Raw genomic sequence first — 52,462 nt, 5'->3', positions numbered from 1 at the left:
AGCCCTGTGGGGCCTCCTTGTTGCTCTGGTGTTGGGGCTTGGGCTGATGGGACCTCTGCTGCTCGCTCGGGTAATGGTCTCCTCTTTGCCTGCTGGGGTTTCTCCTCTCTCTCTACACTGCTGTCAGTGTCTGTCTTGTTCCCGGAGCTGCGCTCAGGGTCCCCATGGGATAGTGGGGCCCCTGGGGGCTCGGCAGAGCGTTTGGGAAGCCGACAGTCTTGCCTAGTGCAGTCTTTGAGGACTACGAGCGTGCCTGGCAGGATGCATTTGCAAGGCACGTCGTGTCTTTGCAGCAGCCCGTGCACCACGTGCTGTTGCGGTCCTCCTTTGTGGGTTCTGGTGTGGTGAAAGAGCTCCATCCCAGTGGCTCTAGGGATAGAAGGGCATCTGGTGAACTGAAGCTCCGGCTTGCTTCCCCTTGGGGCCTTGGGTGGACCTTCCAGCCCTGTTCTGAGTGCACAAAGCCCCTTCAGCATCACTGCGCGATCCTTGCTGGCTTCCGAGTGTGCCTCCGTGGTCAGCCGAGTAGGGGCTAAGTTGAGACAAGCAGGTGGGAGTGTCAGTGCAGCAGCCTTAGGTGCCCCGTGGGGCTGTCCTGCCCGTGCTGGGGACAGAAGATGGTGAGGCTGCGAGGTGGCGGGTCCCCGCATCCCTGTGTGACATGGCGTGGCGTCACAGTGGGACACCCACGTCACAGCAACAGCTCCCCCTCCCCACCGCGTATCCTGGCCACACTCCCTGGCAAAGCCTGGGCAACGCCGGGACTGCTCTCACCAGTGCTCTGCTGCGCAGGGGCTCTCCTGCTGCCAGGAGGAGGCGAGGGGAGAACTGCGGGAGAGCCGTGCAGACGCTGCGTGGGGCAGTGGCGAGGAGGAGGAGGAGGAGGAGAAGGAGGAAGAGGAGGAGGAGGAGGAGGAAAGGGGTTTTGGAGCAGCAGGACAAGCACCTGTAACCCGGCTGCTGTGGTGCAGGGTAGCAAAGATGTCCAAGTACCTGCTCTTTAACCCCGTGGGGCCTGAGAAGCTCCCAACCCTGAAGGAGCTCACCACCAACGGTAAGGCCCTGGGGGGCCCTGGCAGGAGCGAGGCAAAGCGGAGATGAGCTGTGGAAACCCTGAGGATGGGGCGGGGGCTGTGGAGAGGGTCTTCTGGAGAGGACTGGCAGCTGCAAGGAGAGCCCTGCCTGACGGATGGTGCCTTGGGGCTCCAGGGTAGCTTTGGCAGCCCAGACCTCTAGCCACTGCCCATGCCAAAGGGTGGGATCCCCTTCCCCAGGGGGGAACTACAGGCTCGTCCTGGGCACAAAACTGGCTTCTTGGAGGCTGGAGTGGTCAAGAGTACAACTGGGCAGCCCTGGCGGTGCGAGAGTTTTCTCAGGGCAAGGAGGCACTTGAGTGCGCTCCACCGTGTGCCTCCGTGGGCAGGGGGTGCTGGGTGCTTGGCAGCTGCTGACTCAGAGCACGGCGTGCCTTTCCTTTGCCTTCCAGAAATCTGCAAAGTCTGGGCTGGCACGTCTAGCTACATCCGGAGACAGCTCTTGAAGAAGAGGGTGAGCCTTGTCTCCGGCCCGTGCCCCTTCCTGCCCCGCCAGGAGGAGCAGGACACAAAATGCCATCCGCTGGGCAACGCGAGTCGTCCGGCAGCCTTCCTGCCTCTGCGCAGCCCTGCCAACGCTCCCTCTGCTTGCTTGCGTTTTCAGGCGGTGGAGATCGGAATTGGGACATTTGCACTTCTCCCAGCGCGGGCCACGGTGGGAGAGGACAAGGTTTTGCTTGTCGAGAGGCCTGTGTTCAAGCCGTGCAAATTTCTGAAGAAATTTTACAAGCTAAAGTGTGCAAAGACCAAAATTCCTGGTAAGAAGGCGAGCGCTTCCCCGGCACAGCCCTCGCATTTGGCATGCTGCCGGCACGTCTGCAACACAGCTGAGCAAAGGCTCTTCCAACCCGGAGAGCGCTGAGCGTGGGCACGCATATGGTGGCCCAGCACCCTGCTCCTCCCCGGGGAGCCAGCCTCATCTCCCCAGATCGCCCTTCGCTCCGGCTGGTTACTCGCAGCAGGAGGCAAAGCTTCTCTTTGCCTTCTGCTGTCCATCAGATCCCTTCTGGAGACGTGGCCACAGCTGAACGGGGAGCGCTCTCTGGCAGAGCGCTGCCCGAGAGCCGGGCGCCGATGGCACCTGGCCTCAGAGCTGGCTGAACTGCAGTGGGAGCGACTCGGTTGCTTTGTGCTTGTTTCTTTAGAGGAGACACCATGCGTTCAGCTCGACTTTGAGCAGATTGCCACAGACATCCGGTTCCGGCCAGAAATCGTGGAGCAGTGCGTACACGAGACCCTGCTGTTCTTCGCCGGGGCCCTCCAAGAGAAGAAGGAGGTGGAGTTCACCTTCAATGGCGTTGGCATCCTAGCTGTGCGGAGAGCAGTGGTCAGCATGACCTTCTTTGATGAGTGCCTGCTGGAGCTAGATGCAACAGGCAACATGCTGGAAGCTCTGCTCGGGGTGAGCTTGTCCTTTCTCCAGGGCTCCTCCTCATGACTCTGTGGCAATGCTGTCACACCTCTCTCCAGCAGCTTTCTCTGGCCTGCCGTCACCTGCCTCGCCACCTGGCCTAGACACGCTCTCCATGAGCTTGGCCAAGGCTCGGTGCCGCCTCGGCCCCTTCGAGGGAGAGGCTAATGTCATCAAGGGAGGAGGAGGTGGTGCAAGGCTTTCCGAGAGGCAGCCTTTGTGTCCCTCGGCAGCGAGACTGTTTGCCCCCTTGGTGAGCAACCAGCACGCGTGCTGGGTGGCTGCTGACCTGTCTCTGTCCCCTTGCAGGACTCCAAGATGATGGCTCTTGTGGCCTTTGAGGGCAAAAACGAATTTAGTCGGCTCAGTCGAGACGAGGTCATCACGCTGCCAAGGTGAGCAGGATGGCTTCTGCAGCCCCTGGCTGGTCAAGGGAGCAGCTGCTCAGCCCCTGCTGTGGGGACACCCTCCTGCCGAGGCTCCTCTCCTGCCAAACTGAGGCAAGACCAGCTCTTTCCCAGGAGAGCTTCCTGGTCCACCCACCGCTCGCTCGTGGCCGGCTTGGAGAGTGTGGACGAGGTGGCCAGTCCACTCTCAGTGTGGCCCAAGAGAGTGAGAGAGGCGGGAGGGTCTGCGGGGGCAGCCAGGAGGGCGCGTGCGGGGGTCGTCAGCTTTCTGGCAGGAAGGCGAGGGAAGCACCTGCAGAGGCTGATGGAGACCTTGGGGCCCCTCAGGTCCCGCAGAGTGCTGTGTCCTCCAAGGACGTGGCTGTGGCTCCCAAAGATGCCTGCCAGACGCTTATGAGCGTCAGCCCCCAAGGGAGTGTGGTGCCCTTTTGCCCAGCTGGTGCCTTCTTCTTCCCAGGTTTGCAGCCGAGACCCCCCAGCAAGCGTCAGCCCTTGCGATCTCTCTGAAGCCCAGGAGAGAGTTGGCGCCGTGGGGAGGGGGTGCCCGCAGAGGTAATGTCCCAGCTGAGTGCTGGCAGGGGGTGTGGGGACTCTTCTTGTCCTCGCGAGGGCGGGAGACCTGAGGTCACTGTGTGCGGCGCGGCAGAGGAGAAGACAGCTCTGCGAGCTGGTGCAACCGTCCTAGGACACGTGGGGCCGCCTGCTCGGCAAGAGGCTCTGGGCTGGACAGCCCTGCGCTGGGAAAGGGAGCCCAGGGCTCCGCGTCCCGTTTCGCCTGGGAGCTGCCTTCCCAAGGCACTACCTGAAGCTGTCAGCGAGGCCGGGCCGGTCCGTGCCTGCGTTGCTTTCGCAAGCCGTGTGTTTGGATGAGGAGGAAAACTCTTGTGCACTGGGGCACTTGCCCCTGCCCAGTGGGCCCCTGGGGCCCCTGGGCACCTCCCAGTTCCTCCCACTGGTGGGTCCCTGCTGCCAGCAGAGATGCAAGAGAGAGCAGGAGAAAAGCCGTGCCCCGGCGAGGCAGGTGGCTCAGTAGGAGCTCAGCACTGGAGCAGATCCAGTGTGGGCAAGGGACAAGGACCTCCTGGAACTGTGGCTCCCAGGGGCAGCAAGGACTGTCGCCAGCCTTGCGCAGCACGACCGGGCACCTCTGCCACTCAGGCCAGCCCCCGCGGTCCCAAAGACGCTGTTGTGCTATTCTCGTGCCTCCCTCTTGCAGTGAGTGTGCTGGATCCGGTGTTCCTGGCTCAGCGGAGGGTTTCTCTAGCCAGGCAGCTGGCAACGCTTTGCGAGCAGCCTAAAGCCAAGCACGGGGGCCGAGTCAGGTGAGTCTTCTGGAGGAGCGGCGTGGCTGCGGGCGCAGGGGCACAGCGTGCCCTTGTTGTCATCCGAGTGAGATGTTTTCCCTTGGCCGGGGTGACCGTGCTGATGCCGAAAGGCCCTGGAGACGACGTCCTGCTGGACACGTGGTCCTCCTGCCAAACCGCCCAGTGGTGCCGGAGCCGGGGGACAGGCTGCGAGCCCGTCCCCGGCTCAGACTGGGTTCCCACAAGCTCAGCCTGCCGTACTTGTTTAGATTCCTGCCAGAAATCCAGCAGGATGAGCTGAAGCAGCCCAGACCTCCAGCTTGGCCACACCTGGAGCTCCCTGCCTGTGGTCCGCAGCCCTCAGGAACGGTATGCCCTAGGGATCTGCCAGCCCCGTGTCCCATTTCGGACCCTGGGCCGGGGCAGAAGAGGCAGCAAGAGCTGCCCACCGTCCCTGCCCTCCTGCCCTGCCCAAGCCCGAGGAGACTAACGCTGCGCGTGGGGTGTGTGCATGGCCTCCAGGGAACGCGCTCGCACCGCGCTGAGAGGGCAGAAAAACAACTCCAGCTGCTGATGGCATCCAGGCGCCAAGAGGTGGAAGCGGCGGTGTGGCGCAAATACCACGCCGATAGAACGGGGCAGGACATGGAGCGAGGCCAGGTCTGTCGTGCGCTTTCCAGCCCGCAGGAGAAGGAAACCTTCCCTCCCTGCTCCCTTGGAGGGGAGCCAGCAGGGTCTCCTGGCATGGGCCAGGCGGCAGTGCTGTGGCAAACTGGCCAGGCAGAGGTCTTCTCTCTGCCCACTGCCCTGCCCGTGTTCCTGCTGAAGGAGCTGGCCCTATGGCTCCGGGCCAAAGCATCCCAGCCGGCGGTGGCAGTGCTTTAGGAGAGTCGCTTGTGCCTTTGCAGAGCCTCTGCCCGTGTCTGGTTGAGGAGCCCTATCGCCCTCCCCACCTCCGGAGAAAGGCCTATGCCGAGAAGCTGCAGGAGAGGCTGCGGGAGGAGGAGAGGTGCCAAAGCCCTGCACGGCAGAGAGCGTCGGAGGGGCGGGCAGAGCTGCACCTCCCAAGGACAGCCTGGGAAGAGTAAGTGTGTGCCGCCTCTGGCAAAGGGCCGGGAGAGCCAAGGCTGGCTCAGCTGCTGGGCACTGCCTTCCCAAAGGGGCAGCCTCTGCTTGCCCTCCCCACTCAGTGACTCCCGGGTACCCGGCGCTCCGCTGCCGAGCCCGCTCGATCCCAGCTCTCGGCCCTGCCGGCTTCGCCCCCGGCTGAGCTGCGCCCTTCTCGCGGCGGTGTGGTTGGGGCACGAGGTCTCCCGAGATGCCGCTCACAGCAGCGGCCTCGGCAGCACCTCCAGGAGCCGCTGGCCTGAGCCAGGTGTCGGGGCGTTGCTGACGCCCTTTCTTCCGCGTCCTTCAGCAGGGGGGAGAGGACGGCACTGCTGGAGCGCCGCGCCAAGGCACAGGGGCTGTCGGGCGCGCCAAGAACCTGCGAGCAGCCCCGGAGAGTCCAGAGGCAGCGGCCGTAGCCCTCACGGCGGCCACCCTCTTCAGCGGGAGAGCTGTCAGCAAGCGGTGCCCCGGGCGAGGAGAATTAACCCTTTGCACAGGGGAACGTGCGGAATAAAGGCTGCTGGTGCCTGTGCCCAGCTGAGCGACCGTGCTGCTCCCTGCAGTGCTTTTCTCTGCGGCGGCCGAGGGGACGGGGGTGCCTGCAGCCCCCTGGTTGGAAGCTTAGTGAAGTGGCAAGGAGGAAGTGGAGGAGGAAAAGGGTTTTTGAGCAGCAGCACAAGCACCTGTAACCCAGATGCTTCATTGCAGTGTGGGAAAGATGACCAAGTACCCGCTCTTTAACCTTTTGTGGCCCAAGAAGCTCCCAGCCCTGAAGGAGCTCACGAGCAACGTTAAGGTCCGCGGGGGCCCTTGCCAGTGTGAGCCAAAGTGGAGACGAGCTGTGGAAACCTTGAGGATGGGGCCGGGGCTGTAGAGAGGGTCTTCCGAAGGGGGCTGGAGGCTGGAAGGAGAGACCTGCCTGACGGATGACGTTTTGTGGCTCTGTGGAATAATAACCAAAAATGGGGGGAATGGTAGAACACTGTCCACCAAAGTTCAGCTTCCAAGCTGTAATATTAAAGCAACTTTGAGGTGAGCCACAATTGCTGTTCCCAGGAACGCATGCAGATAAAATTTTAAAATCTATATTTCTCCACAGAAATATATGGGGTGACTCTGACGGTAGTGAACCGGGGGAAGATGATTCTTTGTTTCCCTCAAATCCCTGAATACGAAGCCAGACCAATCGTTAAACCAGAAGAGTCTGAAGGACTGTTGTCCCAAAAACTGGGGTTCTTGCAAAAAGCCAATCTACGCACGGAGTCCAGATGTTTGTTACTTATCTGCGCAGAGATGGGTGCTGGGTCGTAAAATCCCAAAGCTCGGACCCTGAGGTGCTCAAAACGATGCTATGTCTGCATGCATAAAGACATATGTTGGCAATCATTCTACTTATAGAATCACAGAATCATAGTTTTATTTCTCTTTGTTGTTTTCCTTTTCATTTTTTTGTTATTATTGTTATTATATTTCTGTCAGTAAACTGTTTTTATCTCAGCCCTCGAGTTTTCTCACTTTTACCCTTCCGATTCTCTCCCGCCGTCCCAGTGGGGAGCGTGAGCAAGCTGCTGGGTGGTGCTCAGTTACCAGCTGGGGTCAAACCACACCAGTCCATTTTCCACCCCTTATTCCCTACCATTCCTACTAAGCTCAGGTCCCTCACTATCCAGTACATCCTCATTAACCACCACTCCCCTTGCCATCCTTTGATACACCACACGGGGATCATTCCGTCGGCCGACGGACCGCCCCTGTGAAATGGCCATCAAAGGTCCACAACACGTTCTGTGAGTTCCTTCGCCCTGTGACTTCGGGCTCCACCCGCTCCGGCGTCACTCAGGGCAGGGCAGCGGGCGCTGCGGTGCCCGGAGCTGCCGGGCGCTGCAGCCCAGATCGGAGCCCAGAGGTTCCCCTCGTTCGCAGGGGCCAAAGCAGCATTTCCAGCACTTAGCCCACCACTTCACGGCACAAAGCCCCGGTTTTAGGGCCAATATCGCCATTTTCAGGGTCCCGACCCGCCTTTAACGAGCTACAGCCTTTGCAGGGACCACGGCTCCAACCAGCGCGTCTCAGCCCCGAAGGCGGAGCTCGTGACCGGGCGTCATCTGCCCAGTAGCCTGTGGCAGAGTCAGCGGGCACAAGACAGCCAATCGCGTTTGGGGATGGGAGGGGTGGGGGCAAGGCACACGAGTGCGTTGTAATCAGGCAGCCAATCGGAGGAAATATCACTCCAGGGGAGGGCGGGCACTGGTCAGGAGCGGCAGGGCGGGGCATAGAGTGACCGCTCAGGCAGCCAATAAGAGAGAGCATGACCATCAGGGAGGGTGGGTCTGAAACCAGCGTAGAGTGACAGCCGCGGTGTCCAGTCAGATGTCATCCCCTCAGGTGAGGGGCGAGCCCTGAGCCACAGCAGCCGGACCACCTGGGAGCCAATCAGAGGCAGCACCGCCTCAGGAGACTGGCAGCTGTCGCAGCCTATCCTGGTGAAGGCCGAGGTGAGCAGGGGGCGGGCGCCACTGGGGTGCGGGTCACGCTGCGACATGGCGCCCGTGAGGTCTCCGCCGAGGCCCGGCAGCCCCCGGCCCAGGCCCCCGCGGCGCCTCTTCCCCACTTCCACCCGCCTCCCTCTCTCCCCTCCCCTCCTCAGCCGCCCCCGTGTTGGAGAACCCCCCATCTCCATGGCAGCCACCGGCTCACACAGTCAGTATCCCGCGGCTTTGCCACTGGATGGCAGCCCCGGGCCACCGGACTTCTCGGCTGGGACCCGAGGGATGCTGAGGAGGACGTGTGGGTGAGGCTGAGGAGGGCGGGGGGAGTGGACGAGGATGGGTGGGGGCGATGCTAGCCGTGGGGCTGCCCGCCATCGCCTCACCCACATCCCTTCCTCGCAGCAGCCTGAAGGATGGGGAGGAGGGGGAGGATGTGGCCACCGTCCGGTGTCTCCCTCTGCAAGGGCGAGTTGGGCAGGGGGAGATGGCAGCGCCATTGCCGAGGGAGGCAGGGGTGGTGGTACTTTGTAGCCCAGCCAGTGACAGTGTCCCTGCTTCCCCCCACCCAGGCTCCGAGGCGCTGCGCTTCCAGAGCTTGAGCCGCTGCTGGCAGCGAGCGCTGATGGCTCCACCCTGTCTGCCCTCCTCTCACAGCTACCGCAACTGGTGCCAGCCCAGCAGCACCTTTTCCTCCTGGATTATGGCAGGAAAAGGAGACGTTTTCTTTCCAGCTTTACATCAATTTTGTACAAATCCAAACAACCCAGTTACTGTAAGACATGGCCTTGCTGGAGCACTTAAATGAGGTAAGTTTACTTTCTTTAGGTGTTTTACTTTGGAAAAAAATGTATGTGGGCTCCCAGATCTAATCAGGGAGCCCCCAAAACCCTTTGCAGACTCTCAGATTCTCTCAGAACTCATCATGATGCTGCACTAGACGTTCATAGACCCCCAAAAGCCCTCAGGGAGCCCCCAGAACTCCTCAGGGAGCCCCAGATCACATCACAGACTCTCAAGTTGCCTTGTAACTCATCATTATGCTGCAATATATATTCACAGACCCTCAAAACCCCTCAGAGAGCCCCGAAAATCCCTCATAAGTCCTCATTATGCTGCACTAGACACTGACAGAGCCTCAAGAGCCTCTCAGGGATTCCCTGAAATTCCTCAGAGAGTCCCTAAAAGCCCTCAGGGAGTGCCCAAATCCCTCATAACTCCTCACTGTGCTGTGACAGACATTCAGAGATGCCCAGAACCCCTCAGGGAGCCTCCAAAACCTGTTAGGGATTCCCTAAAACCTTTCAGAGAGTTCCGGAAATTCAACAGTGAGTCCTCAAAACCCCTCGTAACTCCGCATTATGCTGCAATAGATGTTCAGAGATGCCCCAAACCCATCAGAGAGCCCCAAAACCCTTCAGAGAGCTTCCATATCTCCTCAGAGACTCTCAGACTCTCTCATAACTCGTCATTATGCTGCAATATATGTTCACAGACCCTAAAAGACCTTTTAGGGAGCCTGAAAAACTGTTCAGAGGCTCTCAGACTGTCTCAGAACTGCTCATTATGGTGCAATATATGTTCAGAGACCCCAAAACTTCTCAAGAAGCCAAGAAAACCCTTCAGGAAGCCCCCACACCCCCTCATAACCCCTCATTATGCTTCAATAAACATTCAGACACCTCCAAAACCCATGAAGGAGCCCCAAAACTCCCTCACAGACTCTCAAGCTTCCTGAAGACCCCTGACTATGCTGCAGTAGACCTTCACAGACCCCCAAAACTCCTTCAGGAAGCCCCCAGAACCCCTCAGAACTCCTCATTGTGCTACAGTAGACTTTCACAAACCACTCAAACCCCTCAGGGAGATCCCAAAACCTCTCAGAACTCTTTATTATGCTGCAGTAGACCTTCAGAGACCCCCAAGACCCCTCAGAGAGCCCCTAAATCTCATCACAGACTCTGAAATTCCCTGATAACTCCTCAGGATGCTTCAGTAAACATGCAGAGACCCCCAAAAGCTCTCAGGGAGGCCCCAAACCCCCTCATAACTCCTCATTATGCTGCAATAGACATTCAGAGACTCCTGAAACCTCTCAGAGAGACCCTGAGCTCCTCATCATTCTTTCTTATGCTGCACTAGATATTCACAGACTATCAAACTCTCAGGGAGTCCCCAAAACCCCTCATAATCCTCATGCTGCAATAGACATTCACAGACCCTGAAACTCCCTCAGGGATTCCACAAACCCCTTTAGAGAGCCCCATAAATCTCTCAGGGAAGCCTCAGAACCCCTCATGACTCATTATGCTGCACTAGATGTTCACAGAGCCCCAAACCCCTTCAGCCCCCAAAACCACCAACAGTCTCTCAGACTCCCTCAAAACCCCTTATGATGCTGCAAGAGATGTTCAGAGACCCCCAGAGCATTCACAGAACCCCCTAAAGCCCTCAGGGAGCCCCCTAAACCCTTCACAGAATGTCAAACTCCCTCATAATTCCTCAATATGCTTGAAGAGATGTTAGGAGATCCAAAAAAGCCCTTGGGGAGCCCACAAAGCCCCTCAGAGAGCCTCTAAAAAAACCCTCAGAGACTCTCACACTCCCTCAGAAATCTTCATGATGCTGCAATATATGTTCCGAGATTCCCAAACCCCTCAGGGAGCCCACACATCTCACAAACTCTCAAACTCCCTCAAAGCTCCTCATGATGCTGCAATAGACATTCAGAAACCCCCAAAATCTCTCGGAGACCCCAAAAACCCTGCAGAGAGCCCATAAAATCACTCAAGGTATGCCCAACACCCCTCATAAGTCATCATTCAGCTGCACTCGACGTTCACAGACCCCCAAAACCCCTCAGAGAGTCCCTAAAACCCCTAATAATTCGCCCTTATGCTGCACTAGACGTTCACAGGCCACCAAATCCTCTCAGGGATCATGAGAAACCCCTCAGGGAGTCCCAAAAACTGCTCAGGGAGCCCCCAGACCCCTCATAACGCCTTAATATAGAATCATAGAATCATAGAATGGTTAGGCTTGGAAGGGACCTCAAAGATCATCTAGTTCCAACTCCCCCGCCATGGGCAGGGAAACTCTTCACTACACCAGGTTGCCCAAAGCCTCATCCAGCTTGGCCTTAACACTTTCAGGGATGGGGCACCTACAACTTCTCTGGGCAATCTGTTCCAGTGCCTCACCACCCTCTGAGTGAAAAATTTCTTCCTTATATCTAATCTAAATCTGCCCTCTTTCAGTTTAAATCCATTGATCCTTCTCCTATCACTATATGCCCTTGTAAAAAGTCCCTCTCCAGCTTTCCTGTAGGCCCCCTTTAATTACTGGAAGGCTGCCATAAGATCATCCCGGAGCCTTCTCTTCTCCAGGCTGAACAGCCCCAACTCTCTCAGCCTGTCTTCATAGGAGGGGTGCTTCAGCCCTCTGATCATCTTCGTGGCCCTCCTCTGGACTCGTTCCAGTAGTTCCATGTCCTTCTTGTGTTGGGGACTGTCGTGGTTTTAGGCTGATCTAGCAACTAAAACTCACACAGTCTCTCCTTCTCCAGTAAAGTAGAGAGGAGAGGAAAAGAAAACAAAGGGACTGAGGGTTGAGACAAGAACAGAGGGAGCACCCACCAGCCATGGTCCTGGGCAAACCAGACAGGGCTTTCTCAAAGCAAAAGAGTTTATTAATGATTACTTAGAAGGACAAAGGGAAACAAAAACCGATTACTTGAGAGGACAGAAAGAAACAAAACCAGATCTTAAAACCGACACCTTCCCCCCACCCTTTCCTTTTCCTCCCGGCTCTACCTCCTCCCCCCAGCAGCACAGGGGGCAGGGACTGGGGGAGTGCAGGTCAGTTCATTCCGTGCTGTTACTGCTGCTTCTTTCTTAAAGGAGAAGGAGTCCTTACACCCTTTTCCCCTGCTCCAATGGATCCCCTACCCACGAGGAAAAAATCCACAAACTTCTCCAGCGTGAGTCCAGCCCACTGGAAACAATCCTTCCCCACAGATTGCTCCGGTGTGGGCTTTACCACAGTCTCGGGTACTTAGGGAGCTGTAGCCACTCGCTCCGGCGTGGGTTGTCACGCAGACTCCAGAAGCCTCTCTGCCTTGTCGTGCATCCCAACACGACCATCCTCAGGCTCAGGCATCTTCTCCCCACGGACTGCGAGTGGGTCTCTGCTCCACTGAGGCCATCCTGGTGGCAGGGGGGCCGCCTGCTATCTCACCATCAGCCGCAGGGGAAACTCGGCTCCGGCACACCTCCTCCCGCTCCATCCTCACTGACCTGCTGTCGATGCGGCTGTTTCTCTCAGATCTCAGTCCTTTCCAGGTGAACTCAGCCCAGTGGGCACCCCGGGAGTGGGGTGCCCCTGAGTTCCCCAGCTGGCTGCGCCCCCGCCATTCTCCATGGGCGGCACCGGCCTGACGCAGGCAGCCGCCCGGCCGGGAGCCAGGGAGCAGGGACAGTGCCCTCCTCCCTTCTCTGCTCGATCCTGGGCGAAGCACCTTTTCCGGTTCCTTTGTCCTGACTTAAATAGGGCAATTCGCAGAGGCGCCCTATTGGCTCAACCCCGAGGGTGATGGCAGTCTGATCTGGTGGCCAGAACTAAGCCTAACCCGGTTCCAAAACTGGGGAGGTCGCAGGGAGCAAAACCCCTCTCCTGCCACCAGAACCACCCCCCCTCCAACCATGACAGGGACTCCAGAGCTGAACACAGTATTCCAGGTGGGGTCTCATGAGAGCTGAGTAGAGGGGCAGAATCACCTCCCTCAACCTGCTGGCCATGCTGCTTTGGATGCAGCCCAGGATACGGTTGGCTTTCTGGGCTGCAAGCGCACATTGCTGGCTTATGTTGAGCTTCTCATCAACCAGCACTCCCAAGTCCTTCTCCTCAGGGCTGCTCTCAATCCATTCTCCACCCAGCCTGTACTTATGCTTGGGATTGCCCCAACCCACGTGCAGGACCTTGCACTTGGCCTTGTTGAACTTCATGAGGTTTCACAGGCCCACCTCTCCAGCCTGTCAAGGTCCCTCTGGATGGCATCCCTTCCCTCCAGCGTGTCCACAACACCACACAACTTGGTGTCATCTGCAAACTTGCTGGGGGTGCACTCGATCCCACTGTCCATGTCGCCAACAAAGATGTTAAATAGCACTGGTCCCAGTACCGACCCCTGAGGAACACCACTCGTCACCAGCCTTCTCCTGGACATTGAACCGTTGACCACAACTCTTTGAGTGCGACCATCCAGCCAATTCCTTATCCACCAAGTGGTTCATCCATCAAAACCATGTCTCTCCAATTTAGAGACAAGGATGTCGTGTGGGACACTATCAGATGCTTTGGATAAGTCCAGGTAGACGATGTCAGTTGCTCTTCCCCTATCCATCAATGCTGTAACCTCATCGTAGAAGGTCATCAAATTAGTCGGGCAGGATTTGCCCCTAGTGAAGCCATGTTGGCTGTCACCAGTCACCTCCTTATTTTCTATGTGCCTTAGCATATTCGCCAGGAGGATCTGCTCCATGATCTTGCCGGGCACAGAGGTGAGATTGACTGGCCTGTAGTTCCCTGAGTCTTTTTTTTTCCTTTTTAAAAATGGGGGCTATATTTACCGGTCCTCCTGGTCAGGTGGTCTTAACAGACCCCCACTACTATGTCCCCTGTCCCTGCTCTCCCTTTAATCCTAACCCCTCAGTTTGGACCTCATCCGTCCCCAGGTGCAGCTCCGTGCACTCCAGCTGGTCTTTGACATAGAGAGCAACCCCTCCTCGTCTTCTCCCCTGCCTGTCCTTCCTAAAGATCCTGTATCCTTCTATTCTGACACTCCAGTCATAGGATTCATCCCACCATATCTCCATGATGCCAGTAAGATCATATTCCAACAGACGCGCACACACCTCTAACTCCTCTTGCTTATTCCCCATGCTGCGCACATTGGCATAAAGGCATTTAAGTTGGACCCCAGATGAATCTGACTTCCTGGCTGGAGCGGCTGGAATTCCTTTCTTCTGTTCTTCAGTTACTTCCAGCATATCTTTATCATTCTCGATATTACCCCCCTCCCCCTTGGAATCTAGATTAAAGCCCTGTCAATGAGCCCTGCTAGCTGTTGTGCTAAGACCCTCGTTCCCCTCTAAGAAAGGCAAGTCCCATCGGTGCCAGTAGGCCTGGTGCCATGTGGCCCATCCCATTATCGAAAAAGACAAAATTGTGGCGATGACACCAGCCACGGAGCCACATATTAATCGACTGGATGCATTTGCTTCTTCCAGTGTCACTGCTCACAACTGGAAAGATGGACGAAAAAATTACCTGTGCCCCAGATCCTCTTACCAGCTGTCCCAGGGTCCTGAAATCTCTCTCGATTGACCGTGGACTCCGTGTTTCAGTTTCATCACCACCCACATGGAAGAGCAATAAAGGATAGTAGATGTGGGTCTGTGAACATTACAAGATGTTCAGATACCCACAAAAACCATCAGGGATCCCCCCGAAACCCTTCATAGACTCTCAAATTCCCTCAAAACTCATCATGATGCTGCAATAGACATTCACAGACCCCCAAAACCCTTCAGGCAACCCCCAAAACCGCTCATAATTCCTCATTATGCTGCAGTAGATGTTCATAGACCCTCAAAACCCTTCAGAGAGCCCCCAGATCTCCTCACAGACTTTCAGACTTCTTCAGAGCTCCTCATGATGCTGCAATAGACATTCAGAGACCCCCCAAACCCTTAAGGGAGCCCCCAAAACCACTCATAACTCCTCATTATGCTGCACTAGATGTTCACAGACTCCCAAAGCCTCTCAGGCATCCCCCAAAACCCTGCAGAACATCCCTAAAGCCTCTCAGGAAGCCCCAAAACCCCTCACAAAATCTCAGACTCTCTCAAAATTCCTCATTATGCTGCAATATACGTGCCCCTGCTGCATACCAAACCGCGCTCCTAAGCCTTCCTGCTGTCACTGCTCCTAACCTCTTGCTGCTCCATCCCCTTCAGTTGCTCCACACCGGAACCCTATCCCAAATCCACCAGGCCACCCACATCCCTGCCCTCAACTAACCCAGTTCAACCTTAGAGCTGCCCTGCAGCTGTGGCTCAGTGACACCTCTGACTAATGGAGTGCTGGGGTAGCAACCTGTGGCATGGGGAGATGACCGAGCCTGTGAGGCGTGCTGGGCAGTAAATCCTGTGCTCTGTGTTGGACGTTCAAGCTGAGGCAGGTGGAGATGTGGCCGGCAGGCCTGCTCCTCTTGTAAGGTCTGTGGGGCTGAGCGATCAGGTGGGCTGCAACCACATGCCGTCCGCATGACTGAAAGGGTCTCTCTCCTCTTGCTCGTGAGCCAGTCCAGCCTCAAGTTCACTCATGCACTGAACATGCGCACAGCGCTCCCACCAGTAGCTGGCCCAGGCACTGGGTGTTTCCAGCTGCCGAGTCCCTAGAACCTGTGTGCCCTTCTGCCATTGCAACAGCCAGACCTCTGGACTCAGCCTTGCACCAGCTACAGAGTGGGGCCACACAGAAAAGGATTTGTGATGGCTCCCAAAAAAAAAATAGAACAGATGGTTGTGATGAGGTGCATGGCTCAGTCAACAAGCAAACCAACCAGCAGGTGCCAGGCATGGAAGTCCTTGCGTTGCCCAGGAGACTGAACTGGACGCAAGCATGGTTAGCTGTGAAAACTGGCAACTTTATTTCCAGCACTAAGTCCCCTTCAGCATTCGTGTGCCCTCAGAGGAGAGTGGGCAGGACAGAGCAGCCCTTGGACACTAAGGCCGCCTTTGGATCAGCAGGTGTTGCCCCAGAAGGAAGTGGTCGTGGTCGCCTGCAGCCTGCACTGAATCCTCTTCGCCACGGCTCAAGCCCTTTTTCCCTTAGGGCCTGCAGGAGCTCCTGCACCCAAGTAAAGAATTCCACCAGCTTCTGCAGTGGAAAGGGGCAGGTGCTAAACCTGCCTTATTGTGTTGGTGTTGGTCTTGGCCTCTGAAAGGGGGCTGAGGCAGTGAGAAAATGACTCCACGCCTGCGATGCTGGAGCTGGGTGCAGTCCAGCGCAGGACTGGATCCAGTAGCAGGATCCAGTTGTAAAAGTGCTGGGTGGAGGTGTAGACTCCGGGCTGGTTTGGTCTCGCACAGCCTTTCCCCCAGCTGGTCACTCCAGTGAGCCAGTAGTAGTCGTAGGTGGCGTCTCCAGATGAGAGTACCACCACTGTCACCCTGCAGCAGAGGAGAGGGGATTAAGGTGCTGTTGGTGGCCACCGTCAGCACTAGGGTTGGCCGTCTTCTCTCCCCCAGCACCTGCCAGTGCTGTCTTCAGTGTCCAGAAAGGCGCTGCGCAGGTGCCAGGGCCTAGAGAATCTTCTCTGGGAGGGCGTTGCGGGCCTGTAAGGTAGGGCTCTTTCTCCTCTCTGCCCTGTGATCCGGGATGTGTGGAAGAGGGATTGGGATCTGGAGCTGTGGACTGCCAAGAGCAGTGGCTGGGCTTTCTGGGCAGAGTCGCATGCTTCTGGGACAAGGCAGGGTACTGGGCAGGGACCTGCAGCTGGGGAAGGGGAGGTGAGCCCCAACAGGCATGGGTGGCGACCCCGCAGTGGGAGGGTCACTTGGCAGGCAGAGCACGTGCCGGGGTATGTTTGAGCCGGGACGGGCCTGCCAGTGCTGCTGCTGGGGGCTGACTTGCCGTGCGCTCCTACTTGGCAGGTGTCGATGCCGCCCTGCGGATAGCCAGCACGCAAGTTGTGGCTGTGGATGACCCCTCTGTAGCCCCGGCTGCTGTTACAGAGCTTGACATCGATGAGGCGGACCTTGGCCTCCTGCAGGACATCAGCTGATCCTCCAGCTGTGAGCACCGAAAGGAATTAACACCCAACAGCTCGTCGACAGTTCTCCTGCCCTGTCTGGGCAAACCCCTTCCCTAGGGCTTGGCTTTGCGTCCTGAAGGCCTTGTACTGGGGTTTCCCTTTCGTCTTGCTTTGGGGAATGGCTCAGGCCCATCTCTCTAAATGCGTACATCCCCGCAGCCTGACTCTGGCTTTCACCTCTGCTCTCAGGAAGCCCAGCCCGTCTCCCCAGCGTGCCAAGCTTGCACTTAGGACATGAGCGCTTCTGGGGAACTCACATCTGGTGCCTGTGGCACCCCAACCACTGATGTAGCAGGTGCTCAGCTGCGACACTCTCAGCCAGGCGTTGGGCACACAGGTGAGCTGGATGTCATAGCCGCACTGCACAGGCTGGTCCAGCTCCAGCAGCATGATGTTGTTGCACTCCGAGATGTTACAGTAGTGTTTGTGCACCACCACCCGCTTAATGTGCCGCACTTGGGTCTCGGGGCCCGGCTGAGTCAAGCGGGTGGCCCTGATCACCACGTGCCACATGCTGACATGCCTGGAAGGCAGATGGAGAGAGGGGTCAGAGGGAACGGAGCCACGTGCTGCAGCAGCCCAGCAGTTCCCTGCCTTCTCCTTCCCACGGGAGAGAGGAAAGCGGCGCTACGGAGGGTGCAACTGCTGCAGCATGCCTTAGGCACAAGGAAGGCTGACAAGAGCCAAGCCTTCTCCTGAGCTGTCCGTCTCTCAGCTGAGCTCGGGAGTGCCCAGGCACTGGGTGGACTGCAAGGAAAGGGGATGGGAGGAGCACGTGGTGCTGCGGACGGTGCACCTGCTAGTGTTGTGGGAATATCGTCTTCCTTACCTCCCCTCAATGAAGCAGTGGGCTGCCGTGAGGACCCACTGTGGGCTGATGGGTGGGGACTCTCCACACACATGCCCCGTGCCTCTTTCCCAGGGGTCCTGGATGCTGACGATCCAGGGCCAAGCCCCTGGCTGGGCATCTTTGCCACCCACAACACGCGACGTGCCATAGTGATAATCCATGTGCCGGAGCCGCAGGTCCCTCTGTAACCATAAGCTCATTACTGTCCTGCTCCGTGGCTTGCTGCTGTTCCAGCTGAAAGTCAGCCATCTTCCCTCCCCACGATCCCCGTTGAATGGACAGCAGGGCCAGGGAACCCCATGGCACGTGCGTCCATCCGCCCCTGCTTCTGCTTTAGCCCCACCGACGAGCTGTGCTAGCAGCCCGGGTGCTGGCAAGGAGCCAAGGCTCCCAGACAGGGTTTAACAAGCTGTGGCGTGGCCACAGGGGACACGTGGGCACCCTCCAGTGAGCCCAGAAGGGTTGCCCAAGCTCCCTGCCAGAGCCTCGGGCCACTCACCCGCAGTGTCCCACAGGGCCAGCAGGACGAGAAGGAGGACTAATTTCATGGCTGCCAGCGGCACATGTCAACTACAAGAACCGAGGGCAAGTCGCCACCAGCGCAGCAGCCGACGTAGTGCCTGCTGTGCTCACCTTGCCCACGAGAGAGGCAGAAGCTGGGATCAGACACCAATGCTCTGTTTGTGAGATGAGGGTGCACAGGCCCCATGGCAGGCTCCAGCGCCTGGCTCCCAGCGCTGCCTGCTAACAGCTAGCAGGAAACAAACAAGCGTGGCATCAGAACCTCTTGGGGAAGTGCACTGCCACCCTGCTCTCCACAGCTGTTTGCCACCTGCTCCCTCCCAAAGAACACGCACCAGAGAACATAACTACTCCAGGCCGTAGGCACGTGTTTGGGTGCTGTAGAGCCCATCTGGTTAGAGCCGCGGCACGCTGGCCGTGATGTGCAAGTCAGCTAAGCCAGGCAGACCCAAGCAGTGTCAACCTTCCTGCACAAAGCACGGTGACACGCAGAAGCAGCACAGCCCACACTGGCTCCGTCAGCCACAGCAACACCCTCTGGCTTTGTGTCCTTGCTCTCCACGAGTTAGCCTAGTGTTCTGGGCTGGTTTCTTGGCAAGCAGCTTGACATCCAGCCACAGCCGGACCTTGCTGCAGCCTGTCAATACTTACAGGAGGCTCATGAGAAAGATAGGGACAAACTTTTTACAAGGGCTGTTGCGATCGGACACGTGGTAATGGTTTTAAACTGTGAGAGGGTAAATTTAGACTGGAGATAAGGAAAAAATGCTTTACAATGAGAGTGGTGAGACACTGCAACATATTGCCCAGAGGAGTGGAAACATTCCAGGTCAGGCTTGATGGGGCTCTGAGCTACCTTATCTAGTTGAAGGTGTCCCTGCTTCTTGCAGGGCAGGCTTGGACTAGATGACCTTTAAAGGTCTCTTCCAACCCAAACCACTCTAAGATTCTAGGATTCAACGAAACTTAAAAAGAAGGAATAAAATTTTATTGCTTTCGAAAGCCATGTGTTTGGATGAGCAGGAAAACTCTTGTGCACTGGGGCACTTGCCCCTGCCCAGTGGGCCCCCGGGGTTCCCCAACACCTCCCAGTTCCTCCCACTGGTGGGTCCCTGCTGCCAGCAGAGATGCGAGAGAGAGCAGGAGAAAAGCCATGCCCCGGCGAGGCAGGTGGCTCAGTAGGAGCTCAGCACTGGAGCAGATCCAGTGTGGGCAAGGGACAAGGACCTCCTGGAACTGTGGCTCCCAGGGGCAGAAAGGACTGTCGCCAGCCTTGCGCAGCACGACCGGGCACCTCTGCCACTCAGGCCAGCCCCCGCGGTCCCAAAGACGCTGTTGTGCTATCCTCGTGCCTCCCTCTTGCAGTGAGTGTGCTGGATCCGGTGTTCCTGGCTCAGCGGAGGGTTTCTCTAGCCAGGCAGCTGGCAACGCTTTGCGAGCAGCCTAAAGCCAAGCACGGGGGCCGAGTCAGGTGAGTCTTCTGGAGGAGCAGCGTGGCTGGGGGCGCAGGGGCACAGCGTGCCCTTGTTGTCGTCCGAGTGAGATATTTTCCCTTGGCCGGGGTGACCGTGCTGATGCCAAAAGGCCCTGGAGACGACGTCCTGCTGGACACGTGGCCCTTGCAGGAGCGCTGTTGGAGCCAAGGCAACGTGGAGATGAGCTGTGGAAACCCTGAGGATGGGGCTGGGGCTGTAGAGAGGGTCTTCTGGAGGGGACTGGCGACTGCAAGGAGAGCCCTGCCTGACGGCGCCTTGGGGCTCTGTGGAAAAATAACCGAAAATGGGGGGAATGGAAGAACACTGTCCACCAAATTTCAGCTTACAAGCTGTAATATTAAAGCAACTTTGAGGAGAGACACAGTTGCTGCTTCCAGGAACAGAATGCAGGGAAAATTTACGCCAGTCCTGACAAAGATATGCATGAGCAGAGTGCCTCGACTTCCACCTGAAAGACAAAAACGGCTTAAGAGAAGTGATGCAGGGGAGGACCTCCATCAGAATGTCTGGGACATGTCAGTGGACTAGACCTCTCTTCTCCCTGCCGTAGGCACACCTTTTAGGTATGAACTCTGTATTGTGGGCGCTTAGGTCCTACCATCTTTCTAGCTATTTAAAATCATCCCTGATCACTTCTGGTTTCACAGTCAATATCTTCTCACCAGCTGTCTTCAAACCTCTATCCTGTCACAAGCATGTGTAATAAAATTTGTCATCTCTAAACATAAGTTTATTTACATTATTTACATTAATAAGTAATTAATACAGGGCACGTTAGAGATTTGTCCGGGTGTTGCTGCCCGTGAGGGTCCCTGAATAGGTCAGACAATCACCGTCTGACTTTGTGGGCGGCTGTCCAGAGGGATTTGTCCTGGTGACACTGTCAGCGTAAGCCTGACAGGCTGGTCAAATTGAAAAGGGTTCGAGGTAAATCCCGTTCTCCTTAAACAGGGTGTGGCAGGCTGGGTACAAGGGTCTTGTCTTTCTTGGGAAACGGAGAGGTGTCCTGCATAATGGTGGAGCAGAGATCCACCTGCAGCCCGTGGAGAGCCCCATGCTGGAGCAGAGATGCCTGAGCCTGAAGGAAGTTGTAAAGAATGGTCTCGGTATGTGTGATGGGTTGATGTAAAGGGGTTCTGGTGGCAGGAGAGGACATTTGCTCTCTGTGACTTCCCTGGTTTTGGAGCCGGGTCAGAGCCGGTTCTGGCCACCAGATCGGACTCCCATCTCCCTCGGGGTTGAGCCAATCAGCACCTCTGCGAATTGCCCTATTTAAGTTGGGACAAAGGAACTTTGTGCTCTACCCAGGAGGGAGGAGAGAAGGGAGGAGGGCGCTTTCCCCGCTTGCCGGCCCAGCCGGGCCAGCGCCACCCGCTGAGGATGGCGGCGGTGGAGCCGCCTGGGGAACTCGAGGAGCGCCCCGCTCCCAGGGTACCCGCTGGGCCCAGTTCACCCAGAGAGGACTGAAATCTGAGAGAAACGGCCACACCGACACCAGGTCAGTGAAGATGGACTGGGACGAGGTGTGCCGGAGCTGAGTTTCCCCTGCAACCGGTGGCAAGACGGCAGGCAGCCCCCGTGCAGCCAGGACAGACTCGGTGGAGCAGAGACCCACTCGTGGCCCGTGGAGACGCCACGTCGGAGAAGAGATGCCTGGGCCTGAGGACCGTCGTGAAGCATGGGACACACGACAAGGTACAGAGGCATCCAGAGTCCATGGGACGACCCACACTGGAGCGAGTGGCAACAACTCCCTAAGAATCCGTGACTGTGGTAAAGGCCGCACTGGAGCAATCCGATGGGGAAGGATTGCATCCTGCAGGTAGGACTCAGCTGGAGAAGTCTGTGGATTTTTCCTTGTGGGTAGGGGATCCACTGGAGCAAGGGAAAGAGTGTAAGGACTCCTCCTTCTTAAAGAAAAGGAGTGGCAGTAACAACATGGGATGAACTGACCTGCACTCCCCCATTCCCTGTCCCCTTGTGCCACTGGGGGAGGAGGTAGAGCCGGGAAGAAACGGAAAGGGAGGAGGTGTTGGTTTTAAGATCTGGCTTTGTTTCTTTATATCCTCTCAAGTAACTGGTTTTGTTTGTCTTTATCCTTTTAAGTAATTGTTAATAAATTTAATTGCTTTATTCCCAAGCTGAGTCTGTTTTGCCCAGGGCCATGGTTGGTAGTTGCTCCCTCTGTTCTTGTCTTGACCCTCAGTCCTTTTATTATAATTTTTCTCCTCTCCCCTTCACTGGGGAAGGAGTGAGAGAGCAGCTGTGTGGAGTTTAGTTGCTGGATCGGCCTAAACCATGACAGTATACTGCTGGAGGCTGCCAACGAGGCGGAAAGGCATCTGAAGCCCATGGTGAACCCCACACCAGAACAGGTGGCAGCTCCCTAAGAAGCTGTGACTCTAGGGGGAGTCTGCATTGGAGCAATCTGATGGGTAAGGATTGCATCCTGCGGGAAGGACACCCGCTGGAGAAGTCTGGGGACTGGGAGGGAATCCATTGAAGCAGGTGAAAAGAGTGTAAGGAGTTCTTCTCCTTTAAGAAAGAAACGGCAGAAACAACGTGTGATGAACTGACCTGCAACTCCTCCCATTACCTGTCCCCGTGCTTCTAGGGGAGGCGGTAGAGCCGGGAAGAAGGGGGTGGAGGGGGAGGGGAAGGTGTTTTTTGGAGATCTGGCTTTATTTCTTGTTATCCTCTCTGAATGAGCCATAAACAATTTAAATCAATTTGTCCCCAAACCGAGTTCATTTTGCCTGGAACCATGATTGGTGGGTGCTCCCTTCCTGTTTTATCTCGACCCTCAGGCCTTTTATAACATTTTTCTCCTCTCCACCTCACTAAGAGAGAGGAGTGACCAACCTCATGGTGGCTGAGCTGCGGCTGGGCTGAACCACGACAATGGCTATATCACATCCCCTACCATGCACCAGCTTCCGGGAAGATCGAACGATATAATGGACTGCTAAAAACCTGCAGCGGATTAATGCACAGACTCCGTAGATGTGATACCAGAGACGTTTATTGCAATTTACAAGCAGCTTTTATGGATCATTTTTCCAGCCACGATGTGTCCACGCGCCCTTCGCTTGGTTATGGCTGGTTTCTGCCAGCAGTGCACGGCACCTGTTTTAGCTTTGCTATTAGCTATGCCTAAAAAAGCCTTATTTTCTGTCTGCTAAGCTGAATGCCAGCTTCTCACACTCCCTTTTCCTTTTTATCAGCGTTCTTCCTCTTTATCGGTGTTTCCCAACTTGTCAAGAACACAGGCTTAAATCATCAAGGTCGAACCCCAACTGTAACTGTGTGTATGATTCCACAATTCCCCTTTTTTGTTTTTCTATGACCATTACTTGATGAACCGCACTCTGTACCATCCACTGAAAGCATGACAATAGGCAGGGAACGATTATTACTATGCATAAAAGGATTACTAGTAACATAATCCCTGCCTTTACTAAGGATACCAACCATCCTGTAATTCATTCATAGAATCACAGAATCATAGAATGGCATAAGCTGGAAGGGACCTCAACTAGATCAGGCTACTCAAGGCTCCATCCAACTTGGCCTTGAACAACTCCAGGGAGGGGGCATCCACAACTTCTCTGGGCAATTTATTCCAAAGTCTTACCGCCCTCGTACTGAAGAATTTCTTCCGAAGATCTAATCTAAATCTTCAACTTAAACCCATTTCCCCTTGTCCTATCAGAGGACACTCTTGTAAAAATTCCCTCCCCAGCCTTCCTGTAAGTTCCCTTCAGGTACTGGAAGGCAGCTATTAGATCCCCCCAAAGTCTTCTCTTTTCAAGGCTGAACAATCCCAGCTCCCGCAACCTGTCCTTGTAGCAGAGGTGCTCCAGCCCCTGGATCATCTTTGTGGCCCTCCTCTGAACATGCTCCAACAAATCTATGTCTCTCTTATGGTGGGGACACCAGAACTGGATGCAGTATTCGAGGTGGGGTCTCACAAGAGCAGAGTAGAGGGGGAGAATCACCTCTCTTGACCTGCTGACCATGCTTCTCTTGATACATCCGGTCCTTCAATTTCTGTGTCGTTTCACGAATTGATTCTGAGTGATCAGACAAGTTCATGCAGCACATTCCTTCTAGTATCTCACAACCACGCCCATGCATTAGTAATACAAAAATCTATGGCGGCTCAATTTTGCAGCATAGCGTGTCTGATAGAATCTACATCAGTCAAAAGCATTGATAAAGCAGAAGCTGTAGCATTCGTTTGTTTTGCAAGCCAATAACCCAATTTATTCAGCATAGTTAATGCCTGTGCCATTCCAACTCCTGGTGCAAATATTGAAGCTGCAATGATTTTAGCTGGATCCCAAAATTCTGCTCTGGAATCGCACTGGCTATCATAAGCATGTGTGCTTTACCTATTCCAGGTGTGTCTATGACTGAGGATCATGGTGGTGTTAGGTAAATACATTCCTAAAGTCCCTATAGTACATGGATCTCCCCTTATTTCTGAAGGAATACCCTGCCAAGGTCTACTATAGCCCTGCAGAAGCAGTTACTGGCATATTGCTCCCCTTTCTGGGAGTCGTACCATCTTGACTATGCCCAAGATTCCGCTGAGCAGGAGGGTGTCAATCAGCAGGGTCATCGCGGAGAAGGGAGGCAGGCACAGCACCTTCAGGGCATCCCTGTTTATCCACAAAGTGTGTTCTGCAGCCTCCCATTCTCCATTCTGAGCCATCTCTTTTACACCCTCAACAGAGTCTATCACAAAGAGCACTGACACGGCGTTGCTGCACGTGTGGCCAGTGCGTGCAATAAGGCTGCCACATATGCGCTCCGCTGGCTAACAGTGGCTTTTGCGGATTGCAACATGTTGTTAACAACAACCCTCCCAGCTTCTTTGTTCAAAAAGAAGTACTCACAACTAAACCCAGTTTGTAATTCTTTGTCATTAATTTGATACCAGTCAATTCTTTTCCTTCCAATAGCAATGGGTAAAATCCACGCACCTTCCGACCAGAAAAAACACACAAAGCATATATACAAGCAACTTTCACACACGTAATATACCAAATAATAAGAAACATAAAAACAGTTCATATATTGACATGAAATCTTCTATTTTGAACCATTCTCCTCATTTGTCGTTTCTGTGATCTCTGCTTGCTCTGCTAGTTCTTGAATCTCCCTTTCTTTATCTGTAGTTTCAAAAGTCCTGGCTGGCTTTACATTTCTCGCAGGTAACCAGTATACCAATATGGGCCTGTGGGAAGAAGAACGCAAGCATACCCTCTTCCCCATATGAGCAGAGGCACAGGGACGTCCCAATGAGTTGAGCCCAGTTCCTTATAATACACCGTTGGTTTTTCTACAAAAATGGCACAGGTTTTAAAATGATGATCCACAGCCATAATATGTTGCCTAGAAGCAGACAAATTAAGAAAATGTAAAACATACGTAGCTTTGTCTAAAGATTCCTGCAGGGAAATATAAGGCAGGTTTTCCCTTTTTTGTTTATCAAGCATTTGTTTGAACGTTAAATGAGTTCATTCAACAACAGTTTGTCCTGTAGGTGAATGAGAGATACCAGTAGTGTGAGTCACTCCCCAATCCTGTAAAAAGGTTCCAACCTGTCATGAAGTATATGCCGGACCATTGTCCGTCCCAATTTTCTTCGGCACTCCCATAGTTTTCTCCAGTGTGAGCAGTAGCAAAAACAAAGGCAGAAAACATATCAAAAGTTACATGCACGTATTTAGGTTGACGAAACGACTGAATATAAGTAACATCCATTTGCCATAATTCATTGGCACATAAACCTCTTGGATTTATTCCTGCTGGAGTATTTGAAGGCACAATACATTGACAGTCAGGGCAGGCACGTACAATCTGCTGAGCTTGATCTGCTGTCTGACCTGACGGAGAGCATCATCCACCAACAACTGACAAATTGTAGGACTATTCATCATTCCCTGAGGCAGTACAATCCAATGATATTGTTGCGTGGGTTGTTCATTGTTAAGCACTGGAACTGAAAAGGCAAATCTAGGACAATCGTCAGGGTGTAAAAAAAAATAGTAAAAACTCAAATCTTTTAAATCAATCTCCATCAAATGCCAACATTCTGGAATCACAGTAGGATTTGGTACGCCCAGTTGTAATGCACCCACTGGTGACATGGTTGCATTAATAGCTCTTAAATCTTGTAATCTCCATTTTCCTGATTTCTTTGGGATAACAAATATTGGAGTATTCCATGGGCTAGTGGAGGGAACCACTATGTCCTAATTTGAGCTGTTCATCGACTAATTTTTGCTCCAGCTGCAATAGTGCATGGTGGTGAAGGAGTTCATGCCATGATTTTTATTTCCCCTTTATACTCAGAATCAATTACCCTTGGGAATACAAGCAATCCTGATTTTGTGATGGATGATCATCCCAGCAATAGTGCACATAATCCTTGTGGTATAGGACCAAAGACACCAGTAGGAATTAAATGCACCGACGTGTCAGTGATTACTGTTAATTCTGTTGTGGCCAAATCCAGCCCTGCACTCCCTGAGGTGGAGGGTTGGAGGGCACCGACAGTGACGGATTGTTCAACTCGCCTGGACCCTGTGTCCAACCAGGGTACATTACAGGTTGATTGACCCTGTTGTGAGTTTTCAGGGCAGTGGGTCGCACACCCCTTTTCCCACTTCCCAAAACAGGTTTGCCTTGTTTATCAAACTTAGATCGGCATTGGTTTCCCCAGTGATATCCCTTATTACAATGTGGGCAGAGTTGAGTTGGAGCTCCCGTTTTGCTTTGATTTCTATTTTTAGGACAATCTTTTTTATATGCCCTTCTTGTCTGCAGGAAAAGCATTTAACAGCTGCTCGGGCTGTAAAGCAGCTGCCAATATCTCTGCTTTATAGTGTTCCGAGCCCACATTCTGACACACCTTTATTAAATCTGCAATTGTCGATTTCTAATAGGATCAATAGCTCGCCGGCAGTCTGCACTAGCATTTTTAATCCCTAACTGGAATGGCAAGACATCTGCAGTAGCCGGATTTTCTATTTGTTTCTGAACTGCCATTTGTAGCTGATCAAGGAAATGTTCATAAGGTTCCCGTGCTCCCTGCCAAATGGAAGCGAAGGAAGCCTCCCCTGTCCCAAAATCAGGGACATGTCTTAATGCTCTCATAGCCAATTCAGTTGGTTGTTGAAGAGCCACCTGCTGTAACCCTGCCTGTGCCTGATTTTGACTGATATGTGACATTTTATCCATCCCAAAATGTTTAGCCATCGGAGCTAGATTGTCTTTCCATCAATTTAAGACATTTAACACCTGTAACACTTTAGCTATTCTTTCGTTAGGAGATTTCCCTGTCATTCCCCCTTCTTGTTTTAAAAACATATTCTCCAAATTACCATGTGCGCGTTCTATGATCGCTTGCCCAGTAGGATTGTTAAGGAATACACATGCTCAATACCCCATGATGACAAAAATACATGTGTTTGATGAGAGGTGTATGCCAGAGCTCCTGTGAGCGTAAACCACGAGGATTAAAACCATCCATTGGTGGCACGATCATGTTTTGACAGCTACTACATGACTGTACGATTGAGCGGGCTTGCTCTCACGTTAAGCCAAATTGCCACCTAATGGCATCAGCATTCTGATTGTAGAAGTCATGCGAGATTTTTGCCTGCATTGACGTGTAGAAACAGACTCCACAACTCAGAAAGTTGTACAGTAGGTATGTTTATTGCAGCGCTGAGTGCACGGGGGATCGCCCCACCACAAACGTGCACCCCCGCCGTAGCAGTTTTTCTTGTATTTATACAGACGTACTCATAACCCCCTTCCCAAAAGAGCAGTCTCTCCCAGGAGATGATTTTCATAGCCCCCGCCTCAGGATCCGCCTCAGGCTCCTCCTTGACATGCCTCCTGGTGGTCGTGGGCAGGGGTCTTCAGGATGAAGGCTGTAGGTCTTCCTCACTGTGTATTTTTCACTTCTTCCTTAGAATTCCTGTTTTGGCTGAGCTTGCAGAGCCAAACTGGTTCCCAGCCTGGCCTGTCCTTGAGTGGACATCTGGTTGTCTCCTACTTGTTATTGTTTGAAGACAAATGTTAGTTCTTGTTAGTCCTTATCTCTCCTCTTAGTCTTTTCTTTCTCCCTACGGGTCATGAATTATGACCTTGCTAGCATTTATTTTGTCCTCTCTTACCGGCCTTCTTTTCAGGTAGTTAGTGTTTCAAAGCAGGGATTAGTATTTGGTAACTTACAACATTTCACAGAGCTATTTCACAGAATCTTATGTAGTCTTATGCCTATTCTTATACCTATCCATAGAAATAACAGCTAATATAGTTTTATATGCTCTTATGCCTACTCCTATACCTATCCCCCTGTCAGCATGAGCAAGAGCTCCACTCGTGAGAGGGTCAGCTTGCCCATTCCCTTCTGCTACAGGCCCTGGAAGCATGGTGTGCGCTCGCGGGTGTACAACGGAATATGCACGTTTACGGTTTTGCAGCACTGATATTAATTGTTGGAACTGCTGGAACAGAAGAGGATTAGTTATTTCCTGCAACACCGATCGAGATGATCCGAGTGTTAGATACGCTGCCTCTTGGTGAACCTGGGCCACGGGCGGGGGCGGAGCGGCCGCTCTCCAGGCGCGGCTGAGGCTGCGATGAGGGGCGGCGGCGGCGGCGGGGCTCGGGTGGGGAAGGACCCAGCCGCCCTGTCACGGCCGCCCTCGTCGCCGCCTCATTGTTGCTGTTGTCGTTGTCGTTGTCGTTGTCGTTGTCGTTGCTGATGTCGCGGCTCCGGCCGCTCGCGCGCCCTATTCACCGTTACTGCCCATGCGCAGCATCCGGGAGTCATGAGGCAAAATAGATCTGTGGCAAATACCAAGTGCAGTAACCCTTTGTGTGTGGCGAAGTGCGTCCTGATTTCTTTACACGTCGCCTTATCTCCTTGATTAACCCGAACTGGAACCCCTCCCACCGAGGAGGACCATCACAGCGGGGCACGCAGCATGCCTCCGTCCCCTCCAGCCGCGGATTGCTCCCGCGCTCCTGCCCATCCATCGGTGGATGGATCGCAGAGCACGGGGGCGGCCAGCGGGAGCTTCCCGGGGGCCTAAGGGCATGGCCTGGAGCCGAGGGCGGTGCATCGTTGGAAATGGGGCAAGAAAGTAGGTCTGGCTCTGGTTCGGGGTCCTGGATCGAAAGGATTCGATGATAACTTTTCTAGGGCGGCAGCTCCACACAGTTCCTCTGCCGAGGGGGCCGGGGAGGGTGGGGAAGGGGGCCGGGGCTGCCGGGGCTGCGGGGCAAGACAGACGCCGACGCCCTCGCGCCCTTCCGCCGCCCAACACAGCGCCAGGCTGTCGGCTGTCACGGCGCGGCGGCATCCCCGCGGGTGGCTGCGTCCCAAAGTTTAACGCCTATAGTGTCCCGAGTCCCCGTCATAGCTGCTGGAGCGAGTCCAGAGGAGGGCCACGAAGATGACCCAAGGGCTGGAGCACCTCTGCTATGAAGACAGGCTGAGAGAGTTGGGGCTGTTCATCCTGGAGAAGAGAAGGCTCCGGAGTGATCTTACAGCAGCCTTCCAGTACTTAAAGGGGGCCTACAGGAAAGCTGGAGAGGGGCTTTTTACAAGGGCGTGTAGTGATAGGACAAGGGGCAATGGCTTTAAACTGAAAGAGAGGAGTTTTAGATTAGACACAAGAAAAAAAAAATTCACTCAGAGGGTGGTGAGGCACTGGAACAGGTTGTCCAGAGAAGTTGTGGCTGCCCCATCCTTGGAAGTGTTCAAGGCCAGGTTGGATGAGGCTTTGGGCAACCTGGTGTAGTGGAGGGTTTCCCTGCCCATGGCAGGGGAGTTGGAACTAGATGATCTTTGAGGTCCCTTCCAACCCAAACCATTCCATGATTCTATGATTCTATATTTGAAGAGTTTGCCTCCGGTACATGGGCTGATACACAAACCAGGAGTTTTATCAAGTCAGTGCTGTTGACAGTGCCGTTCTGTCTCTCTAGCGCTTTTGTCAACACCTTAAACACAGACTTATGTTCTGTTGAAGCCATGCTTCCCATCGTTCCCAGTCACTTACCTCCTCCTGTTGAGGTAATTGTCACTGCACAGCTTTTTCCATTCCCAGCTCAGCTGGGCTCCTCCACTGGACTTCTCTGTTCCTTATTTTTTCTCTTTTGGTTCCTATTTCTTCGCGTCTCCCAATATGGAAGACTTTATCGTCCCTGGCTACTCACCTGTGTCCTGCAGGGATCTCTGGCCCGGACTCTTCAGCTGTCATACTCCAGTGACAATTTTTTTCCAGATCCTCAGCTCTTGTCTTCCGCCGATTCGTCCAACCAGGCTTCGCCGCCTTTCGCTCACTCTCCGCGACTCAAAGGCCCATCAGTCGACCTGAATATCAGGTCCCTGTTTGGGCGCCATTTGGGGCGGATTAATGCACAGACTCCGTAGATGTGATACCAGAGACGTTTATTGCAATTTACAAGCAGCTTTTATAGATCATTTTTCCAGCCACGATGTGTCCACGCGCCCTTCGCTTGGTTATGGCTGGTTTCTGCCAGCAGTGCACGCGCCTGTTTTAGCTTTGCTATTGGCTATGCCTAAAAAAGCATTATTTTCTGTCTGCTAAGCTGAATGCCAGCTTCTCACACTCCCTTTTCATCAGCGTTCTTCCTCTTTATCGGTGTTTCTGCATTTGTCAAGAACACAGGCTTAAATCATCAAGGTCGAACCCCAACTGTGTGTATGATTCCACAATTACCACACTGAAAGCAATGGGTGGTGGAACTTTTAAACATTGGGATGCACATTTCGCAAAAGCCACCTGGTTAGTCAACACTAGGGGATCTGCCAGTTGAGTTGGTCCTGCCCAATCAGAACTTTTACGTACTGTAGAAGGGGATAAAGTCCCTGTAGCGCACATTAGGAATATGCTGGGGAAGACAGTCTGGGTTATTCCTGCCTCAGGCAAATATAAACACATTTGTGGGATTGCTTTTGCTCAAGGACCTGGGTGCGCTTGGTGGGTGATGCAGAAGGATGTGTACCTCAAGGGGATTTGATACTGGGTAAAAACAGACGATAAAATGAATTGAATTGTATGACAGTAATTGCTGAATAACCCTGTCACTGCATACTGTCATTGCTATGGTTGTCACATTGTACTAATGACATTATATTAAGAATCATCCAGGTTAATGAAGAATGAACTTTGACGGAACCAGAACTGATTCCAGACACCCAGCAACTTCCTTGAGATCAACATCTTCAACCTGCAGACAGTGGACATGGACTGTTGCCGGATACACCAACTACAAGCTCTGGGTGTCGCATGCAATGGAGACTACATGTCACTCGTTCTACCAACAGAGTTTTTGTGGGTTGAGATAAGGACAATTTAATACTACTACTATTAATATATGGATACACATATATGTACAGTGATAAATATGTGCGAACAAGTGATGTGTGGTGTAATTGCTCACCACCCCTTGTCCGAGGCCCGTCTCATGCCAAATTAATGATCCTGAAATGGATAAATCCCTATACGGCAATCCTAGATGAGCGAGAGGCCCGAAAAATAGAAAGCAAGACAGAGAGAGCACTCTGAGAGTTCGAAAGTGAGAGTCCTGGAAGAGCAAAGGCTTGTGGGGTATTGGCTTCCTTCTCTAATCCCAGGCAAAGGGTTGTCACAGAGTCAGTATCCAATAGCACAATTTCTGGCATCTGGCTATCCTTAGGGGGCTTAAAAAAAGAATCATCTGACTGCTCTGTATTGCTCATCTCCTCTGTGATTCCCAAAGACTCCTGTGTCAGTGTCATCGATGCCGATGGCCACTGATCTTGGTTTGCACTAGAGCTTGAATCCTGCGTAAGGCTCACTGCAACGCTGCCGTGACACTCTCTGCTCTTTGAGATCAGAGGGAGAGGAACACAAGCAGGGACACCGCTTTCATCTTGAGATACTACTGTTTCTAGTGTTTCACTGTCATCCACAAGGGTGCTGGGCTGAATGGTTACTGACAGCTCTGGAAGGCCCTGTGAGAGCTCTGGCCTCTCGTGAGTCTGACACAGAAGAGAGGGTGTCGTCGATCCTGCTGACAGCAGGGAGCTGGGGGCTTTGTACTTCAGGCATTCCCCTTCCATCAAGAGAGGCAGTCTTCGAGGAACACATGCTTCTTTCTATTCTGGGTGACAGAATGGAGTGACTCCATGACAGATGGAGTCCAGAGTTATGGACTAAATGAACTCAGTAGACATTTTGGAGGGATGTCCCATAGACTAAGAGAGTGGTATCTCTGTACATCTGTGAGACTTAAGCATGACATGCATGATATAGAATAAGGAGTGGATACTGTCCTGGTTTCAGCTGGGACAGAATTATCATAGAATCACAGAATCATAAAATGGTTAGGCTTGGAAGGCACCTCAAAGATCATCTAGTTCCAACACCCCTGCCATGGGCAGGGAAATCCTCCACTACACCAGGTTGCTCACCACCTCATCCAACCTGGCTTTGAACACTTCCAGGGATGGGGCATCCACAACTTCTCTGGGAAACCTATTCCAGTGCTTCACTACCCTCAGTGAAGAATTTCTTCCTTATATCCAATCTAAATCTCCCCTCTTTCAGTTTAAATCCATTATCCCTTCTTCTATCACCACATACCCTTGTTAAAAAGTCCCTCTCCAGCTTTCCTGTAGGCCCCCTTTAAGTACTGGAAGGCTGCAATAAGATCACCCCAGAGCCTTCTCTTCTCCAGGCTGAACAGCCCCAACTCTCTCAGCCTGTCTTCATAGCAGAGGTGCTCCAGCCCTCGGGACATCTTCGTGGCCCTCCTCTGGACCTGCTCCAGCAGCTCCATGTCCTTCTTGTGTTGGGGATTCCAGAGCTGAATGCAGTATTCCAGATGAGGTCTCACGAGAACAGAGTAGAGGGGCAGAATCACCTCCCTCAACCTGCTGGCCATGCTGCTTTGGATGCAGCCCAGGATATGGTTGGCTTTCTGGGCTGCCAGCGCACATTGCCGGCTCATGTTGAGCTTCTCATCCACCAGCACTCCCAAGTCCTTTTCCTCAGGGCTGCTCTCAATCCATTCTCTGCCCAGCCTGTACTTGTGTTTGGGATTGCCCCGATCCAGGTACAGGACCTTGCACTTGGCCTTGATGAACTTCATATAGGTTCTCCCAGGCCCACCTCTCCAGCCTGTCAAGGTCCCTCTGGATGGCATCCCTTCCCTCCAGTGTGTCCACAACACCACACACCTTGGTGTCATCAGCAAACTTGCTGAGGGTGCACTCGATCCCACTGTCCATGTCACTAACAAAGATGTTAAATAGCACTGGCCCCAGTACTGACCCCTGAGGAACACCACTCGTCACTGGCCTCCACTTGGACATTGAACCGTTGACCACAACTCTTTGAGTGCAACCATCCAGCCAATTCCTTATCCACCGAGTGGTCCACCCGTCATCCAGTCCATCCTAGTTAGTTCTTTGTAACAGCTAGAACAGCTAGAAGAGCTCCGTGTTTTGGTTTTAGTCTGGGACTCATTATGAGAAGAACACTGACAGCCCATTGATGTTTATAGTTGGCACTGAGGCCTCAAGGACTTTTCAGTTCCTGTGTTCTTTCCAGTGTGCAGGAGCACACCAGGACAGCGGGGAGCATAGCCAGGACAAAGGGTCCACAACTCCCCTTGTGATTTGAACTTAGATTGAGGATTGAGGGCTGAATTGACCAGTGAAGTATCCCATATCATGCAGCATCATGTCCAGTGTAAAGATGAGGATTACCCAGAAAGAAGGGCCTTTTTGCTCTTCCGGCGGCATTTACTCTTGGACTTTCAGAGCGCTCTCTCTCTCTCTCTGTATGTCTCTCTCTCTTGTAGGGCCTCTCGCTCATCCGGGATTGCAGTGTTGGGACTTACCTGTTTCAGGATCATTAGTCTGGGATGGGACAGGCCTTGGTCACCGAGTGGTGAGCAGTTACACTGTGCATCACTTGTTTGTATATATTATTATCATTATGCATATATAAATCCACATATTAGTAGTAGTACTAATAAATTGTTCTTATCTCAACCCACATCTCTCTTTCCCTTTTCTCTTTTAATTCTTTTTCCTGTCCCCTTGGAGTGGGGCAGGGTGAGCAAGTGGCTGTGTGGTCTTTGGTTGACAGCCTAACCATGAGAGCAGGCTGGTCAATTTGAAAAGGGCTCAAGGTAGTCCCCCTCCCTTTCCTCTTACCAACCCAACATCGTGTCGTAATGTGACAGTAAAATTGGTGTAGTTGGCAGGATAGCCATGGATAGACTGCTGCAAAACCAAAAATGTGCCCCTTTCCAAGCTGGGAAGGAGTGGGCTCAAAAGTATTGGAAAGATGAAGAGAAAGTGGTAGAATGCCTTGAAGAATGTCAGGCTGAGCAGTAATTTAAAGTGAGTAAGGATATTTGTGCAGTATTTGGAGCCTGTTGATCTTGTGCACAGAAAGAAGCTAAAGAGTGCCCTGTCTCCTCCAAGCAAATTGCTGATGTAGAGTAGAATGCTTTAAAATCAGAAACTGAGATATTGAAATTATCACTAGCCTTTGAGAGGAAAACGAAAAACTGAGAAACCAAGGTTGATAAACTTCTGATTGAAAATTATAAACTTATAACTGAAAATGATCATCTTAAGAGTGATGATCATCACATAAATGATCATCTTAAACTTATAACTGAAAATGATCATCTTAAAAACACCCATTGGGGTGCTGGTCGACAGCCAATTGAACACGAGCCAGCAGTGTGCCCAAGCAGCCAAGAAAGCCAACAGAATCCTGGCATGTATCAGAAATTGTGCGGCCAGCAGGAGCAGGGAAGTGATTGTCCCCCTATACTCAGCACTGTGAGGCCACACCTTGAGTACTGTGTCCAGTTTTGGGCCCCTCACTTCAAGAAGGACGTTGAGGTGCTGGAGCGGGTTCAGAGAAGAGCAACAAAACTAGTGAAGGGTTTAGAGAACTTGTCCTATGAGGAGCGGCTGAGGGAGCTGGGACTGTTTAGTATGGAGAAGAGGAGGCTCAGGGGGGACCTTATCCCTCTCTACAATTACCTGAAAGGAAGTTCCAGGGAGATGGGGATCGGTCTCTTCTCCCATGTTACGAATGACAGGACGAGAGGGTATGGCCTCAAGTTATGCCAGGGGAAATTTAGGTTAGATATCAGGAAGAATTTCTTTACAGAGAGGGTTGTGAAGTATTGGAACAGGCTGCCTAGGGAGGTGGTGGAGTCCCCATCCCTGGCAGTGTTTAAAAACCATGTGGATTTGGTGTTGAGCAACATGGTTTAGGTGACAGTGCAGGGTGAATGGTTGGACTCAATGATCTTGAAGGTCTCTTCCAACCAGACGATTCTATGATTCTATGAAGTGGACCACCTTAAAACTCTGCTTGCTGCAGCAGAACGCAGAGAAAAACGGTTGCTGGAAAAACAGTTCTCTGTTTTGGTCAGACCGATCCGTCAGTCGGTACACTACTCGGACCCTGAGACTTGGCACGGGGACATTTGATGTGATAGTGAAATCATGGGTACCCCTGATCCCAACTCTTAACTGCTTCCTTTAAGACCATTAGTTAAGACCAAAACTGCTGTTGATAACAATGAAGCAATTCATACCACTGTGCGTACAGTCCCCTGGTCTCCCGCTGAATTGGCAAAATTACAAGAAAAATACTCTAGATGCCCAGAGGAGTCAGAAACAGATTACATGTGGCAAGTCTCTCTCATGGGGGAGATGGGACTTTAGGAAGTGAGGAGGAGGCAGCAGGTAATTGGGGTCCTAGCAAGTTTTTAACCACTGCACCTGGAGATAATTATTATTCCTTAACTGCACGGGCGGCATACCGGGCAGGTGGCATGGATCCTCAGGAGAGAGGCGATCCACTGGTAGTTACCACTACGGGGTTCTCTGATTTGGCTTCCTCAGTGCAAAAGGTGGCATGCAGACAAGCAATGTGTGAGAGAGACCCAAAAAGAAAATCTCTGATGTTAGCTCCCATCGATTCAGCACGACTAACACCCCTAATTCGTGGTGTCCCTGATAGTTTAAAAATGTCTGTGATAACTGAAGAAACTGCTGAGGATCTAGGCGTAAAACCCAGTCGCCGCAAAGTGAAGGTTGTTGGAATCGAAGGAGTTGTAAAGGAAAAATAACAAAAAAAAAAAACAAAAATGACAAAATAACCAACAAAATAACATCAGCAAAAATAACTCTGTGGCTGCCGAGAGAGGAAAAACTAACCCGTGCTGAAGTGCCAGTCAGTGCTGCCTGTACTGACATACTAGGCTTTGGTTCGGTATATGACAGGTCATGGAAATTACCTCATGGTTCCTTATGGAGTTGTGCGGGATGGAGCAACGGGGATCAGACGTGGGTTGACTCTGATTTTGTAAATCTGAAATTGTTAGAAGTGTCTATTCCTTTGCCTCCATCCCAGATCACAAATACAAAACAAAACCCTCTACAGCTGCAGTGCAGACAGGAATGGACGGGGTGGTGGAAGACTTAGAGGAGACACCATTACTTGCACTCACTCCCCCTGTAATTCTCCTGTCTGGCCGGTTAAAAAGCCAGATGGGCAATGGAAGCTCACCACTGATTATAGGCAATTGAATGCCAGCACTGCACCTCTGATGGCAGCCATACCAAACATTGCAGATGGCAGATAATACCCTCATTTCAATTAACATTTGCCAGTTGTATTCGCAACCAAGCGTGGTTCTTTTTTTTCTCTCTTTCAGGAATTTTGAATTAACTGCACATGGACGGATGGATATGCCTATGCAAACCTCATGTATACAGGGTCCATTAATATTAGTTTTAACTAGAATACTGTTCTTACTGGTCATAGTAATCTGGAAACTTAAATTCTAAAGAATATCTATTTGACAGGTTGGATTTGTGATGTTATTCCACATCTTACCCTTAATTTGTAACCAAAAAGACTCAAAATGGCCATGGTCTCAAGCTCTCGTCCGATACACAAGCAGTATGGGATGATATCCCAGCAACAACCTCCAAATTTAGCCACTGTAGTGATGCATAACACTGAAGTATACCACCCACACGAGTGGAAATGGGACAGAAATGAATGGATTTATGTTCTGACAGGAACAATTGGAGAAAACATTCAAACAGGATGTAGAAAAATCAGTGAGTCGACGGATGAAAAAGCTTCCCAAATTACGATCTCCGGCAGTCTGTTAGAGGCCCACTAAAGAATGGAATTGTGTGAGACATGGCTCCACCATAATGTGTTGCCGCCAATAGCACAGCCGCAGCGACACATTAGATGCCAGAACAGTAAACGCTGAAGTCACCAAATCTTGTACTAGTGAACAAGGGAATTGTTGGCACAATTTTACCTTGATTAAATCTGTCTATGTGACATGCCATTGGCAGCAAAAGCAACCTGCTCCACTGAGCCTAACATCTAAATTTAAAATAAATGCTTTGGCCAACCCCTTAAAGACACTTGCTGCTGTAGTCATATATCATGGCACGGATACCGTGATCACTTTGAATAGCTAAGATGGAATTATACCTTTTTTCACTGTCATGCATGGTGATGATGTTACTGTACGTTGTAGATTGCTTAGTGTATCCCTCATTGAACTCATAAATAGTTATGAAACTGGACCACAATGTTCTACCATATTATGTGAAAAGCAAAACCAAGATTGTTGGTTAAATTTCAGGGCCTTATAAGGTCAGCTGTAACAAAAGCCACAAAAAAATATTGGGGAGAATTCAAAATGAATGTTACAACACCTAGTACCAAACCACCCATCGTAATCGACCCAAAAATTTCTGAAATTGGACCATATGTAATCAGAAATATAGGTCAGCAACAAATCCTGTGTAACCTGTCATGGTCTCTCAAACGAGTTGAATTATTGATGCAAAATAATGTTTCAGGAGTCTAGCCATTTCTAAAAACTTCTTATGAAGAATAGACAACCTGGCTACTGAAATGGACCCCAAGGTGAACAAAAAGAGACCTAACTGGTATCCTGGGAACTGAACTGGGAATTCTAAATAGCATGGATTCTGAAATATTGATGAACAAACTAGTCACCACAACCAGTGACCTGAACAAAATGAAACATCCTTTACTATCTTCCCTATTGGCTTTAGGAACTAACCAATGGCTTTTAACAGTAATAAAAAAGGTAGAAAAAGTTTGGGGGGAGGGGTTGTTTTGATGGTTGTTTTGGACATGGGTTTGGTCAAAACATGTATCTTTGTCCAGGAATTTAAAAAAGATGTAAAAACGGTGTCTTCTGGATTATCATTAAGTGTTTGGTATTTGTTCTCTCAGCTGCTTACTTTGAGTTGCAATGAGCTGTTATTTTTCCACACAACTTCCAGCCCCTAGGCAGACACTGGCACAGGTGAATCCTGCCTGCAAGCATCACTGGGCAAAGGTTTCCAAGAGTGAAGCCAAATATTTATTCACCAGTTTCTATAAAACAGCATTTGCACTTTTTCGCAAAGGAGCTTCCTTATGCTGCCAACTGCACCAAAGAAGAATGTTCCCTTTGAAATTCACTTCATATCTTTCTCTCAAAGATTTAATTCGATAAAATGGTATCAAGAGGTCTGCACCGATCCCAAGATATGACGATTTTTAAGTAGGGAGCTATTGGAAGTTTTCCTTTGGCAGCTTGCCTGAGTTCCCTGCAGAGTCTATTCCCCAGCATTTAGCAGTCTACAGACAGAAAGGAATATTTCTTGAGAGAGTAAAAGGCATCAGCAAATTACAGGAACATTAGCCAAGTTACAGCATTCACCATCAGGGACATTTGTGCTTCCTCTATGGAGTGCTGGAAGGGGAGGGGAGGTCTTGGTAACAAATCTGAGGTTGTTTCAAAGAGAGGACACAGAATGAAAAAAGTTTCAGCAGCAGAATACTTCCAAGGAGAATATAAATCTACCTGCTACAAGAGGTGATAGATACAGCAAATCATGACAAATTGAGACTCAGGAGATGAAAAGAGTGATGAAATTAGTAAATTTCCTCCGTTAGCTTGCCTATTTATGAAGGACACACCTAAGTGAAAAATAAACCACAGTAATGTAAAAATGTGAATGCCTGTGCCAGGGATGTGTGGTACCTTACGCCAAATTAGATGTATGGGCAATAAGTAGGACAGGGGCAGATTAACAGAGCAGACAGAGGAAGCAGGTCTAGATTTCCTTTTTTGACAAAAAAAAAGATCAAATTGGAAAGCACATATTACAAATGGCAGCAGGTGAAAATTATATCGTAATACAAACAGGCACTGCAAAAGAGAAATCTGGCCACAAATAATCGTCATCTAATTACTTTGGTTTATTTCATTTTTGGATGACACTTTTTTGCAGCATTTTGACCTTGCAAGAGGAAGAAAAACCAGAAATTGGAGCAGAGTTGATGCGAAAAGTTGATATTGATGCTCTGACAAGGGGGCTTTCCAAAGCCCTTGGCAGTTACCCAAGCATCTTTTTACTGACAGCAGTGGTGGATTCTACTTGACTGTGTGTGATCTGGAGTACTGCATTAAGCTCTGGGGTCCCCGACAGAAGAAAGACAGGGACCTGCTGGAGTGGGTCCAGAGGAGGGCCACGAAGATGATCTGAGGGCTGGAACACATCTCCTGTGGAGACAGGCTGAGAGAGTTGGGGCTGTTCAGCCTGGAGAAGGGACAGCTCCGGAGAGACCTTCTAGCAGCCTTCCGGTACCTAAAGGGGACCTACAGGAAAGATGGAGAGGGACTTTTTACACGAGCGTGTAGTGACAGGACAAGGGGCAATGGAATTAAACTGAAAGAGGGGAGATTTAGATTAGATATAAGGAAGAAATTTTTCACTCTGAGGGTGGTGAGGCAGTGGAACAGGTTTCCCAGAGAAGTTGTGGCTGCCCCATCCCTGGAAGTGTTGAAGGCCAGGTTGTATGAGGCTTTGGGCAACCTGGTGTAGTGGAGGGTTTCCCTGCCCGTGACAGGGGAGTTGGAACTCAATGATCTTTAAGGTCCCTTCCAACGCAAACCATTCTATGATTAAATAAATAAATACTTTTTTAATAAAAATTGATTGATAAAATGAAACAAAAAAGCCCATAAGCATAAGAATCATAGAATCATAGAACAGTTTTGCAAATCTTTGGATTAATGAAATGCCCAAGCAATGTTTAACCAAGACAGAAAAAAATTAGGAGATGATCAGAGGATCCCTGCAAGTCTGCTGATTAATGATCCTTTCCCATACTTAAATCACTATTAAGTTAATTCTCAGAAACAGCACTTATTTAAATACATATTTGACTAGACGCTAAGAGAAGATAATAGTGACAGAATTGCAGATCCACTCATCAGTCTTGTACATAGCCTCTGAATAAATGAATTTGAGAAACCTGTGGAAAGACACAGGGGATTAAGGAAATCCCTTTTGGCTGACCAAATCTGGAATATAGATATTTGGCACTGAAATATTTATAACTATGGCCTTTATAGGCCATGTAATGGTGGAGGCTCTCAAACTTCAAGTTTATACACTAGAAAGGTATCCAGAAATGAGGACATTGAAGTAATTTGGACAATGGCTTGGGGTTTAGTTTGATTGTCAATACAAGGAAACATCTTTTTTCTGGAACCTTCAATCTTTACACAACATTCAAGAATCACACAAATAAACTTCTGTTCTTAACAGAATAGGCAGGTTTGGACAGCATGAACACTTGTAGAGCTCTCAGAAATGTTACTCATATTTCCTGGCTTAAGCAAGATGAACCGTACAGGAAGCCAGGATCTACACCAGGGTTTAGTATTTCCTAACATCTCCTCAGTCAACGAGATGGACTCAAGAGGACTGAACTACAGACAAAAGCACAGGAACACAGGGCAAGGGAAGGCCTCTAAGGCTCAAAAATGCTTGTCTTTTGAACAGGAGCTTTGGATCTCCTTTTGGACAAAAAGTTTCAACTCCTTCAACTTTGAAATCTGAGAGAAGCTTTAAAATAAACAGAGGAAATCCCTTTTTCTGAAGACTGCATTTTTGCTAGTAATAGGCATATTTCTGCCACAGCCTCACACCTGTGAATTGTCTGCTTGAGGACACCAGTAAAAAAGACACCCGAGCACTCAGCAATGCTAAAGCTGAGATTTGAGCTCGTTTTTTTCTTGATACTATTAATTAAGACATGAAAGAAGAAAATTACTTAGTGTTTTGCAAAATACAAAATGTTCTTCTAATTAAAAGCTTCAGAGAGATGCTAAAATAATTTTCATGAGCAAACGACACATATTCATAGAGGCACTGATGATTTTAAAGAAAATTATAACAGGCAAAATTTAAGCAGCCAGACTCCTTCTATTTGGAAGCCAATGGTAAAATTCTCAGTGGTATCAGGGAGGACAAGATCAGGCCATCAGCGAGTTCTTTTGAAAACTGCATCCTACGAAATCGCCCTGACTGTGTGACTGCGCCATACAGAAATGGTACCCAGCAAACTGCTTGGCAAAGCCCTTGGTAGGTAACAGAGGGGTGGGAAAAGAAAAAGAATCAGTGAACAGTTGCAAAAACAAAGGGTTTCACACCTTCCAAGCACTACATCAGGAATAGCTTTCACGTGCACAACCCTGAAGAGCAACTTTCTGCTGTTTTTCTCCATCCAGGCAAGCACTTCTTGTGTCAGCTGCAGCGGGCTGAAACGTGCCTTGCAAACTCCCTTCTGCCAGCTGTTCCGTGCACTGCAGCCTGCAGCACAACTGCATGTGTGCCGCCAGTTCATTCCAGGACACGTTCTGCTCTGTTCTCATTGCTCATTCTAGTCCAAGGTAAGGTTACCAGAGTGCAAGTGACATCTCTCTGATCTCCTCCCCTGACCCTGTGCCGATCAGCAACAGACAAGGCACTGTTTGTCCCCACTTCTTAATATCCTGAACCAGCACCATCTGTTCCACATGCAAGACGGAGTCGTAGCAGCCATTTACCCCTCAGCTAGACAGCTTAGTGGTCATGGACGACATTTGGAGACTGATACTCTTGACACATTGCGACTTGCACGACAAATTGGTTCACTTACTTGATGGAACTCTTCAAGGAAAAATATATTATTCTTACTAGGGAAAAAGTCTCTGGTCCTCTCTGAGTAACAGCCTGATTTTTATGAAATGTTGACCTCCTCAGCTCTTGGCAAAGGGCTGTGGGTTTTTTTTTTTAGTTTATGAATTTGTGGCATTGATTCTGCCTCATTTTGATTGCCAGTAATTTTACCTCCTTCATTTTCTCATCATTGTAACTGATGTGATCTCTTGAAATAGATTTTATTTATTTTTACGAGTCCTATTACTTTCTTCTTAATTTATCAATTGCTGTGCTAAATAAAAATCACACAAATATAGAGATATTAAATTTATATAAAGGCATGCCATTACTATATCAGTTTGATAAAATCATAGAACTGTCCAATAAACATAATACACTTGTGCATAAACAGCAATATATGCACTAAAATGGCAAACATGAACATTCATGTAACGCATATGTGCCAAAGGTAGAGGAAAATATCTATGCAATCAAAGCAATAGATATCATTTATTATTCTCAAATATTAAAAGCAATTCAATATACAGAATACCAAGTGCAGTCATTCATGATGATTAAATTGTGTAAACATATGTCCATGCACACGTGCCTGATTTAGGTTAGATATAAGAAAGAAATTCTTTACATTGAGGGTGGTGAGGTACTGGAACAGGTTGCCCAGAGAAGTTGTGGATGCCCCATCCCTGGAAGTGTTGAAGGCCAGGTTGGATGAGGCTTTGGACAACCTGGTGTAGTGGAGGATTTCCCTGCCCATGGCAGGGGGGTTAGAACTAGATGATCTTTGAGGTCCCTTCCACCCCTAACCATTCCATGATTCTATGATCTTAACCCTCGTACCATCAAAACTATGACATGCTTTCATCAGCTGTATAATTCATTTTCCATTGACTCATAATGACATTTCCTGATTCTTCAGAAAACATGCTGCCACCTAATACACACTTAGAGATTCAACCTTTCACCATTAGCAAGAGACTGATGTTCCCCACAGGCAACAAAGAGGGACTGGAATTTGTGCCGAGATTACATGTCGGTTACATGTCAGTCAATTCCAAAAGTGGAGCCCACAGAGCCACATTTAGATGTATTGCAACAGTTGTTCACAGCTCTGTACGGACTTGTGGTTTTTGTTTGTGGCTTGCTTTTTAAATGGCATGCAGAAATTGCTCACCTCCACTACCCAAAATTGTGTAAACTTATGTCCATGCACACGTGCCTGATATAGCTCGCCAATCCAAACATGTCCCTCTGCTTCTGTGCTGTCAAAGCTGGGACCAGAAGTGGCCAGGTTGGGACTTTCCCAATGGGGAAAAAAGTAAAAAGGGCTGAGTTGTTTCTTTTGGTAGGAGGCTGGACTGGAGAAACGGAAGTCGAAGGGCACCTGACGGGGCTGAATGGCAGACACAGCCTGGGCCTTGGTGACTGGCATGAAACAGCAAAGGTGAGAAGAAGATGCAGGTGAGGAGAAGGAGCGGAAAGTGGTGCTGCAGTAGCCCCAGATGTGAGCGCAGAGGCGGGAGTGCCACGGGGGCAGATGTGATGTCACCGCGTGATGGAGAGTGATTATACCTGGTGGCGGATTGTGACGTCATTGAGCGATGGACTGCGACCTGGCGTGCCTGGCTGCGTATCCTGGGGCACCGGCAGAGCCTGGCCCAGTCTGGCTCGTGCCTGGCCTCCTGGCAGACGTGCCTGCGAGGTCTGGAGCGTGGAGCGAGGCTTCTCCTGGTGCTGGGTAGTGCTCTGGGGGCTGCTGTCTGCAGCTCTCAGTGCCCGTCCCGGAGCCATTCCTTGTGTCTCCCCGGCCCTGCCTGGAGCAGGCAGCCGGGCACCGCAGGGTGTGCTGGCAGCAGCGCAGGTGAGCTGTGCGGGGAAACGTCCCCCGAGGTGGCCATGGGGCAGGCAGTGGGGCTCGGGGAGCTGGGAGGTTGTCCTTCTGGAGGGACCTGGGCATTTCTTCCCTCCCTGGGACAGCAAGTGACCATGGTGCCTCTCTCTCTTGCAGTGCACAACACCTTTTGCAGCAGGGCACGAGCGAGGGAGGGCGGCTCCTCATCGTCAGCTCTTCCCAACCCTCTGTCGGGCACAAACATGGCAACTGACGCAGAGTGGATCTGCCCCATCTGCCAGGATGCTCGGGATCACGTCGCTTATGTGCTGCCCTGTGGCCACCAGTTCTGCCTGGGCTGCATCCTGCGTTGGGCAAAGATGAAACCACAGTGCCCTCTCTGCCGAAGACGGATGCAGACTATCAGGTTTCCTATGTCGGAAGAAGATGACTGTCAAGACTATATCGTCCTCAGAGTCCCTAATGAGTCACCAGATGACAGAAGCCAGGAAGGCAGAACTCCCAGCCACCCGGCTGAGAACAGCCCTCACACCCCAGTGGTGTCCCCTCCATCCTCTCCACACGGGATGCTGTCCCCAGCTCAGGAGGAGGCATCAGGGACAGACGCCAGGGCAACCGTTGGTGGCCTCCTGCCCGAGGTCTGGGCAGATCTTTTTCAAAGGGAACAGCATCTCCTCGATCCCGTGCTGCCTTGGCTGCGCCAGGAGCTGGAGGCAATATATGGGGCGCGCTGGTGGGTGGCAAATAGTGCAGAGCACATCATCCTGCACTGCCTGTGCCTCTGTGGTCCGGACGAGGAACTCTTGGTCCAGAGACTGCAGGAGTGCCTTGAGGAACACACAGCACCACTGACACATGGCATTATTGACATCATTGTGCGCCAGTGCAGCGAGGAGGCCCAGAGGCTGCTGCGCTCCCACGCTGCCAGGGACGAGGATGAGAGCCGTGCGGCCAGCTCTAGCTCCAGCAGCTCCAGCGGCACCAACTCCCGGGTGGGGTCTCCTACCCCCAACTTGGCTTCCTCCAGAAGCCCTTCAAGCGCCGACATTGAGGAGGACACTGGCATGTCGGAGACCACGCCATCTGTGCCTGTCCCTGCAGAGCAGGAGCAGCTCCAGGAGGAGCTGGGGGAGGCGGCAGCAGGACCCTCTGCCCAGGGCTGCAGCCGCAGATCCTCTGCTCCCGGTCAGGACAGGGACCGCTCACCTGAGGAGCCCCGGCGCCCCCCAAAGCGGAGGTCCTCCAGCCCCCGGGACTCTCCCCCACCCTGCAAGAAGCCGCCCCACCACCAGCACTAGCAGGCCTCCAACTTCTATCAATTGAAAAAAAAAGAAATAAATTCTGATTTCCCTGACACAGTCTCCTGGTGCTGCTTTCTCTCCCTTCTCCTGCTGCCCTTCCATGCCCCCCACTCCCCACCATCAACCAAGGGCCCCCGGAGCCCTGGAGCTATGTGGGCAGCACCTCCTCAAGGAGAAAATCCTGCTGCAGACACAGCCGTGGAAGAGGTTCCGAAAAAGCACCAGGGTGATGCTTACAGAGGAGTTAGGAGTGACGGATTGACCCGGCCTTCCTCAAGTTCTGTTGAAAAAATACCTAGATTCATTTTGGTTTATTTACACGTACACTACCTTTCTGTTTTGTTGACTTGGGAGAGGGGAGGAATACCCAAGCAGGAGACTGAAACACCTCATAGAAGCAGTGAGCTGTGAGGAAGAGTCAACTTTTAAGATTTTGTAGCTTTAAGCCTTAGTTTTATGCAGAGTGGCTGATCTCAAATCATTAGACACGCTCCATTGCAGGAAACCAGCAACTAATCTGCCAGTGTACAGGACATCCAGAGATGACCTCAGAAATGGAAGTCTCCCTTTCATTACCAACTGCCTGGCAGAAACCTCTCCCCCTGTGCCTATGCTTTCCAGCAGCACAGAGACATGTTTGGTATAATGTCATGCTATTTAGGTTAGCAATTCCCCAAAGGAGGCAATGATATAGATCAGGTCACTGTGGAAACTCACCAAGGGAAGAACGATAAAAATCAGAGCGGGCGTGTTTTCTTCTCCTGCTGCTGCTATGGAGCTGGAAAAGCAATCTCAAAAGGCAGCTACCCTAGGAGGTATCATTGTGAAACAACAAAGACGCAGTTGCTACATGGCAAGAGAAAACCTTTAAGCAGGTCAGCAACCCAGCCTAGGAGGCAGGCATGGCAGAGTGAAAAATAAAAACTAAGTGAGGAAGCCTTGCAGCTGACCACATGAAAGGGCACACTCAAGAGAATTAGACCCAGAAGAATCACTCTGCCACGATTCTGATCCAATCTGTGGAAGATCAACTGTAAGAAAACATTTGTTTTCCCAGCCAAGCCCTGCTTCATCTGACAGTATAGTAAGAATAACAAAAAGGCCTGTCTGAAACTCACTGCCAGAATAGCAACACACAAAATGATGTCCTTTATCTCGCTTTTCATAGTGACTTTCCTACTGCATTCAAACTTCCTACAGGCATGCAAGATCCCATATGCTAGAAAACCATTGGGTGTCAACAGCAAAGGAAAGAAAATGAATCACTCAATTTTAACATAAACATGTTGGGATTATCCCGCATCACCTACTGTGCATTGCATCCCATGTCACCTACAGCAGCATTACCCTCTTTGCTCTTTCTGACTCTGTTCTTCAGGAGTTTTTATCTGGCTCCTTTCAAATTCCTTCTCATTTTCACCACAGCTCAAGAAGGAAGATGCTACAGTATCAATGACTCCAAAGTTTTCCTCAAGTATTTATTTCTTTCTCTGAGTAGCCATCACCCACACAATCTAGGAATATCTTCATAGTACAGGGGAAAAAAAAAAAAGAAAGAATCAAAAGAAGACAGTTCAATGTAGTAAGTCTTTAAAACTCTGTCCTTCTGCTGAAGTTTACAAGCGTACAGAAAAAAAGGAATACAGCAGTTGGCTTTGTTTCTAGAGCTTGCTATAAAGTGAAGTTCTGTTCTAGGAAAAGAGCCTGTTCAAAACAGAGATGGTTACTGTTTTCTTATGTAACGGACCCCTGAGGGACGCCACTCGTGACCGGTCTCCACTTGGACATCGAGCCGTTGACCACTACTCTCTGAGTGCGGCCATTGAGCCAATTCCTTATCCACCGAGTGGTCCATCCATCAAACCCATGCCTCTCTAGTTTAAAGAGGAGAATGTCGTGCGGGACAGTGTCAAAAGCTTTGCACAAGTCTGTTGCTGTATGTCGCTGTTGAGACGGACACGACATACACAGGTTCAAGCAGTATTGATTTATTATATAATTAATTAATCCCCCCTTGCAAGTTCCAGCACGCCTTTATACTAATTCTAACAGTGCACGCGACATAAGCAATTAGGTGGTTGGTTCACTACAGCTGTTCACGCGCCTTAGCCTAATACATGATTGATGATCACGCACTCTACATAACTTAAGCCAAATTCATTACATCACACAATTAGTGCAAAAACACAGTCCAGTCTCTTATCATACAGTTCCTCTTTATCTTACGGCTCCCTGGCTCTCCCAGGCACCTGCAAGTTGTTTTCCACTTCTGTTCAGGGAGTTTTCAGATCTGCAGGGGTACACAGCAATTTCTCCAAGGCCAGTTTCTTCATCTTCTGTCCTGGGATCCGCGGACCAGCCGTAGTTCCCACAATTCCCCCTTTTTGTATTTGTGCTAAAAGAAATTGCTCTGACAGCTTGCTGCAGGGCCCTTTGCAGCAAACTGTCCAGACAGGGCAATATTAATAACACAACTACAACAACTATCAGAATCAGCAACCTTGTTTTTAGCAATGATAACAACCAGCTGGGCAATCCCCATCCTCTGAACAATTTATTCAGCCAGTCCCATACAAAACCACTTCCCTCAAAATCTTCACATCTATCTTCTTGCACTAACAATAAAAGACAAACAATTGCAGCTCTATTTTGCAGTGTAGCATGCCTAACACTATCAGCATCAGTTAATAAATCACTCAATGCTATTGACGTAGCGTTGGCTTGCTTACTCAGCCAACGTCCATCCTTCAACGAGATCAGCTTTCCACCACAGGCCGGACACAACGAGCAGGAACCCACCGGGGACCACCATCTGTCGAGACACAAGCATACCCTCGACCCCAAGTTATCAGATCACAGGGATCAGACCACTGACCTGTCTGTAGATCCCAAACCTTAACTTTGGCTCCTGGGGACATCCCACAGGTGGTGGTTAGAGAGCCAAAGTGACGTATTATCGGGGGTTCCTGAGAATCATCAGAGACCTGTAAAAAATTCAGGACATACATAGCTTTGTTCAGTCGAGCCTCTGGAGGCTCCCCTGCCATTCTCCCTTTTTGTTTTTGCAGAAGCCGTTTTAATGTGCCATGAGCACGTTCGACAATACCTTGTCCAGTGGGAGAATGAGGGATACCAGTAACATGAGTTACACCCCACAGCTGTAAAAATGAATTAACCTTTTGAGATACATAAGCTGGGCCATTATCTGTTTTTATCTGATGCGGGACTCCAGTAATAGAAAAAGCCCGTTGCCAATGGCGAATGACATCTTTGGCAGTTTCTCCCGCATGAGCAGTAGCAATGATGACCGAAGAAAACGTGTCAATAGATACATGGACAAATTTTAATCTGCCAAATTCAGCAATATGAGTAACATCTGTTTGCCAGATCTGGAGGGCCCGTAACCCTCTAGGGTTGGTCCCATAGTAGTGAGGGACATGTTGGTCTTGACAGTCAGGGCATGTAGCAACAATAGCACGAGCCTCAGCATTGGACAAGCGAAATTGTCGTCTCAGGGCTCGATAACCCTGATGAAAAAATTGATGAGAAGCAATAGCTTGTTGTTTAATGTTTGGAGTAGGTCCCATTGCTACTCCTGATACTAGTGCATCTGCTCTTGCATTTCCTTCCACCAAAAAACCAGGGAGGTTCGTGTGACTCTTAATATGTAATACATAATAAGGAGAATGTCGCTTTTGAATTTCAGTCCATAATAGTTTTAAAATTCCAAAAAGATTTTCTTGAGTAACATGGCTAAGGACAGCCTTGTCTAACCGTTGCACTAATCCAGCCACATAGGCCGAATCAGTAACAACATTAACAGGACCAGAAAATTGCTGAAATACCATAGTCATGGCCCTCAATTCAACAATCTGAGGAGAGCCTTCCTGGTGTTCCACTCTGTTCTGCCATTGATGTCCATCATACCAGGCAATAGCAGCCTTCCCTGTTTTTCCTGAACCATCAGTGAACACTGTGGGACCAGGCACAGGGTCAGATTGACTTAATTGTTTTTGTGCAAATCGAATCTGGCCACTCATTTTTATTAATGGATGTGAGGGCAGGTGATAACTAATTTGACCTGTATAATTTGTCATTGCTGCTTGAAGTGCTGAACTGTTGGCAAGGCACCATTCAAAATATTCGCTTTTTACTGGTATCACAATGTTCTCAGGATCTCTTGCCAACAATTCCACATAGCGAGCTCTAGTTTTCATAATAATTTGAGCTAAAAGTTCAAAAAGTCCAGGAGCAGTTTTTTTAGTTTTAAAAGGCAAAAAAGCCCATTCCAAAACATGCAAAGGATCTTGCCAATCAGAATTCCACTGTGCAAGCATTGCAAAAGGTATCAGATCATCTATCAAAACAAACACTTGCACTGATACAGTTAGATTGATTCTCCATACATGTTTCTGCATGATTGCCTGTTCTACCTCTTCAATCACCTGTTTTGCTTCTGGAGTTAGAACTCGTGGTGCAGAAATGTCCGAGTCCCCTTTCAACAGCTCTAGGAGCGGTTGTAATTTGGAAGACGTTAAGCCCAAATAAGGTCGGACCCAATTAATCATCCCTGCTAGTTTTTGTACATCATTCAGGGTTTTTACCTTTATTTGCAACTGAATTGGTTGTGGCATTACCGTTTGATCTAACACCTTTATACCCAGGTACAGCCATGGCTGCTGGCGTTGCACTTTTTCTGGGGCAATCACTAATCCATGGTATTGTAATGACTTTCGTGCTTCAGCCTCCATTTCAGCCAGCATTACCTGCGAAGGTGCGGCTAGTAAGATGTCATCCATATAGTGATAACAATACCCTGATGGAAATGCAGCTCGAATAGGGCTTAAGGCTTTTGCCACGAACCACTGACAAATAGTGGGTGAATTTTTCATACCTTGTGGTAAAACTTTCCAATGATACCTTTTGGCTGGTTCACTGTTATTCACTGAAGGCACTGTGAATGCACATTTCTCCATGTCCTGGTTAGCAAGAGGAATAGTAAAAAAACAATCCTTTAAATCCAATATTACAATTTCCCATTGCATTGGAATCATAGTTGGTGAGGGCAACCCTGGTTGCAAGGCCCCCATTGTTGCCATCACCTCATTGATTTTTCTTAAATCATGCAATAAACACCATTTTCCTGATTTCTTTTTTATCACGAACACAGGTGTGTTCCAGGGGCTGTGAGAGGCTTCTATATGTCCTGCAGCCAATTGCTCTTTAACCAGAAGGTGCAGGGCTGTGAGTTTTTCTTGATTAAGGGGCCACTGATCCACCCAAACAGGCTTTTCTGTTAACCGTGTTAATGCCAGTGTGGGCTGTGTCACGCCCTGCAGCACAGTGACCCCTGCTAAAAATCCGTTGTAATTCTTACGCCCCATTGTCCAAGGCAGTCCCTCCCCCACAAATTTAAGGGTGCTGCGGTCACATATGGTCTAATAGTGGCCTTCTGTCCCTCAGGGTTACTAATAAGGACAGGCTTGGCGGCCATAAAACTGTTAGCAACCCCCCCAAGACCCACTACTCCCGCATTATTTGACACTAGAGGCCAGGTGGAAGGCCAATCACGCTGTGCAATGATAGTAACATCAGCTCCTGTGTCCAACAAACCCGTTAGTCTTGTCTGCGATGGGGTTGCATGATCCATTGTAAGTGTGCACGTCATTTGTGGTCTCTTGTCGGTGACAGTCTGGGACCAAAAAACAGATGGTTTCCCCGTAGATCCAAATCCGTTGTTGCCACGAACAGTTTGCTCTGTTTTAGGAACACAACTCACAAAGGGCACAAGTTGAGCAATTTGAGTCCCTTTTACAATAGTTACTGGTGGTGTCGCAGTAGATACCATAGCACAGATCTGTCCTGTATAATCAGCATCAATCACTCCTACATGCACTATCAACCCTTGCAAGGTGCCACTTGATTCTCCTATTAACAAAGCACTAAGTCCTTTACCGATTGGTCCCCATGCATCCAAAGGCACTTTGTGAATTTGACAATTATTTATTGTTACCGTGTTGGCGATGGATACATCCATCCCGGCAGCTCCGACTGTCTTTCCTGATAGTTTGTCGCATAAGTTTGTGGATTGGTCTGTGGATGCTGCATTGCTCCCACAAAAGGGTTGCCAGGACTGTAGGGCATTTGCGTCTGCGCGCGCCCCCTCGCGCTCTTTTTGCCGTTTCCCGGAATTGGCTGACCGGTAGCATAAAACTTTGATCAACATTGTTTAGCAAAATGACCTATTTTTCCACATTTATGGCAAGTAACTGGCACTGAGCCATTAACTTTTTCGGCATTTATTGTCAGCCTTTGGCCTTTCAGTCCTGGGCACTCTGATTTTATATGTCCCAGGTTTCCACATCTATAACACTTCTGCTCCTTAACACGCAAGGCAGCTAGGGCGGTGGCCAGTGCAGTCATTTTATGCTCTACAGACCCGACTTTAGCACACGCAGTAACCATTTCCTCTAAGGAGGGGTCCCCTGGCAATGTCTCAATAACTCTCTGACAATCAGGGTTGGCGTTATCTCTCGCCAACTGCTTTGTTAACAGGGCTCGCAAACTGTTGTCAAATACTTGTTTTTCTATAGCCCCTTGCAGTTTTTCCACAAATTGTAAGAAAGGTTCCCTGACCCCTTGTTTAATTGTTGAATACCTTGCCTTAGGCTCCGCCATTTCTGCTGTGCGCATCAAAGCTTGCATCCCTATTTGCTTAATTTGCACAAGAATTTGGGGATGCCACTGTGCTTGAACTGCCGGATTACTAAATATCTGACCCGTTCCCATCAACATATCAGTACCTACAGCGTGACAAGGGTCACCTTGGGGCAATTGCATATTTTGCAATGCCTGATGATCAGCCAGTTGTCTCCAAACATTCATAAAAACCGAATGCTGTACTGGCTGAAACATAATTTGAGCCAAATGTTGAAAATCATACGGCACCAATACCTCTAAACTCAATAATCGCAACAATTGTGTCACTGCTGGGGAATTCGGTCCATACTGAGCTACCGCCTTCTGCATATCCTGTATAACTTTCCATGACCACCCCACATGTTGATTGGGCTGATTAGAGCCCGGGAGGGCTAGCTCCACAGGGAATGCACTAGGCCCTCCCCCCACTTCCATCACAGACGGATCTTTATTGACCGGGGTCCCCAGTGTTTCGGTCAAGTCCCAGTCCCCGACCTCCATTGCCTTTTTCCTAACCGCGTACCAAAATTGTACTGCATTACACGGCTGAACAATCACTGTAGCAGGTGGCAACACCCACGACTGCGGTAAGGGAGGCCGATACGGTAGACCCCCCTGTTTTCCCACCCCCTTTGCAGAAACAGAGGGCATCTCAGCAAAATCTGTTACGGAATCCTCCTCCTCGTCACTCTCCGGTAAAGGGGGATATACCTGATCCTGTATTTGTTCGTCCTCTGTCGCCTTAATATCAGAGGAATTCAGTGGAGAAGAAGGGAGAGAGCATGTTCGATATTAGGTTTTGCGTACTTTTCTTTTGCCTCTTGCAACTGCTGCCAAGGCAACTTATAGGGAGTAAATTTTTCCGCCGCTTTTAGCTGTGCTGCAGGAGATACATACATTCCTGACGATTT

General features: G+C 50.6%; 3 protein-coding genes across 3 annotated transcripts; 2 read left to right on the top strand and 1 right to left on the bottom strand.

Moving 5' to 3' along the window:
* The first annotated feature begins 916 nt into the window (after window positions 1–916).
* LOC147526376 (coiled-coil domain-containing protein 81-like) lies at window positions 917–4,238 on the top strand. Its single transcript, XM_086629365.1, has 7 exons — window positions 917–1,054; window positions 1,487–1,548; window positions 1,699–1,852; window positions 2,240–2,496; window positions 2,815–2,900; window positions 3,370–3,464; window positions 4,129–4,238. Exons 1-7 carry the CDS (start codon window positions 982–984, stop codon window positions 4,236–4,238), a joined length of 837 nt encoding a protein of 278 aa, XP_086485491.1. The 5' UTR covers window positions 917–981.
* Window positions 4,239–15,775: 11,537 nt separating this feature from the next.
* On the bottom strand, window positions 15,776–17,740 carry PRSS44 (acrosin). The gene is given in 5 exon segments (XM_086629848.1): window positions 15,776–16,022; window positions 16,024–16,046; window positions 16,523–16,668; window positions 16,948–17,213; window positions 17,520–17,740. Coding segments are annotated over 5 exon segments (903 nt in total).
* Window positions 17,741–43,793: 26,053 nt separating this feature from the next.
* LOC147526375 (E3 ubiquitin-protein ligase Topors-like) lies at window positions 43,794–44,849 on the top strand. Its single transcript, XM_086629925.1, has one exon. It carries the CDS (start codon window positions 43,794–43,796, stop codon window positions 44,847–44,849), a length of 1,056 nt encoding a protein of 351 aa, XP_086486051.1.
* The last annotated feature ends 7,613 nt before the right edge of the window (window positions 44,850–52,462 follow it).

This window comes from Tauraco erythrolophus, chromosome Z, assembly GCF_009769465.1.
Source record: "Tauraco erythrolophus isolate bTauEry1 chromosome Z, bTauEry1.pri, whole genome shotgun sequence".
Lineage (NCBI taxonomy): Eukaryota > Metazoa > Chordata > Aves > Musophagiformes > Musophagidae > Tauraco > Tauraco erythrolophus.
This window is presented reverse-complemented; position numbering and strand designations above follow the sequence as displayed.

Bases quoted from the DNA above. Each gene is read 5' to 3' on its own strand.
- LOC147526376 (XM_086629365.1), top strand. From the start codon at position 982: ATGTCCAAGTACCTGCTCTTTAACCCCGTGGGGCCTGAGAAGCTCCCA. The intron at 1,549-1,698 runs GTGAGCCTTGTC...TTGCGTTTTCAG, and splicing joins GACAGCTCTTGAAGAAGAGG to GCGGTGGAGATCGGAATTGG. The intron at 3,465-4,128 runs GTAATGTCCCAG...TCCCTCTTGCAG, and splicing joins GGGAGGGGGTGCCCGCAGAG to TGAGTGTGCTGGATCCGGTG.
- LOC147526375 (XM_086629925.1), top strand. From the start codon at position 43,794: ATGGCAACTGACGCAGAGTGGATCTGCCCCATCTGCCAGGATGCTCGG.